The sequence below is a fragment of the Helicoverpa zea genome, chromosome 4 (assembly GCF_022581195.2).
Source record: "Helicoverpa zea isolate HzStark_Cry1AcR chromosome 4, ilHelZeax1.1, whole genome shotgun sequence".
NCBI lineage: Eukaryota > Metazoa > Arthropoda > Insecta > Lepidoptera > Noctuidae > Helicoverpa > Helicoverpa zea.
Window position 1 is genome coordinate 6,099,992 of NC_061455.1, and position 72,089 is coordinate 6,172,080.

Genomic DNA, 72,089 nt, shown 5'->3' on the forward strand with positions numbered 1-72,089 from the left:
GTTTTCTAAAATTAATTGCATCTGGTACCTACGACAACATTTGTTAATATTAGACCCACAGTTATGTAGGTGCAGTTTCAGTTATTTTTAAATTGATCTCATTCAACATTAAAATTTTACTTAGGTGGTCCTGTCTAACTCCGTATCACCCTGTATTAACAGGGTAACTACGATGCACTTACGCTAGGGCACAAGAAGTTGATAGAATATAACGAGACAAATCTGTAAGACCCCTTAACCGAACGACAACATAAAAAGCAGTCTCTATCCATCTTATGTGCCTACATAACTACATACTAAAACGCGTAGACAATTGATACTTATCTACGATAAATACCTAGCTGATGGAATATTGCTGAATTGGTTAATTAACTATAACTTGACTCGTGACTGCTATCGGTACATAATATTGTGAATATGTAATTAAGTATCCATATTTGGGCAGATTCTTCATAATTAAACAAAGGAACTAACTTAGACCTAGACCAAGGTTCATGTCTTGCCTTTGCGCCTTGTGCGGCGCAAGTTTATGATTTTAAATAATCAATGTATGACATTATGTAACCCATCTCTGTTAGATTAAAGAAAAGAGACGCAGAATATTGGATATCTATTATATCAGTTCCACACGAACAAGTTCATATAACAAATCTTTCTAGTGCAAACTTGATTTTGAGTGGGGTAATATGTGTCGCGACTTCGCGAGTGTGACATGACATGTTGGTGATAAGTTTACGTTTTATTTCACCTAACGAAGTTTGTTATCACAAGAACACAATATTATACTTCTGACTTAAATTTATCAAAATTAATAAGTATATAACTACAATTTATTAAATATGTGTTAATAAGTTAGTCGATCTTCTGTATATAAGCACAGAAATGCTTATTTTATAACTTTTCCTGTTTCTAATGATGAAGATAACGTCGAATAAAACGCATAACGGATTTTTGACAAATCGTCTGACCTTGGGCGCCCTGCGCAACATTCGTGAATCCAACCGAGCAAGATTATTGTTCTGTCGAGCTCAGTCGAGCTAGTCTCGACATACCTATCTACATTCTACAGTGTGTATGTAGATATTTATTAACTAGTAGTGTAGTTCAAAATTTGCGAGTGTGGGGCGCGAAGATGCCTCTATTTGGCAAAAAAGATTTCGGGAGAAAATCCAAAAAAGATGGAAGGGACAGTGAAAAACAACCATCAATCGAAGACAAGTACGTCGTCAAAGATCTATTGGGGACAGGAGCATTTTCCGAGGTACGTTTGATAGAGAGCAAAGAAAACGGGCAGATGTTCGCTTGTAAAATTATTGACAAAAAAGCCCTAAAAGGTAAAGAAGATTCATTAGAAAATGAAATTCGTGTCTTGAAAAGATTCAGCGAGCAAGCCAAAGGCGAGGGTGCTGAGAAGAAAATGTTTTCCCATCCGAACATTGTCCAGCTGCTCGAGACATATGAAGACAAAAATAAAGTGTATCTCGTGATGGAACTCGTCACAGGCGGGGAATTGTTCGACAGAATCGTGGAAAAAGGCTCCTACACCGAAAAAGATGCGTCCAATCTAATTAGGCAAGTGTTGGAAGCTGTAGATTACATGCATTCCCAAGGAGTAGTGCACAGAGATCTGAAGCCAGAGAATTTGCTCTACTATAGTGCTGATGAGGACAGTAAGATAATGATCAGTGACTTTGGATTGTCCAAGATTGAGGACTCTGGAATAATGGCCACAGCGTGTGGCACTCCAGGATATGTTGCACCTGAGGTGTTGGCACAGAAACCATATGGGAAAGCTGTGGATGTCTGGAGCATAGGAGTCATATCATACATTCTTCTCTGTGGCTATCCTCCATTTTATGATGAGAATGATGCAAACCTTTTTGCTCAGATCTTAAAGGGTGACTTCGAATTTGACTCGCCATACTGGGATGATATTAGTGATTCTGCAAAAGATTTTATCCGGCATTTAATGTGTGTGGATGTGGACAAGAGATACACTTGCAAGTAAGTATAAAAGTATTGTTGAATCTTATTTCTTAGTTGTTTCTAATTATGCTCATATTTCACATTTCATTGATCAATTTGTCTATGCCTAAATAGCAAGCAATGTTCGGCTCATTTCATACATGGCTTCAAATCCTGGTACAAAAATATTGTACAAAACATTCTTGTATTTGAACATAGTTTTAACAAGCTTATTTATTCAATTGGAATCATATTAGATCTTTGTCAAATTATTCAAATGAATACCTACAATTAATATTATTGATTTTACATCATATTTCTCACTATATATAAAAATTTTGTTTTCCTGACCTGTGAACTTCATAGTTTTTTTGCTGATTAGGTATATTGATGGTTCTAGCATCTGTTAAGTGGTATATGAATAAATTTATTTTAAATACATAAACTCTTCTGCATATTTGTGTAGAAGCTTAATTTAATTTGCAGAACATAACTCAGTTTCCCTTTATATGCTTTACTACAAATATGTATTGATAATACTGGAAAGCTTATAGCCATTAGATTCAGCTTTTTTTCACTGTTGAAAATTAACACCTGACCAGGTAATCTGGCTAGCAATTGTCATCATACGAAAAGTGTTTGGTTGCCTGGTCAGTAGCGTAGAGTTTACATTATGTAAGAATGAATTCCAAAATATAATTATTGATTAAAGGAAAATTCTTGTAAACATTCCTGAGTTCCTTGAATGCATATTGATGCATTTCTGAAGCGATACAATTTGGTGCAATATCTCTTAAAATATTGAGAGATTGTACTAAAATCAGTATAATAAGATCTTTATTTATACAAAAACCTTTTACATTGCTTAGAACTAGGATACAGAACATGGTTAACTAAAGGTAACACGGAATTGGTAAACCCAGACTCCTAAACTAGGTGATCCTGTGACTTAGGAGTCTGTGTAAAAGTATGTATTGAATACTTATATAAAATCAGTATACAGTCAGGATTTAAGCCTATCTAACATTTACATTCCAAGCACAGCCCCCCAACCTTTAGCTGATTACCAACTAGCTGATTTCCCATGGATTCACTTGCTCCTGTGGGAACTACATCCGGTACCTTTATTATATAGTCTACGTTATTCTGGGGTTATGTAGCACCAAAACTACTAAATTATAATATTAATATAAAAATGGATAACTTGGTGCTTAACATGACAGATTATGCAAAAATTTATGTAAAAAGATTATACCGCTAGGTACACAGGCAGTGGATTTATACAGTTTTCACTTCTCAGTACACACTTTTTTTCTATTTATAGGTACATACATAACATACCAATAAACCCATATGACGTGTTTAATGCTGAATAGCAATGTCTTTTCACACTTAAAAAATTGACAAGAATCACCATATTACCCTGTACCAAGTAACATTGGTGTCCAAGAGAAACATATGTACTTTTTTAAGTTTATTTATATCTTACTTTGAAAAGCCTTTCCGGTGTTTGCAATACCAGTCATGAAACATACACAATCATACTGTGTACATAGTCGGAAATGCAAACACTTCAAGTTTTCAAGACTTTTCAATCTCCCAATACACAACTATGTGAAAAGTCAATTAGGATGAGGTACAAACATTTACAGCACTGTGTACTAATGCATAGGAACAGCTACAGTACAATAACGCCCTGTAATAATGAACATCAATAGCTTCGCAATGGGTCATCTTTTTTTAATACGAACATCCAAATAGTTTCGTCAATAAGGCGGAATCAGCGTCGGCTGCCGGCTGTCGGGTAGGACTTCATGAATTCCACTATAAGCGGCATTGTCGATGTCTAGCCTCGAATTACGTCAAGAATTGAATTCACGTCACGTCGCAACGTTGACCCGTCTCGTGATATCATTTATTTCAGATCGATGAAGGGAGTCAACCCTTATATACATATTTGGCACAAATCTATCATCATCATCAATTTAAGAGCCCAGCTCTTGTCGGTGCAGCTCCTTCCATTTACGCCTAAAAAAACTATACTAATAATTAAATAAATGTATTTGCACTAATTTTATTAAGCTGTGGAGTTTGTTTGCCATAACGCGATTAGGTATCTCTGGAGCGACTCTGGAAAAAATATTTTCGTGTAAGTTAGCCCATGTATCGAAGAAGAAGCCCGTGTAATTTTCATCCGGGGGCGCGGGTGAAACCACTTTCAGAACCTACCTAGTTAGTTCACATTAAGGCGACGAATTGGTAAACAATAATTCCATAACCGGCACGCGCTGCGCGCATCTAAGGGGCCAAGAGGGGACGGAGCGTCTGAGCGGGGCGAGGATTACAATACGCGCGCTAGCTTATAGCTAAAAGTCGTAAGCGACAAAATGGTTTTGTAATTTTATTATTTAGAAATGATAATTTGATAAAAATTCCTTCCACAATTTTAAAGAGTATGTATATACTCAACTACTAAAAAAGTTAAGAGGCTTAAATCGGTCCCGTTTGCCCATAATATGTGAATCTCTTTTTAAAAAGAGGGATGTTTGATATATTTTTCTCTGTTATAAAAGTTACCTAATCATGTTTTGAAGTCTAACAAAATAAGATTTATATCATGAACTTTCAGGTAACAAAGTTGTATTTTGATCCGTTTTGTATTTACTGAGAAAAATTGAGATCCTTGGCGCCAAAATTTCCAATTCGTCCTCTTAAAATTAAAAGATATAAGAGGTCCTTAAAAGTTTCTTAGCTCTTCAGTATCAGTCAATAGATATAGGGGTTAAGAATAAGAATCTTTATTTGCAGAGAAACGCCAAAACACTTCACTAGGTGACTTACTGAGTAACTGGTAACTTGATGAGCAAATCCCCCAAACTTCGGCGCAGAGGACCGCCTATTTAGCTCCTCCTAAAGCCGGTCCGATGAATCATTTAATATTATAAACGTTTTTTTTTCAGGCAAGCTCTGGACCACCCATGGATTTCAGGAAACGCTGCCAGCAACAAGAACATCCATGGTACTGTATCTGAGCAGCTCAAGAAGAACTTTGCCAAGTCACGCTGGAAACAGGCGTACCACGCCACTACGGTCATCAGACAAATGAAGAAAATGGCGCTGAACAGCAGCAGCAGCTCAAGTCGCAATGCTAACGCCTCAGGCAAACAATAGCTGTATTGTTTGTCTGCCCACCTTCCGATTGCCATTGTTACACCTGCCTAGAAAGGTACCTCATGTAGTGGGTCTTAATGGTCTCGAGATGACTAAGTTCGACGCGATCCTGTTATTGCAGCACCATTCGGTGTGATGCTTGTTAAATTGGTAGATATCACAGTTAATTGGAATTCATTGTCAAAACAGTTGGTAAGAAATGCGTTTGAGATTCGTGTCATTGCTATTATAATTGTGACGCCTTATGCCATAATATTATAAGGATAATAATACGATATTATCCTTTAAATGAGCGCTTGCGCAAATCTATATACTTGGAGCAGTGCTTATAACTATATTGTAGGCATGTTACATAATGATGAAAAATCAACGAACTGTTTATAAGACATTTTGTCTAGTCATTTATCATTTCTGCTTGCATAAAAGTATATACAGTTTTAATTGGATAAATAAATAATAATTATGAATATAACTGTAGTCAAAGGTATCGAAATATTATGGAGTAACAATATGCTTACCTTTAAACTCACCATTGATATTCCTATTTCTACATTTCATACATGTTTCTCTTATTTATTTTGACTATATTAACACTTTTAACAGTGTTAATTGTACCCATGTAAATCTATTTTAACTCTTGACCATTAATCTTTTTATGAATTTTAATTTGATTTTTAAATGCATTTCGGAGTGAATCAAACTAATTAGGTAGGATAATAAAATGTTCTCTTTAAAAGATACTGACTAAATAGTTATTACTTAGTAAGGTGATACTGACAAATCACATAAAAATAAGGTCTGTTGCAAAATTCATTAGAATTACAAATTAATAAAGTGACGAATATTTACACTTAAATGATAATGGTTGGATATGATAAAGTATATTAGTCATTGAGAATGTTGATCCGCTTCTTACATCCCATATAAGTCCATTTGGAGTACCCGCCTAGGTACTGGTTTACGAAATTGCTGTAGTGACGACATGTAATGTGATTATTCAATTTGACCCTTCAAAGTAGTTGTTTTAAAGTTTGTTAAAAATGATCACCTATGCTATGCCTAGCGTAAGTTTTGTGATTCTAAAGCTAAGTCCTATATATCCACTGTCATATTCAAATACCTGTTAAGTAGTGTATTATGATATCTTACCTATATGCACTGTTGAATTCAATGTTGTTATATAATACTCCGCGTTTAAAATGATTGTATAATAGCGCTGTTTATGCAAATATCATCTCAATCAATCATCATCAATTTCCTAGCTACATGATTTGATCCAACAATATTTTGCGCAACTCGACTTATTGTTTTATCGGTAAGAGTGAAAGATCTGTACGCAAGACTGAAATAATATAAAGTGATAGCTAGTTTTTTTCAGTAAAACCCTGATAGGTGATTTCCGCAGCATTTTTCAATATTCCAATGTTTTGAATAAAGTAAGGTAAACTTAACGACGATTTATGCATTTGAAAAGAATGTTTCTCCGTAGCAGTAGTATAGTGAAATTTGCATTATCGCTAATACAGGATACATGTTAGCATTGTAACGCAATCTTGACATGATTGATTGGAATTTTGTGAACATGCACTTTAGGTGAAAATCTTATTGTGGCTAGCTACCTGCTACGTTGTTGACAGCCCATTTTATTATAAGAGCGTATCATGTACAGATTCGATGAATCTCATTATTTTTCTTTTATTACTTATGTGACAAAAACGAAGGATCTAATAAAACTATTTATATTGTAATCACTATGCAGCTTATGCTATGTGCGTTAAGTCAGTATGACTATCAAGCTTCTTAAAAATATTTTTTTTTATCTATTAACTTTCCCTGCTTAGACGAAAAAGGTAACATTCCATTGTAAATGGTTTTATTTGGCAACGCAAGAAATCTCTTTGAAAACTTTTTACATTCCATTTCTTCAGTATATTTTTTATACAGGAATTTGTAATTTACTTTTGTATCTCGATTTTATTTGGATTGGATGGTATTCGCTTTAAGGAAGAAACAGCAGATTAAAGGTGCGTCACCACTGACGATTTCTCATGAGCCCTTTGTGTAGTCAAAAGGCAACGCTTGGGAAGAAAATGACTGCTGTGATGGCGCACCTTTAACGTAAATTTTCTTTTGCCAGACTTGATGTACTTATCTATTTCTACATCAATGGTAAGTACTTAGTAGATAATCATAATAGGTATATTATGTATTTGCAAAGCTTATACACAAAATTATTGAACATTCCAATTAGGATTTTATTTAGTTACTGTTGAAATACGAAGCTACTTGTGTTCATGTGATCGTTTTTATGTCTATTTATATTTTATATGGAGAATAGAGGCAATGCAAGTGCTTTTTAGAAACTGTCCGACGTTACTTTTGTAATATGCCATTTATTATGTATCTTCCGTCCATACCTTTCACTGGGAAATTTATTTAAAGAAACTTAATGATTTAGTCGGCTAATCCATGCCACGGTGTTGTCAATATTTTGGTAGGATTTTAAGAATATTTATTTACCAATTTTCCATTAAATATTTATGAAAATTGGCCTAATGAATCTTTATAAGTCTGATATCATAAAATGTGCTGTCTTGACTAGTGTTTCCGTTCCATAACATTTTAATGAAACTGCTCTTTAAGGGGTTCTGGGCGTATAAAAGAGAGCCGCCGTTTTTAAAAACACACAGTTGAAATTAATATACAGTTGCCAGTATGAAAGGAAGATCCAAATTGAAAAATGTCCACTACTTCACAAAGAACATAAAAAGGAGTTGGCACACATTTTAAAAAGGGTGGCCGGAAAGTCTAGAATAAAATAGAAAATATAATTCCTGGAATATGTAATCGTCACTCAACGCCGTGGCGCGGATAAGTGCGATACTGAGATGTATCAATGATCGACTATCTCGGAAAGAGCCAGGACAGGAAGGTATCAATTATTTAGAAACATTTCTATATGAAATCAATTTCATTTTACATGTGAAATTACATATCTTAACAAAAATACTTGATGATGTGACTTCTTGGTAATAATTAAGAGACGCGCTTCTGAATGAGGCAAGAGCCAATCAACGTGTGTTATTCGTTAATGTTCTCTAACTACTGTCATGATAAATCATCGCTTGATTGTTAAGCATGCACTGCTTTAAAGTTTTTAATAATTGTAAGTGTAGTAATGTTCAATAAATAATTGTCTAAATGCGCCTTAATATCTGTGTAATTTTAGTAGTTCTGTCAGTGCTCCTTGTATTTACTATAGTTTAAATAATAAGAGTACTATTATAGGTTCCGTCATACATTAGAAGCAGATCGAATTTCATTTGATTGTCGATGGAATTATTATTCTCACGTGAAACAATTTATGTAACTCCTTCGTGTATGTTTCATCAAATGTTGGTATACTATGTAAAGGATCTTTATGAGGATTTTTATAGTCATAGTATTTTATGAATTGACATACGGGCATGAATCCCATTATAATCTCTTAATATAATATTATAGTAATCTTCGTTTTAACTTATACCCATTTTGTGTCAATGGCTAACTATACAAAGTGCCATGTGTCTACCAATAGGTGTGTTCTATTAATTATTTATAAATTATGTGATCAATTTTATATTTCAATTTCCATGATCTTTTTTTAATTGCGCACAATGTTTGAAGTAAGTGTTAATTTTAAAGCTATCTATTATTTACGAAAACTGTACCAAAACTGGTGTTTGAGCACATAATTTGCTTTGTAAATGTGACAAGTTTTTGTTCCTTATCTGCACAAACGCTTGTATCCACTGGACCGCAGTAAATCATGTGTAACCGAATAATAGTAGATACGCTAATGTGATCTTGCCATTGTTACGCACTTAGCAGTACACACTACTACAAGTTTGCTCTCTAGATATTTTCCATTTTGTTATTAGTTGAGTTTTCACTGTGCCAAAACCATATCATAATCAGTGATAAATATTATACTTGTAACATATTATAAGATTTCTTGTTTATTAGACACTTTTAAACGTTTTATCGCAATAGATAGCAGACAGCAGTGCTAAGCGACATTTCAAGTTCCTTGTCATTTGAATACTAATTATTATTTTTCTTTATTCATTAATGTATGTTTAGTGTAAGAGTAATCTATAACATATTTACTATTTTTCGAAGGTTATTAACTATGTATATGTTTTAAATAAACATACACGTTTTAGTTTCTATATTTATCTTAATTAAGCACAATAGTCTAAGGGCTGGAATGAAATTCAACAAGTTTGTTTATTCAGAATCTGCAATTTCTGTTCTATCTCTATTATTTCGGTTGTGAAATTATTTTTCTTTCAAAAGTACCTATTTACTTGACGGAAATTTTATCGGGAAAGTTGTAATAACTTGTAACTTAGATCTGATTTAATGTTGAAAAAAAAAATCTTGTGATTTAGATTTTATACTTCTTGTTTAAAACAATCAAAATTTATTAGTAGATTCTTAGATGTTAGCTATATTTTCAATGTCATTGTAAATAAAATGCCAACTTGTTGAGACACTCGTTTCATTGCCAACAACAATCCACCGATCTTTATTATAATTTAAATTATTTATAACGTTTATATTACAATATACATTATGGATATAATATCAGAGTAAGAGGAATGTCTACTGAATCTCCTCGCCGAGAAGCGACAGTTGTTTGAGGAACTGTGAAGCGTTCGGGAGGGTGGTAGCGCCGTAGATGATTTTCCTAGAAGCGCCGCTCGTTGCTTGTTGCTGAAAAATGAAAAGGATTTACAAACTATTGTTAAACACATGTATCTGTCGCAATAATATAATAGATTCCCTCTCTTCATAAAAAATGCTAGTTTTCATGAAATGTGTCCAGTTTCGCCGCCATCACTTTGGGAGTTTCGGCTGCTGAACATTGAAGTTCTTTACATATTCTAAACACTACTTCTATAATCCAGCCAAATGTAGATAAAATCTGATCAGTTGTCCCCTTCATGATATGTAACCTTTTTGAAAAAGAAAACCACCTTTTCGAAGGGACTGTTTCTCTATATTTTGTGATGGTATATCTATTTTAAAATAAAATGTTAAGTATTTAAAAATATTACCTTAGCAAAATCAATGAGATTGTGGTACTCGATGTAATTGCCTCCTCCCACTACAAAGACGACAGCGTCGGTGGGCGGCGGATGCTTGGCGGCGCGGGCGCGGGCGGCGGCGTCGGTGCGCGCGGCGCGGGGGTCCAGCCACGCCAGCTCCGTGCCCGCCTCGCCGCCGCTCAGCGCCGCTTCTACTGCGCGGCTTACTGGCAACTTCTGTGTGATAGAAAAAAAAAGATTGAGTTTATGGCTTGAGGTGGGTAAGGATTGTGATTCATGCTTCAAAATACAGGTTCTTATTTCAAAAAGCGTGTGTTTATAAGACCGTGGATTTTTGGTTTGTGCCTTAGGAGGAGTATGTAATGGATTATGTAAAATACGTTTTGTTGTATTGAATGGGAAGTTTTTAAACTGTTTTATAGTTGTGTTGAATTTAAGTAGGTTTAGAGGCGTGACTGCTAGTAGACTTGAGTGAAATAAACTTCATGTAAAATTCATATTATAGTAACAAATCTCGATCGGCTCGAATTTATTATTGGGTACATTTTGCAACATATACCATTATATGATATAACTTTGTATAGTGTTACTGTTACAGCCTTTGTATCGTCCCACTGCTGGGCATAGGCCTCCTTTCACGTGGAGAAGGATTGAGCATTAATCACCACGCTTGCTCAATGCGGGTTGGTGATTTCAGACTATATAGTCCAGGTTTCCTCAAGATGTTTTCCTTCACCTTTTAATCAGCCATTGGTGTCCAAGATATACTTAGAAAGTACATACAAACTTAGAAAAGTTGCATTGGTACTTGCCTGACCTGGAATCGAACCCACACCCTCATACTTGAGAGGTTGGCTCTTTACCCACTAGGCCACCACGACTTTTTTACTAATACAGGGCATCTGAGGGCCCCGCAGGGCATCTGAGGGCCCCGCAGGGCATCTGAGGCGGATGACGGGGAGTAGCGACCCCGCGGGGCTATATATCCGAGTGCTCCAGGGAGAGTATACTGTCCCCCATCTCCGGCCTGCCGGAGTGAAGCATGACGGGGGATAGGTCTCCCGCCTCTTGGCTTGCCTTCATTGGCCGGTCAGAGTGGAGTCGCTAGAGCAGGGTTAGCAGCCCGCTCGGAGGGTAGGTGCCTCGTGGTAAGTGGCGAGTGGGCCGGTGATGCTGGACCCACAGGGAGCGCGTAATCTGCGTTTAAAGTCCGCCGAGGTATCCTCACCCTTCAGCCGCTCATGTACCTGTTGCCCCCTTGTTGCGATTTAGCGACTGATTCCCGGGGGCCCAGTAAGTGAGTTGGCGAGTCTCCACCTGCCATTTTTACGTGTATTTATTACATTGTTATCGGCAGGTGCCATAGTTCCCGTAGTTTCCCCATTCCTAGTCCACTAGCATCCCACCACAATAGCCCAAGTAGTTTTCATCCATAGTTAGCAATAGTTTAGCACAGAACCGGGGATTGTCCTTGGGTACATTTCTATAGTGTATACAGGGATAATCGTCGGTTTTGTGTCACCATTTCATTAAAGTTGTCTCAAAAAGGTTTCAGCGTGTTGGCTTCGGCCCCACGTTCGCCTTCCAAAAATCCGGGACTCTGTAGTCCCGTGGTCGGTTAGAGACATACAAATATAATACTAACACTAGTATAAGTTTACACAAAAAAAATATCAGAGTTATACTTACATGTTTCTTCACAACTAAGTTCTTAACTCCCTCCATAACGAACGATGAACCTTGGGACACTAGCTTGGAGAACATGGAAACAGTTTTGGTGCCACCTCCTTCGTACTGACTGGACATTTTTGTGAAACCTCTGAAAAAAGCGATATCACATTCAAATATGACTCTTATGACCTCATGTTACAGCAAACCTATTTTTTATTTACTGCTCGAAAGCGAAGAGTCAAAAACATTTAAAACTGTGGTTTTTGTGGAAGATCTTCTGGGTCACAGTACCAAATTCATAGTCATTATTAGAATATTCGGCTATTGGCCCATATAAAGAAAAATATTTATATAAGCACCACTTACTTCCACCGCCTCATATAAGCCATAGGTTTGATATCGCAGTTGGCACTCTGTAGCGCTTGTTCGAACCTCTTGTACTCGTCATCAGGTATCTGCGACGTGCACAGATAATATATGATGAACAACCGCATTTTGTCTTCAGCTGTCCCCGCACTGGGGTCCGAAATGAGGTCCATTACAGCTTTGCTTTCAATGCCGCTGCTTTTGCTCATTATTTTCTCTTCTAATTCGAAAAATGAATCTAATCGCCTTGATTTTATTGAGTTTAGGATGGCTGAAAATTAAATAAGTTTTATTATTGTATTGAAAAGAGAGAGAGAAAAAATTACTGGTACTCAGTTGAATCCGGTTAGACTGGAAGCCGGCCCCAATATAGTAGGGAAAAGGCTTGGAGGATGAGGATGATATTGTATTGAATAGCGGTGGTACATTTACTAATTAGAAATCATCAAAGTCGGTAGATTGTACGAGCATACAAAAAATTTGTTGGCATTTACCATTCATACCAGGGGCCCGATTCTCCTAAGTTAATAATGTCAAAATCGAATAGTAATCGAATCGCAATACGATCGTAATAGCAGTTTTAACCATATCGGGCATTCTGCTACTAATAAAAGACCAATCGTATTCGATTGACATTTGATTGGTGTGCGATTGGTATGCTATTTTGGTAATTTTGGTCTATACGGTAGTTTGCCGTGCAATCATTTTGCAATCGTAAAACATTTGCAGACAAAATGATTCATTATTGAATGACAGAAAAGAATAAAAACGTTTATTTCAAAGAAAAAATAGCGGAATGCCACATACGCTTCAATAGTAATCGAGTCGGGATTGGGTCTCAGTCGAATCGAGTCGAACGTCAATCGAAGGTCGCTTAAGTAAAATTAGGAGAATCGGGCCCCTGTACCATGTACGTAAGTGCGAAATCTGCTTTGTCTCTCGAATAGCTTAAAATTCGGTAGGTTGAAAGCGTTTACGCAAGACTAGCACAGGATCTTCATAATTGTCTTTTTTTATTGTTTTTATTAGTAAATGAAAAAATCTATTTTTAATTAACAAATAAAAGCTAAACTTAACCAAATTCTCCACTCACCAGTAGCAATAGTAGTATGCATATCAATAAGCCGCTTCTTCTCCATAAGCTGCGGCAGCGAGTTGACGGCGCTGGTCAGCCGCTGCGTGTTGTCGCTCACCATGCTCAGAGCGAGGTCACTCTCGCCGTCCAGACCCATGGAACTCTTCAACTTCTTCACTTCAGCTTCTGAACTCCTGGGAAATTTAATAGGCCATGGAGTTTATCATAATATTACACATTTTCACTGGTATGCAGTGCCACTTAACAGGTAAAATTACAGTTGTAATTAAAATTATGAATTGGTGCAGTCGTCAAAATCTGGCAAGCCTTCGGTTGAATCAATACAATACAGTAAATGTAGCAATTGACTATCTGATCTCTTCAATTTCGTTACCTGGGCAACTTGACTACCCATGAGAACTATCAAAGATGCAGAGAAGGAACTCGCTATGACAACGATCCTTGGACCGACCACGCCAATTTAATAGGGACAATTTTTAATTACTTGAATCTTGATGGATTTTGATTCAAAACTTATTGAAAGAATAATGCAGTATTAAACATATTACCTATATTTATCGAGATCTTCTTGAATAGCCTCTGCAACAGTAGGGAATGGGCTGCCTTTGTGCTCTGACCACAGAGGATCTCTGGAGTCCAGGTCACATAGTCGCGTCTTTGCTTTTTGGTCTTGCACTGTTGGGCTCGTGTTTTCAGGTACCACTGCTCTATGGGAATAAAATAAACCAATAATGATTAAAATTTGTAGCTTTACTAATTTTATAGAGAGATATGATTGTATTGAATATAGGGGAATCACCTTCTCAGACAATGTTAAAAACTTGAAAATAAATAGAATATTCCTGATGCTGCCAACTGTTGCAATTAAATCCAAACATTTACTATTTAGGGACATTAATGAACTCTGAACCCTGTGTAATCAAACCATCCTAGTAGAATCACTATATGACATGTCATCAACACGAAAGAAGAACCCTAGTAGAGATGTGTACTATTTATTTATGGAATCGCAATTGATACTGGTCAACAGTTATCAAATACCCTGATTTGTTCATGTTGAAAAGCGATATTGCATAATAACATACCTGTTTAGAGATAAATCTAAAACATCATGTGCCAAAGCCTGGTAAGTCCAGGTGTGATGTAGTGGTGTTGCCATATCAATATTCCTGTCCAACAGTATCAACATAGGCCGAGTGAAACTGAAGGAACCAACTTGACCAGTGTTGCCATGAAATAAATTGTTACGGGCATCCCACAAGTTTTCTCTTAGTTTTTTGTCAAGCTTTTTTGCAACCATTTCTGCTGCATTGCCTTTGCTACTTCTTATTATAGGAACATTACCTGAAATCATACATAAAAGTATTTAGTAAGTAATGAAGGCTTGATATATTGTCAATAATGTGATTTAAAACAACTAAAATTTTTTTGTAAAGTGAGCAAATGTATACTGCTTTCAAGATAGGAACACACTTTCTATTTATGTTTATTAAATATCAAAGGCATGATAATATTAATCATGACATTTCATATTGTATTGTAATTTTAATGAGATCAAAGATGCGTCCATGAGTCAGCTGATAACTTACCTAATGTCACAAATACTGAGAATAAACTTTCAACTATATTGTCCATGATTACTTCCATTTCAGTGTCCTTTGTATCACCTCTGTTGATGGCTGGAAAAAGGAAATAATCATTTAAAGCTATTTAAAAATTTAATAATGTATTCATACATTTCTATGTTAATCAATGAGGTCAAAGGTTACAACTACTAAACAAGACGTTTGAATAATATAGGTCAAACATCAGATGAAATGCTTCCATATTGTACCATATACCATTTGTAGAATTACTTAAGATACATTTATGTTTTTGAATGCAAATTATAAAATCATCATCTAGCCTGGCGTTATGAGGAGTGGCAATGTTATTCAGGCAACCCAATACTCCCGCTTAAGACTTGTAGTGCAACTTGCTTTTGAATTCTGACAATGACAGCGGGGACCAACAGTTCACAGTATGGCTTTACATAAACATACTCATGTGAAGAAAACAAAATGATTACTGAATTTGGTAGCAAGAGACATTATAACTCAAACCAAACACAAATGAATACTCCATTGTTGTAATTATAAAGATAAACATAGTTACCATAATAAGACAGTGAATCTGACTGCTGATGCTTCATTATGAAAAGGTCATCTTCCAAACAAATGAAGTTCAAATACTGGTCATACACTTTGTGAATGTTTACAGCAGAATTGGACTGAATAGCCGACGCTGCAAGGTCTTCAAGTTTCTGTCTTGTTATTGGTGATATGAAGTTCAGGTGGTACTGGTCATATGTGCCGTTGTCCAAGTCTTGACAGATGCGGCCGAGGTTCTCCTCGGTTGGGGCACAGAAGTAGACGGCTGGTACTTCTGGTATTGGGTCTCGGTCAGAATGAAGTTGACTGAAATGTTTGGGTGCACATTAGTTCAAGTAAATGTTTTAAAACATTTGTTTTCTATTGAACTCTGATGTAAATTTCACACACTTTTTACTATTTTACATGTTTTGTTACTTTTCTGTTTTATTTAAATTGATTTTGTGATGATGTTTAACATAATATTGCTAATAATACAGCGATACTAAACAATATTTTCTTCAATTGTATCCATAATATGTAGAAATACAGGAAGATTTATACTTATAAAATTAAACACGTAGATAACGAAGGTACAGTGAGCAAGTAAACTATTCAATTGATATCCCTACTCATTGTTATAAAGCTGTTAGTACAACAAGTTTATAGAGCACTTATGATACATATTACGACTTGTCTACGCAGTGATTAGGGATTTTAGACATTATTGAATGGTTACTCACACATGCAGAGTCACACCGAGTTCCCGAAGCTCCTTGACAGATATAAGAGGAGATATCACATCTTGACCTACTCTGTCGTAGATCAACACTTTCCATGTAGGTTCACAAGCTACGCTCTTAGTCAGAGGCTGGTTCAAATTCAGCATTTGCTTTAAAGCATCTGTGAAATTACAACACAAATAAATAATCCATCATGTTCTACGTGTAATCGTTAATTATCATTATATCACAATACGCACTGAGCTGTCGTTCCCGCAAAGTACTCATTTTGTTGCAATAATTAAATTATCCTTTCATTCAATTGTAAATATAAATTATTTAACATTAAACTTTTCAATCGTTTAATTCCATTTAGCTTATTTCTTTCGGGGAGTTGTATTTCTCCGAATGTCAAATTTGACGTTTGTAACATCGTACACGTCGACCGCGATGACTTCGTTCGAAAATACAATACGAATGTAATAAAAAAGCTTATTACAACCATGCTATGTATTTAAAAAAACATAACAGGCTGAATAAAGAAATTTTAATTCCGGATAGGATTAAAAAGAAATTACATTTACTTTTTAGTGGCATCCTTATCATTTTTAAAGGTAAACAGCCAGTGTCGAAGTTTAAAATACTGGCTTATTTTACCGCTTCTTAGTAAAGCAAGTGATAGATACTTTTTAGACTGCTTTTTTTTTGTGTATACATAATCAGATTTTGATTTATTTTCTCATGAATGGCAATTCATAAGACATTAATTCATTGCCAGACTGCCTGCCTAGAAGAATTATGTTTTCGTCAAGTATCCTTATGTCCTCCTGAAATATGTAATATATCTCCGGGTTAAAATTAAAATCATTATAAAAAAGACAGTTGTGTTGTGAACCCAGCAGGAAGGTACTTACATTAATGTAGATTTAAATCAAATGTAGATTTAATTATGCATTTATTTTAAAAATCTATGCGCTCACCATTGCCCAGTTATGATGTTTCTTAATTAACTAAATAATCCTGCTACTCGCAGACGCTAGTTAAGGTCGATATCTTCAATAGTGTTGTTAGATACCTACTATACTTTCCTAACTATGTTTGTTTTAGTTTAGTAGATAATCAATGTTATAATGAGTAAATCTATACATATTATGAATTCGTGGCTAAACAGTTTGTAACTTGGAATGTTTTGCGCGTAAACGCTTGTTTTGCTACCTGCGACCAGAAATCTTCCTACTTAGTGTGAAAGATCTTTAAAGCGTGAATTCACCAGTCTGCGGCACCGTCACGCACACAAATGTTTCTTCTATTCTATTAAATTATAGTAATAAATTGCTCACAGCATTCAAAAATTTCCGCGAAATTGCAACATTTTTGCGGGCACATATTTGTAATTCTTGACTCGCGTCGACGCGACGGCAGACTTACCAACACTTTTTTTGTGAAATCATGAATTAGAATGATAAGGATACTTCAGTAACGACATTGCAGTCATTTGGTAGATAAACGAAATTAATACTTAAATATAAATACTATGTACCTATTTACCTAAATACTCGACTAATATTGAAAATGTTGACTAATAAGAAAAATAAGTCACCTAGTAGGTATGTAGGTGACTTATTTTTCATAAACCTCTTAGCTTCTTAATAAGACGCGTATCCACAATTCCACTAATGAGAAAATGTTGTCAAGCTTGGTAGATACCTAATTTAGATATTAGAATTTTATGGGAGTGGGGTTTCCAATTAAACGCACCGGTTATGATTACGTTTGTATAATGAAGAAAGAACATAACCACACTACACCATTATCAGAAAAGTACAAAAAAAGTTATAAGAATTATTACAAAAAAAAGAGTTAATCACTAACGAACACAGTTATCGGGAGGATTCGTGGTATACATAGACTTCGTGTATAAAACTAACTAGCCTCGGCTGTTGGCGGGGCTGCGCGGAACGAGCATACATATATATGTGTGTATCACACGCCGGTTGGTGGCGGACTGCGCGGGGTGCGGGCCGGCCAACAGTCGTAGGCGCTTCGACGCCTAAGCGGCGCGAGCCGAAAGAAGCCGAAGCTATCCGAGCGCATCTATGTCCGCGCCGTCAAGGTAGCGCGGGGGGATGCGACCACGGGACGCTCGTACTGGACGAGTATGTTCGGAATGTAAATGGTTTGCTACAATTTCTAGATTCTTCGAAGTTCATTATTATGAAGAAGCATTATGTTACGCTACGCTAAGAAGAATATAAAAGCCAGTAGGTAGCTTTTCCTATAGATCCTAAGTTCTAGGTAGTTGTCGTAAGCCGTACCTATCTAGTTGCGATACCAGGGCTCAATGTAGGCCTTTCCTTAGAATTTCAGGTTAACACATAGAGCAACACAGGCCACCGGCGGACCGGGGTTAACAGGAAAATCTCATTTTCTTATCATGAATAAAATACAGGTACCTAGTTATCTACATGTAATAACAACCATAGTATATAGGTACTCTTATTGGAAAAGTAAATATTAAAGAAAATGATTTAATTTATATAGGAAATCACCAATGAAAACGTGTCCCGGTCTTTTTGCAAGATGGCTATGGCGTCAGACTGTCACCGATTAAAGCTTACCCGTATTCATTCAGCCCTTTACGTCCCACAACCCACAACCATGGAAACTCTTTTGAAAATCCCTCAGTAACCAGAATCGTACAAGTATTCACTAAGTAATAAAGATCTATATTTTCGTTTTGCTCACTAAGCTGTTTAGAAATTTATTCTCCAGGATCGCGTTCCCTTCATGCTACCCACTTCGCGGGTGGATATAATAAAATTGGACAGAATATAGTTTAAAAACCTTTTGGAAATAGTTGAATATTTTCTTTACGTTTCTGCCAAAATTATAAGTTTTTCTCGAAAATTTGAATACGTTACGTAATCGTTTGAAAAAGGATCTAGGAGTATTTGTAGAAAAAAATACGTAGTTCCAATTCTTGCTTAAGGTCTTTAAAATCGCCATGAAGGTATTTTGCTAATTGCTGCGAATACGCGGTTGGTAGGTACTATGGTACTATTTACTTACGATTTGCATCGGGTAAAACTATTTGAATTAGTCTTTAAGTGCATAGACCGATACGACTTATTGGATAGTTGGAGTTCAGGTTAAGGCTATTTTAATAAATGCCATATTGCATCAATACCTTTTGTGTGCGGGAACAATAGCAGCGAAAGTCACAAAAAAATGTGTAGGTCATTGATCATTGTCTTAGTTTGAGAGACTATCTGGTTAGATTCTATCTAATATTCGAATGGCGCTCTGATGGCGCTATGCAATAAATACGAATGCTGTGTAACGTAGCAAAGTTACATGTTTTTATGTAAGTAAGGGTCATCTTCACCTATTGCATCAGTGCCTTTCCATTTAAAAGCGATATATTATTGTCAATATCATTGGCTGCACACGGAACCTAATTTGACACCAATGCGGCACGTAAGCAGCACCTACCTTTATTTGACGAATGTCAGGGGGTTTGAGGAGAAAGCCGCCTGCGGAGGTCGGCTGGTGATGGCAGCGGCGACGCGCTCACCCGGCGCAGTGCGCGCGCGACGGTGAAAGGCGCCATGTCGATACTACACGCAGTGACCAGTGCGCGGACCGCGAACACCATGGCCGGGTTACCATATATGCGAATATTACTCATTTGTGCTATTTTAATCAATGGTTAGTCCATATAAATATACCTATTTAATTATATACGTTCTGTGACCATCTAATTCAGTGATAAATCACCACATTAGAACGGCTTTTACATATAAGGAATTAAAAATCAAGCAATGCGTAATTCGTAATCTTATGCAAGCGGTCCGCCGATCAATTTGTTAGTCGTTAACGTAACTGTTACAACGAAATCATACACAGTGAAAGCATCGTGTTTAGTTTTAACTGCTTATACATAAAATAATGTAAAATGTGAAAGCGTGTGATAGGGTCTTGCTTTGAATCGTCTCTTTTTAATGTGCAATTTACCTTTTGACTAATAAGTTAAAGCATCAGAGATAGCTGAATCATGTGGCATTTCTATCGCAGATCGAGTCAGTTTTCTTCGTACGAGTTTTTTTTTGTTCGTGACATTCGTGTTTGTGATCGTAAAAGACTGAGTTCAAAGACATACCGTACTTAACTATACGATGCATTTCTAAGTATTTTTTGCCTTCCCACATACATATGTTATGTATGTCGATAACTGTCTCTAGTCTGCATCGGACCTTATTGTAATTCGTCTGGGACGTCATTTCTTTCACTTGACATTGAGGCCTGTGACCGGTTACGATTGAGGATATTGACACTTACGTCGGTACATAATGTAGTTACCTGATTTTCTGTCTACTTATCTCACAAGGCTCCACTGCGGAAATTATAGCCGACAGCTTCGCAGTTTTTTTTCGTTGAAGCTTTTAGCGTTCAATTCTCATTTGCTCTTTAATTACGCGACTCGAGGGACCTTCAGAAAAGCTAGACATAAACCAAGTTGGAGAGACGTTAAAGCAATTAAATCTCAACAAATAACGCAAGACTGATAAATAGACTAAACTTTTTAAATTAACTTGAATCTAATATAACTTATACCAAAAGTCTGCATCTGTAATTTAGGAGTACCTAATACTCCAAGTGTTAAGGTTTACCAAAACGAATTTCGTAAATTCAAAGCTCTCAGGAGCAAAGCGCGGCTAACTCCCCAGAAACCTAGTACAGTCTACAACAAAAGTAATTAACAACCGTCAAACAAACCAAAAGAACAAACCTTTGCCGATGTTTAGTTTGACCATAAATGTGTTTAGTAACATGTTTATTTTAATTCATGACTTGAAATAAGTGCCAAACGTAAACACACGTAAGTAATATGAAGAAACTGATTGGTAGCTAAGCCATTAGTAATTTAGATTTCAAAACAAATGTGCGTAGTTTCAGTATTAAACAATTTATTGGCACGTTTAACAGACATACACACAATCAATTCACAAGCCTCCGAAGGCCCACTAAATTTTGTAATCAGGTAGCTTATAAATAATGAATGAGGTATGCGATGTGGTTTGTCTGTCTGCGTACAAAATGTGAGATAAGCACTCAAAGATTAATCTACAATTGAATGAACAGGAAACATTGAGCTACCAAAAACTCTCAGACCTATTGTGCCCACGGCTGATTGTTTTGTTAGAAAAATGCTGGTATGAATAAATTGAGGGCCGGTGTCTAATTACTTTTTTGCTTTTGATGTTTGTCGTTGACGTTTTTTTAAATATAAAAATTAATTATTGTTCTTGTCTTCGGGGTAAACTTGAATGTTTTCGACATACTGTCTGAAGAAATGGCCAAAAGTCACTTTCAAAGATTTTGATTGAGAAAATACGAAAAGGTGGATAAAATATCTTGTTTTTTAAGGTGGATGATGGATGTTAGAAAAAAGAAAATGTAACTATTTTCTAGTATTTCTAGTCCCTATGGTATTTTAAAGTGAGACGTGAGATACCAAGGCCCCAACCGTTAGATGTCTTTCTAACTGGCCGTAATTTGGCAAGATGTCTAGACAGCTTAGCGTCAGTCTTTTCTAATAGCTCTTATATTCTACAAATGTCTACCAGCAGTATTACATTTATATTTGGTTAAAGTAAAATACATTTTCTTCAAAAATGCATCGAGGTGCTGCTAGATTTTATGAAACATGAGAATATTGAGATTCATTATATTTTGTTGTTAAATAAATGTTGTCATTCTTTTCTTGGGATATCTAACATTTCATGAAGTTGTATAAGCTGTGACAAGTTATTTGTACATGAAAAGTGATATAATTGTTTTATACAGAGATATAAATTAAATAACAATTTCAATAATTAGATTACGCCTAAAACAACTGATACCCATTACTTAATATCGTAGAATCCGCAAATGAGCTGCCTACTTTGAATAAAACTTGAATATCATATACATAATCGCGTCATTAAATAATAGGATGTAACAATGTCTCGTGTTCTAAATAGGTATGTTTTTTAAATTTATGGTCAAGGTATGCGATAATAATTAGGCTAATAAGGAAACTTTAAATCATAAATGTTAAACTATGCAATACTGCACGAACAATTCGGGACTAAGAAATGATTTGCGTAACCGACTTTCACTTCTCAATTTAATAGTACTAATTTGGAGTTGAAAGTTTTTTCTAGCTCCTATTATTAGCTCTACAATAATAATTCAGCTACATTGTTTAAGCGGAGGTGTTAAAATAATTATACCTACGTTAATTAGAGAAAATAACCAAAACCGTGGCAAATTGGATAATTCACTATCCTCTACAATAATAAAACACTAAATTGTACGAATGTAGGTAAAGTCTTTAAGTGTCAGACGCAACATTATGTCTATCCGACTGTTAAGAATCGCGTCTTTGTGTATCTTAGAGAAATTCCACTGAGAAAATCAAATAGACACTGTTGTCAGGTTTTCCCTTAATAAAGCAAAGACTGTCTCGTGCCTATGTCTAAGCCCGTCGTATTTAAGTTTTAAATACTTAGGTACTACAAAGGTGACACTAGTACAGTTGTTTAACGAAACTGTGAACTATTTACTTATTGATTTTCAGGAACCTATCAGCAAAAGGACAAGCCCGAGGACTTTGTGTGTCCAGAGGGCACACAGGGTAATGGAAACTTTGCTGATCCAGCCACATGCAGACGTTTCTATCAGGTAAGAAACTACATACTTAACTGTTTGTTTTTACGTACTTATATTAATTTTAAATAAAATAGACATTCGAAAATGTGTTTGCAAAAAAATTGACTATACTAATAGCTAGCCCATTTTTTTGTGTATGCCCATTTTATTGAAAATATTTTAAAATAAGTTAACCACCGGCTATCGATTTCACCTGGGCCCGTTTATAACGATAGGGAACATAGACTTTTTCGAAACATGGACTATCTTACACTGAGATACCTACATTTTACAAATCGACCCAGTGGTTTCTGAGATTAGTGCGTTCAAGTAAAGAAACAAATTATTTTTTAGTACCTAAAGATATTTTTAGGTAAGTAGTTAAATTAATATGACTTGTTAAATTTTACTTGTGTCACAATGGTAGGTAATTGTCTTATGAAATCATTTAACTGTAGTCGACTGTACTTCGTGCAAATCTATACATATAATAAATCTGTAAAAAAACTGTGTCTGTACATTGAATATATTAAAAAAATAATAATTGGGTGGGGTTTAGAAACAGTAATGGAGCACAAATCCAAAAAAAAATCTGTCTGTTTGTCTGTATGTCTGTATGTCTGTTTGTTTGTACACGCTAATCTTCCGAACTACTGAACGGATTTCAATGATTTTTTCTTTGTTGTATCAGTATTAAGCCTGGTCAACATATAGGCTATAATTTATCTTCGAAACTTGAAGACCTGATGCAGAACTCCAACAGACCAACAAAACTATAAGAGATACAAAAATGGTGCCATGGCAAAAATTGTTTCATGTGATGAGCATTTTCAGCTGAGATAATAAATTTTAAGATCTGGAACACCTGATGTGGAACCCCAAGAGCCCAGCTTCTCTGTACCATATACAGGTATGACGTTTTAGCAAAAGTTGTTCAATTTGATAAGCACTTTCTATTGACTTATACAAATTGAAGATCTAAAACACCTGATATGGAACTCCAGGGGCCCAGCCAGACTACAGCATATAGAGGTATGACGTTTTAGCAAAAGTTGTTCAATCTGATAAGCACTCTCTGTTGACTTATATACATTGAAGATGTAAGAAACCTGATGTGGAACTCCAGGAGCCCAGCTAGACAGCATATGAAGATATGACGTTTAGCAAAAGTGGTTCAATCTGATAAGCACTCTCTATTGACGTATAAACATCGAAGATCTGGAACACCTGATGTGGAACTTCAAGAGCAATACTACACTTGAAATGTATAGAAATAAATGTTATGAAATAGGTATGGTGAATCAAAAAAAATAATTAGTCCGTCTTTTAGATAACCTTAAAATAATGGACACGTATTTTTTCTTTTCTCCTTCTCACAAACAAATAATAACGTAGGTATAACACGCTTGAATTTTGTGTTAAGTCACTGCTTAGTACAAATTTTACATACCTAGACGTGGCGTCACGAGCCCCCACTCTCCGACTTTGTTGCGTTATATCTCATTATTATTTTGTATGTCTCTTCCAGACCTCGGGACTACAGAGTTCCGAATTTTTGGGAGGCAAACGTGGGGCCGAAGCCAACAAGCTGAAGCCCTTTTGAGACAACTTTACTGAAATGGTGACACAAAACCGACAATTATCCCTTTATACACTATAGAAATGAACTCAAGGACAATCCCCGGTGGACGTCGTTAAAAAAAGACAATCCCCGGTTCTGTGCTAAACTATTGCTAACTATGGAGGAAAACTAATTGGGCTATTGTGATGGGATGTTAGTGGATGACAATGTATTAGCTACATGTAAAAATGGCAGGTGGAGACTCGCCACCTCACTTACTGGGCCCCCGGGAACCAGTCACTGAATAGCAACAAGAGGGCAACAGGGATATGAGCGGCTGAAGGGTGAGGATACCTCGGCGGACTTTAAACGCAGATTACGCGCTCCCTGTGCTTCCCATGAGGCACCTACCCTCCGAGCAGGGCTACTAATCCTGCTCTAGCGACTCCACTCTGGACGGCCAAGCCAAGCCAGAGGCGTGAGACCTACCCACGTCATGGTTCACTCCGACCGGCCGGAGATGGGGGTACAGTATACTCTCCCTGGAGAACTCAGTATATATAGCCCCGCGGGGTCGCTACTCCCCGTCATCAGCCTCAGATGTCCTGCGGTACCTATATCTCATTATTATTGTCGTTATTATCTCAAGAACCTTTGTCCCAATTATGTTAGGGTCGACTTCCAGTCACGATGCAACTGAGTATCAGTGTTTTACAAGGAGCGACTGCCTATCTGACCTCCATAACCCGGTTACCCGCTCCACCCAACACCCCTTGGTAAGACTCACTACCCATAACGACTGCCAAGAATGTTTAATGATAGCCGGAACCTACAGTTTAACATCCCCTCCAAATAACGGTCATTGGTATCCAAAATATACGTAGAAAGTACATACGAACTTAGAAAAGTTGCATTGGCAGGCACTTGCCAGACCTGGAATCAAAGACGCACGCTCATACTTGAGAGATTGGTTCTCTACCCACTAAACCACCACGACTTCCACTAAGTCACCACGACTTTGTCATCTATTTAATGTTTTTTTAGGTAATAATACGTGTAATATTTTTGCCCCACACAACTTAAATGCGGACTAATTAGAATCACTACTTTTATCCCTATGGTCACGTCTATTGCGGTTCAGTTCTCAGCGTTTTGTTTAGTCTGCTGTGCTTTTGCCGTTAAAGTACAAAAATTTAATATATTTAACGTTTCTAATGACTATGCGTATTCCGTTGTTTTCAAGTCTTAAAATTCAATATCAGACTATTCAGATCTTTGATTTTGCTGACCCCGTAGTCGCTGGCATAAGGGACAGGATCCGCGTACGAAGTCGCGGGCAGAAGCTAGTCATAAATAAAAATTATATAATTGACCTAGCTGAACTTCCGCGTACCTTGGTAATGTTTAAATATACCCTTCATATCTTTCTATTAAATACCTACACTGTTTCCTATATAAATATTATGTAATGGAGATTCAGCTGTTTACTTTTGCCTACTAAACCCACAGATTTGCCTTCGAAAGGGAGAATACGTTCGCAATTTCGTTGGATATGCTGATTTAGAAATTTACCTTACGTTAACAGTTACATTAAAGATGCATGCAATGTATTTTACGAACACGAATGCTGTTTTAATAATTGATGGCGACAAGCGAACATTTTATACGTCGATTACCTACTATGATATGCTAATATTGATATTTAGTAGACATAATCAGTAAGATATAGGCAGTTTTCATATGAATATTAATGGAATTGATATGTGTCTTTTAGATACATTTCAATTATATTATTCACTGTGTTAAGATAAGGAAGTAGATATACTTGCCTACCTTTATTACCTGGAATACGACTGTTAAAATCATCTTTTAAATGAAAACGTGCTTTAATAATCCTGAACCATGTAGGATGAATCGATTCAGTTAATTACGATCAATTATTTGATCGAGTGTATTAATATTTCGCATTCGTAACGGCACAATTATCCATTTGATATAATTTTCAGAGTTGATGATTTCAAGGAAAACACGTTGGCAATTTAATCCTCTTAACGAAACTCTTTAAAAGTATATTAAACTTATGTGCGAGTGTGATACTCGATTAATAATCAGGTCTGTTGTTATATGATCGTAGTATAGATATATAAGTAATAGTAAATTGGCAATAAAAATATTCAAATTCTATCAATAAACAGGTACCTACTTCTCAAAATTGAATTGGAATGGAAATTATAATTTCGATTGCCTTAAATCTGAGTTACTCAGTATTTAATTGCGGAAACCGTATTGATTTTGGCACTTATTGACATTTTCATATCTCGATTGACCGGTTTTGAAACAACCAGTGTAGCAAGAATTCTGGTTCAATTCAAACAATGGTTAAGTCTAATAATTGGAACGCGAAAACTTTTGGTCCGAGTTTTTCGTAGGTACGCATTTATTGTATTTATCGGGCAATATCGGTATGTGAGGTATTTTTGTATTGGCGATGGTGGCCGGACCTCTGCGCTTTTTTGGTGATTCGTGTGACTTTATTACTTATCTGCGTTGAATGTTAAGTCGATCACGACGCGATGGATTGCTATGCCATGTCATTGCATGACCAATGCATACATACATGTAGTTATTTGGCAATAGCACTTATGTACATACCAACTATTCTATTTATAAATTCTTGGATTATAAAAATGAAGGCCCGAGACTTCCAGTTAGACTCGTTCCATTAAAATGCATAGCCCTTCCTTAGAAGTCAATGCTCCTACGCGTGTACAAGAACAAGGAGGCTCCACAACGTCAATGCACTTTTTTGAATGAATACGATTCAATAATCGAGTGATTTTATGAGGATCGCGTATAAAGCTACCAAAACCTGAAATAATTGTAATACAACGATTATATTGGGCCTTGATCTTGATCGTCTTCGAGTTCAGTGTATTCGATACAGTACGGGTCAACGAGTTACAAAATCGGCAGTATTCTTCCAAAAACATCTAGATACCTAACAGGTTTATCGATTTTGTATCGATATGGTGTAAGAAGGACAAATGACAGTCATTCGGCGCAATGCTTATATTTAGAATATTCTGGTTAGACTGGAAACCGAGCAAGGGGAAAAAGGTACACCGATCTAAATCATCGACATTTATTCATCTGCATCTTATTACGATTCGCGTTTTGTGGAATGCAGTCTATGGGAAATATTCGTATACCATCGCGTATAAAGATATAAGGGGTAGGTACAACCGCTTCGTTCATATTTTTATGGACAAACACCGAACATTTTTCGCATAAAACGGTGGATTCCTTTTTTCGTATGCCGTTGTATGTAATAACGTAACCCCGCGTGACTAACCCCCCTGGGATTACATTTGAGTTTATGTTATGTCCGCGAAATTGGACGGATTCAAAAATAAAATGGCTGCCCATAGTCGTAACTACATATGGCCTTACTACAAAAACTTTAACGCCTGTTTTACACCTGTCTAAAAAAATTGTGGCTCCAAAATGAACCATATGTCAACGTCATAATTTGACATTTTTTTAGACAAGGCTTAAACTGACGTTAAAAAGTTTTTGTGGTAAGACGGATTATGTCTAGTTTGTTTTTTTGAAGCTACAGTTTTTATTTCATAATCACATTAGTTCTTAGATTTGATGTGGTTTAGAAAGTGTTCAAAAATCTTACTTACGCACAAAGTCATCAACCTTATGTTAGTGTTCATTATTGAAATTCTTTGGCTGTCGCTATTTACCACCAGCCATTCGTGTGGTAAAGCTTGAATTAGCTGCGGTTGTAGCAATTACTTAGGTTAGAGATTTTTCATCATCGCCTTTTGGACGGTAGTTCGGAATAGTTCCTTATCAACAAAAGGGTCCAAACTTCTCCATAAAATGAATGGATTTATTTGCTACCTTCTAGGAATATTCCTTAACCAAATACTTCTTGTGTACCTACATTGATTGATTTATTTGATAATTGCTTTATATTTTCAGTGCGTCGATGGATATCCTTACCTGAACAGATGTCCCTCAGGATTATACTTTGACGATATTAGCAAGTACTGTACCTTCAAAGCTGAAGCCAGATGCGGTCCCATCGCCACAAGTAGGTACCTACATTACAATATTTGGTAACACACCTATAATGTAATGTTTAGTAACCTCTTGGTATAAAAATTGTTTGATATTTGTTAAAAAATAAAATGTTGTAGATAACGAAATTGATTTCGCGGTGTATAAAAATCATTGTGACTTTACACGCAAACAAGCTATAAATATGTGTGCTGTTGGTTTTACACGTATGCTTGCAATTATAAGCTTGCATCTACTACAAAAAATGTTTACCTACACTATCTCCGAAAATGAAAAGGTCTAGGCCAGCAAACAAAAGTCAGATGTTAAAGGAAAACAATTGAAAGTTCCATGTAAATCAATTACCGGCTCACAGATTGAGTGTGAAATTGCACATCTTCAAGCCTTGAATTAAGCATTGCCTTGTAACATTTAGCTTTTTGTTGTAATTAAAGTTATTGTAAACTTTGGCTTATGATCTTTATGAACTTCCATTTAATAATGCGTTAGAGTTAGTTCGCTAGAATAGTCTAACATTTATAATCCAGTCTATCTGGTTAGTTTTCAACTGGAGTTATATCACAAACTATTCTATCACTGAACCGCATAGTCGCTGGCCGCAGAACGGATCTCGATTTCGATATTATCCAAGTCTCACAGTGTTCGTCTGATTTTCAATAACTATGACATATGTACTTTCTCCATGAATAAGCTGTTAAATGAACTTAAGCATGATGTTAGAAACTTTTAAAAAGTCATTATTTTGTTTTCAATTGATTTTTATTGGATATTTCATGCACGCAGATAAAAATTAAACTACGCCATTACCGAAGTTTCAATTTGTCTACATATCAAATATAATCGACATCAATTTAATATTTAATTAAGCGTTACAAACAGTTTCAGTCACAATGAGATATTTCTACTTTCACTTAGTATATTATTCGTAAGGATTAATAAAAACCAATGATAGACAATGGTAGAAACTGACTCATGATTTTTGTATTGTTATAGCTCCGGCGCCAATCACAGAAGCACCGCTAGACTTGGCAGAGAAGTGTGACCCAGCTGAATGCCAGCTGCCTTACTGCTTCTGCTCCAAAGATGGCACCCTCATCCCTGGTGGCCTCGACCCTGAAGACGTAAGTGGAAATGTTGATAAATTATGAAAGACTAGCTTTTCCTCACTGTTCCACCCGCGTTCTCCTTCTCACACACTCGGTAAAAAATAGCCCTCAGTTTTCCTCGATAAATGGGCTATCTAAAGATGTGTGAAATCATTTTTCATATTGGACTAGTACTTTCTAAAATTAGCGCGTCCAAGCTGTTACACAGAATTGTCGATTTTCATAACTGATTGAGATACGCGTAAATATGTAAGTATATGTATATCATTCAATGTAATATTCCTTAAAGCGTCTCTTTAAATTAAATGTAATGATTTCCTTTCAAAATATACCTATGATGAATTTATATGAAATCGAAATGAATGTTAATTATAGACATAATTTAATATTATGTATGTAACTGGTATAACTGGAACCAAATTATCATGAGCGGTCGTTGTTTACTCAGAATTAGTATGCCATTCACGAGATCAGCCTTGAAATATTAAAATATTCAACACTATTTACCTTTAACATACTAAAATAGCAATTTCGAGAAGTAATTTCGAATCTATGGAGATTTTACCCACAGTGCTAGTTTTAATGGTTTCGCATTGTATAATATGTGTTGACAAATTTAACAAACACGATTCTATCAACCTTTTTGTCTGAGTTTGGATTAACCAAAACCAAATGCAAAAGGAAAAACTCGTGACGTGCATGATAAATAGATAAAGGCGTATCGTGTGCATGTATTACGCATCCAATACTTCAACGGTTTAACGTTTCGTAAAAAACCGTAAATTTAAAGAGTAACTCTTATGTTCTAAGAAAAAAACACGGGTAGCGATAGAAAAAATGTGCGTGAAACATAGTAAAAACGTCCCACCCGCCTGCCCTACCCTACCTCAGGGAAACTTAAGTTAAGGTGGGCCCAATTTAATAAATATGTTTTTCTACTATATTTTTAGCCCCTATAAATATCTGTGAAGGCGAAATAAAATTAAATGAGCTTTTTACGCAAAATAGCATAATGACTCAAAATAGCTGGTAATGAGAACATACCTCGTTATTAAACGCTTATCATGTTATTAAGCAATTAGTTAATTATTTAACGTACAGGTGTATTTTCCTCGTCTTTTAAGCTCCATCGATATTTTTAATACAACATAACGGAACCTTGTCAATAGTTTTTAAACTAAGTACTGTTATTAAGTCTGATATCGAACAAAAACTGACCTAAAAGCTAACAATAGGTATAAATGAAGCTGAAGTACAAAAAAGTGGTTGTAAAAACTTAGAACAACATATATTTTTATTCGCAGACGCCCCAAATGATAATGCTGACATTCGACGGTGCTGTTAACTTGAACAACTTCGAACTGTACAAGAAAGTCTTCAATGGGAAAATCAAGAACCCTAATGGTTGCGCCATTAGAGGCACTTTCTTCCTGTCACACGAGTACAGGTAATTATAAAATGTGTTTAAAACTTTTATAAGGTAAAAGAAAGAAAGAAAGAAAGAAAATACATTTAATTACGTAATTGAGGACGCATACATAGGGGAATGGAAGGTATAACGGACCCTGTAGGTAAAACGGACCGGACTAATAACTTTCAAACGTGTATCGCCATCTATTATCGACTTGCGTCAACTTGACAGTCGCCTCTCACTCGGCATCGGTCAGTGTTTTTGGAGCGGTCGTGCAGCGGCACACGTTTTTATCAAGGTAAGTTAATTTTTGCTTATTTCGATGTAAAAACAGCAAATTTTGATCTGCCTTCAGTTTTAATATGGTAAAGATAACAGGGTTTTGTTGCTATTGTTAAAGATATTGTTTATTTAATTTATATTTAACGATAAATATGCAAGTTTGTCCTCAATCTTAACCTAAAAATAATTTATTGTTTACATGCCTACACAAAAGGCAAAACGGAACGGGCACAGCGGACCACGTGGTCCGTTTTGCCTTCAGTACATTTCATTTATGATTATATTTATATAATTTAATATTTAAATAGGTATTTTTATTTCAGATGGTTAACAACTATAAAAGGAAGTCGGACCGGCAATCCTGGCGTGAGGAGGACATGAAAAATGCCATTGAAAAAGTAGCTACGCGCAAAATGGGGCTTAACAAAGCGGCCGCCACAGTTAATGTTCCAAAGACTACATTAATGAAGTCTTTGGAACATTAAATGTGGCTTACCAAATATGAGAGCACTAAAGACTTAACTGTAGCTACGGAAAAGAAAATGGGCAGGTATGGAAAGGTTTTTAACGTCGATCAAGAGAGAGAACTAGCATCCTATGTCAAAAATATGGAAAATCGCTTTTTTGGTTTAACCACGTGTCGAAGATGATGATGAAGATGTTAGATTTGTTTGCGAAAGGTGTGTCGTTGACTAGTTAACTACTACAAGTTTTTTTTTATTCTTATATTGCCATAGGTCCATTTTGCCTTCATGCCTGGTCCGTTTTACCTTAACGTGTAGGCAGAATGGACCAAACCGAAGGTTTTGGAAATCATCCAATATCTTCTTTAACTGTGATTTGATTCAAGTGTTCCTCAATAATAAGTAAGATTAATAAATGCTCAAACTTATAATAACAAAGAAAGAAGAATAAAGATATTATTTTTTGTGTTATATTGATTTTTCCTTAAGTGGTCCGTATTACCTTCACTTCCCCTAAGTACCTACATAAACAATCAATATAATAAATAAAACAAAAAAGGGCTAAAATAGAAAGAAAACAAACATGAGGGGGTAGTATGCGTCACAACCACGCAATACGGCCCTCGCTCAGCATGATGCTGCGACCCCGTGCGAGACAAAGTCCCAGCGCTGATTTTCAGCGACAGCCGAAACTAACGTTATGGCGTCCAACGGGTGATTATGCGAATATGTGTTAAATAAATTGTGTTTAAATATATATTAAATAAATAGTGTTTCTTTGAAGAATATAATAGAATATAATTAGTTTACTCCATATGATCAAAATACATGTGGTCGCGCCATTAATTATCTATGCCTGTAAACCATAGAGGTCAGTGCTGTAACTTAAACATCTGTCAAAAACTATTTCAGCTACTGAAAATAAAAATGTATTTTTAATGGCGACCGACGCTTTCGTACTTTATTATAAGAGGGTAATATGCTTTACAAAATATTGTATAGTGTGTATGTATCATACGAGATAAGTATCTTGAGCAACGAGTGACTAAGTTTTATCTTATCCCAGTTTGGGAACGTGCGAGGTGTTATAAAATATGCTTTGTCATGACGGTGGGTGAGTAGAAGTTACACGTGGATTGCGAATAGTACGTAGTAAGCAGCATTCAACTTTAATTAAAAAACAACATTTTAGTTAAATTAGGGAATATAAAAAGTAAGGAATAGATGGCGCTGTTAACTCGATGTCGATCGTTGACAGATAACGAGAATATCAGCCCTCTGTCTATGCCGTCGGTCTGTCAAATCGAGAGAGACGAGAATATCCGACACTTATTAAAAATAGAGGGTAGAACTCAATTACGCAAAGTCACTGTAAGTATTGTTTTGTATAGTTTAGAACCTTAAGCACTGTTTTTATTAACCACTTTAATATATGTCACTGTATGTTTCACTGTGTTCACTATAAATAAAGTCACTGAGCCGAAACAAGTGTTTATTATTTTTTAAGAATTAAAAGTATGGACACAGATCTACACCGATAGACGTCACAACTGTCAGTCACCTAAGTCTGTGTTATGAGGTACTGTGATCTGTATTGTGCTTTATGATCTGTACATCTTTCTCATAGCTAATAGTAGGCTTCTTTTTTCTATGAAGATGGTCTATATTAGACCTTATTACTAATACTTGTCAATGAAGGGAGACCGCAGCGTTTTAACAAAAGAAATCCTATATGTACTTTTTTGTGCATATGAACCTAAGTCACATAGTCTACATAAAATCCAATAAAACTTTCACGAATGCAAGGAGAGTGGACAATCCTGTCCAGTTAGTAATAAAGCTTGCGGAATAAATTCTTCCGAGGAACTACTCCCATATATCAGGGTTGTCCTTTCCAAAAGGTAATAAGAACCAGTGTACTAACAAATACATACGACATTTCGGTTGTGTGTATGTTTTGGTGTGCAGTATACACCATGTGTCTAGTTTGCATATGTCAGTGACCAGTGGTGACCAATTACGTAGTACCAGCCGGCTGCTTGTTTGTCACTTAGTGACATGAGAAAGGAGTGGTCAATTTCGTCAATATCACACATGACCGTGCTAGGCAGTGTAGCTGTCAAATTGGTTGAAGCTCGCTTGTTCACTTGATAGAGAGTATCGTGTGATTAGGACTTTAGATAGTGTGAAGTATTTTTGCGATAGGCATAGTTAGGCAATGTTCAATATTGATATTTGAACATTTAATAACATACATGTACATAAGTTACTTTTATTTTTAGTAAAAATCTTTTAAAAATGTCCTGTCTTTAATTAATAGCACATACTAATTAATTAGTGTCAAACATTTGCTAAGTTGCCGTGATTAATTTGGACGTTAGTTTGGTAATTACTTATACAAGTTTCACGTTAATTATAATTAATGTATACCTTTGATAGTCGCCAACATATAATGTGTATAAGCCTTGATCGCAGAACTTTCTCGATGTTACGACATTAAAGTTTATTGCATTAAACTAAGTTTAAAACATCATGAAATAAACTAATTAAAAGTAACGTCTTTGAAGTTTTAATCGTTATATTTCATTTAAAGTTTGGATGTTGCTATTTCACGTTAGAAGCTGATTTAGAACTTTTCTTTTAACTGCACTATTTTATTTTATTAGCTTGGCGTATTTGGTGCAAAAGTCTGCGAAACTAAATTCTTTATACACATTTTTCTCTAAATACAGTACCTACTTAGCTACTATATATAAATGAGTAGTTTCTGTTGTTAATTATGGTTTTTAATAAGGATATTATTTTCCATTTCCAGTAATTACGCACAAGTGCAAGCGTTAGCGCACGATGGACATGAGGTGAGCTTTTCTTCATTCTTTCCTAAAAACTTATCTATCCTCAGACTTCTGTTGAATATTTAAATTATAACTATTTCAATTTTCACAGATAGCGACAGGCACGGTATCACAACAGCAAGGCCTACAAGACAAGGGTTACGAAGAATGGGCGGGCGAGATGATCGGTATGCGCGAGATTCTAGGCAAATTCGCCAACGTGTCGCGTTCAGAAATCGTCGGCGCGAGAGCACCTTTCTTGAAGCCTGGGAGAAATACACAGTTTAAGGTAGGCAAGATTACATAAATAAATTGCGATAAAAGCTAAATATTACATACGAGTAGATAAAATAAAAATAATTATATATAGACAGTGTAATGGACATTGCAATTGTCTATAAAACAGCTTTCACCTTCAAGAACATCTAATTTAAAAGTTGTATCTTTATTTTGCATTAACAAAATGAAATGCATATTTTATCCTGCATTACTCGAAGCTCACGTTAGTTCTTTAATCCCACCTCAATGGGTCTACAGTTGACAATCAAAACTTCCTGCAAAGGGAGTTCACAACACGGAAAAGCGTAGGATGGTTTTTTTATCTCGACTGGGTAGGCGTTCCTTGGGGTACAGAATAAAATATGAGACAGAATAAATTCTCTTTGTGACATGACTCGCAAAGATCAATAAGTAATATCACCAAGTCGGAGTAAACATTTAAAACTATTGTGGTATATATTTCGAGTAAATAGAACATTGCTGAAAATCCCTACCAAATTACATATAGGTACGCAACATTCTTATTTCGTTAAATTGACGTTGATAAGCTCGAATATGTTAATAACATAAATAAATGTTTCTGTATTTCAAATGCCATATTTCTGTCGTCTTATATCTGGCGCATTACGCGTACATTCTTTTGTCTCCAAATTGGTCGACATCAAATAGCAAGTAGCTTATTAGGGTAATATTTTGACAGTCATTCGATATGTGCTGCGTACGTCTGTACACTTAGTGTCAATATTTCAGTGGTGCGTCTATTCGTTACCTGACAATTACGGCCGTCACGTTCGTAATACAAAGTGAGAAATGCGTAGAGAATTTTTTTGCAGCGAGTCGTCATCAGGGAGGCGCGTCAGTTGTCAAACACGACGAGCGCTAGAGTATCGACGTTTTGATAGGCACCGATCGACGAACGTATCTAAATAAAACTGATTGAAGTACACTTTGTATGGGATTTGTTGTGCGAGATGCCGGCTTCCAATGTACGATTAAATTACATGTACATACAGAAAAATAAATATTTTGAACGAATGTAAATATGGTCAGACGCAGCATAGATTGATAGGATATAGGTTTTTAGATTGGTATACCGAATTGCAAAAAGATTATTCTACTCCAATATACGTTCGTTTCCAATTTGTACCTAGAAGTATACAGCAGTTAATCGAACCAAAAGTTGGTGTTTGGTGCTGCCCAATTTACTGTAACTGAACCAAATAACGATTTTTATACGAATCTAAAGTTGATGATCAAATTCAAACTCTAAGCTAAGCTACTAATCGGCCGTTAATGACCTAATAAATCCCAACCAAAATGGTCATTAAAAAGCCACGTAACAAAATGTCCGTACAAGCAACCTCTTTGTTCACAGGTGTTAGAAGACTTCGGGTACATCTACGACAGTTCGGTGGGCGTGCCGCCTCTGCCGATCCCCGTGTGGCCCTACACGCTCGACTATAAGATCGCGCACGAGTGCAAGTCGGGCACTTGTCCCACCAAGTCGTTCCCAGGTGAGCACATAACTCACGCACTCGATAGTTATATAAACTACCAAAGAACTAGAAAAGATTTGTGTGGAAAAGAAGCAAATGTAGTTTGCTACGTAATTTCGTAGACAATTATTGGCAAAGGATGCACTTTTTATACAGTTAGCAACAAAATTATACAAACATAATCAAAACACTAGTCTTTAATACAAAAGCTGTGTTCACCGACTTTTGTAACTTCAAATGATAATTATATATACGAGTATGTGTAGGAGATTTTATGTTCGCGGAGTTTTGTAGCTAACTGTACTGGGCCTTAGAAAACTAACGCATGCAGTACTTAGAATAACGACTTGTGACGACAATTTCTGCTCTCCTGGCTTAAAAGTGTGTAAAACTTTCACATACGTACTTCGGTTCTACAACTTTAAATACTTCGACTTCGGTTTTGCTTCGGTTTTCGTGTAAACCTGAAGAGAACACTGCGCTCCAAGTTTTAGTATCGCGTGTGGTGAGGCGTTAGATAGAACAGTGTGCTTGCACATTTCCCACATTGCATTGTACTAAGTTAACTACATGCAGTATCGAAATGAAAATCACAGTATTCAATTACAGGAATGCCACACACGCACCTTTATTTTAATACTGTTTCATTACATGTCAATGACTTCAATAAAATTGGCGCTTCGTCGAAAAAAATGTTTCGTGATGTATGCATACATACATACAAAAGTACACATCGGATGTTTACCCGTGGTTATGTCAACATTTTTTGAACGCTGTATTTAATGATCCAGCAGAGAATACACAGGCGAATTTAACTCATTTCTATAAATAAAAGGTAATTTATTTTCAGGTTTGTGGGAGGTGCCGTTCAATGCCCACTACGTTGAAACCTACGAGGGCGGACACTGCCCCTATCTTGATCAGTGTGTGCTACATAATCACGACTCCGATGAGGTGGGTACATGCTATTTTGTGAATCAGGTTTATTTCTTGCTAGTGTGTGTAGTATTTAGTAGCTAGTTTTAAGTGAGTATTTGTTGATTAAGGAACGATTTATCTAATCAGGTCAAATTGATGATATGATCGTTCAGTTGATTTAGCTCATCTACTTGGTCTTTTTCCGAAGCAATGTCTAGCTGAACCTGAATATAGTATCCAAGTTTAGAAAAGTCTATTAAAGTTTAAAATAAATACCCAATTAGTAGTAGACTGATTTGGACTTGACGGCTTTATTTGTTTACTCACGTAATAGCGGTATTCGATTCGTTTTACGTAATAGTAACATTTTATAGTTGCCATGATGATATGGCCATAACATTTGCATAATTATGTTAAACTTTTGGTATTTACAATTATTAGTTGGCGTGCATTTCCATTTTTATAGCTAATTTGATTTGCATTTCATAAGCACGAACGCATGTTTCTATTGATCCACATAGATTCATGTTACAGTTATTTGGTTTGAAGCTAATTGAGGTCTAATTAAGTTACGAGTACTCTTATTAACTGCGCCAGATAATTTGATTTGTGATAGAAGTGTTACGTAATTAATTATTATACGTTTAAATGCGGTCAGCAGCAATCCATGTGCTGGTTTGACCCCGGATACTTAATGGAAATCCATCAGGTATTTATAACTCGCATCCATTTTACATAGGAATATAATCATAACTGCTAAAACTTAGAAGCACACAAAGAAAAACCTTCCTTTTTATATATAGAACATTCTAGTATTTTCTAAGCTATTCCAATCTCCGTATAGTAAAATGTAAGTACAGTGTGTACAGGTACAGGGTACAGGTAAGCAAATGTTTGTAGTTTGCGCATAGTTGAATCGAGAAGTGGAGCGGAAGGCGGGCCGACAATAATTTCATATACGCAGTACGCGGTCGACCGGCTCACTATTTTATATCTCGCTTCAATTTTATAACAAACCTCGACTAAAACATGAATAAAAAACTTTATAATACAACATTTGTACGCTAGCCGTTGTATCAGTTAGGGCTAGTTATTATCTAGCTACCGTAGTCAGGTCAGACCGGTTGGATGATATGTTTTATGCGTGACCGTATTAAGGCTTTAATATCTTTTTTAGCTCCACTGATAAAATGAAACCACTGAGTTTAAAATAAATGACGGCACACATACATAATTAATTATATAACGTTGTTCTAGTTTCAAAACCCGACGTGATTCTGTTTGATAAAAATGGCTCATCCCATGTTGCGGAGACGTGGAACCAACTTGACGTTTTCGAGTTTGGAATATGAAAATAAAAACATTTTTTTATTGAACCACAGCAACTTGTTGATTAAACAGGCTTGTTTGGTTTCGTTTTGTTTGTTTATAGTCGTTATATCACGTTTGTAAAAACTGCGGTGTTTTTTGAAGCATTTGCAGTTTCATTCGCCAATTTTTTTATTTGTGTTAATTTTTTTACTGTGGTTGTTTTCAGTTCTCACTTTTTACCGAAAGTTATAAAAAATACACGACATTGGTATACGAATATTTAATTTCATTCAGTAGTCTGAATTAATGCCCAATTTACTAAGTTATTTGAAAAACAGTCGATGAATCTGACTTTAATTTGTTGGTTCATGTTCACGTTTTTTGAAAGAAGTATGCGGAACACAACTTCTATGCTTCTATGCTTTTATATTTGTTCATCATTATTTATTATGTTTGTATACCATTGCAGGTCCTTGAATGGCTGCAAGAAGACTTCAGCAGATACTACGAGCAGAACCGAGCGCCATACATGATGCCCTTCCACACCAACTGGTTCCAGATCAAGGAGTTGGAGAGAGGTCTCCACAAATTCTTGCAATGGGCCTCCAAACTGTGAGTATTATTCCACGAATCCGTAGATATTTAACAACAGGCATTTTCCAAGGAGAGGTAGGCAACGGGTATTTATTACACATCCGTATTTTGCAGAATATGGATCTTACATAAATTAAGATGGATGTTAGATCATCAAAGGACACAATATAATGTTCTTCTGGAAAACTTCTCGCGCTATAGCAGTTAACCCATTTTTTTCACGGATCTGATAATCAAGCCTTGTTCTAACAATCTTGTAAACCATAATAAAACTTAAGAAATAGCTATACGTCTACAGGAATATTAACACAGAACAAGAGGTCACGGAAACCTTAAAATATTAATAAAAACATCCATACAAAATTGTTCAGGAATGGTAACGTCAGTCCTTTGTTTTATTCCCGAGTCGGGAGGACTGTGACGTGTAGTCCTTCCCTTATATAAATACACCTTCAGACAGAACAATGACGGTCATATTGTGTCCAACAAGATTCTAGGGAACAGTCCTTTTTTAAATCCAATTTGCATAACGTATTACAAGTAAAGGCACACATTTGTACTGCTTACATATTTACTTCAGTTTTATGTTATTGAGTTAAACTTAGAAGTTTAATATTGGGATTGCTTTGGACTTGAATAATTGGCTCGAACCGGCGAAACTAAGATAGAGCGAGTTGCAAGCAAGAGATATGTTCGTGATGGAATTTTAAGTGAGAACGGGACTCGAAGTCGTATGTTATAATATTGGGAGTGAAGAATTTTAAAGCTGTCTTCGTGTTGTATATTAAATTTTTGAGCCTGGGAGGCTTTACTTTATTTGATAACGTAACGGAGCAGGTTTAGCCGTGACGTATATAGTAACAGAAATAAATATGTCTATAGTGTTGCATGTTTTACCTGTGTAGCATAGCCATGATTAAAATCATCCTAAGACAAGCTAGTTTCATAGCTTAGTATGAAGCGTAAACTGGGCTAAATATGTATTACGGGATTTTAACAACATTTAGATTTTGACTGTTACTTTCTTAAAGTAATTTCGTAATTTATGCCGTAACTGTCCATGACATATTGCCTGCATGCATTATTCATATTTATAATCATATTATTTAACACTGTCGTAAAAAATAATTTAAGTGCGCAACATTTTGGATAATCAGACCGCAACAATACATATAATAAAAATACCCACAATGGCAAATCCGCATTAACCTTTACTTACCAATTAAATAAATACCCACATTTAAATCTTAACTGTTTGCTTTACGTCAGTAAACACATCGAATTTTGTATAAATAAATAATGAAGGTAAATAAACAATGAAATGCGTACAATAAACTGCTCGTCAACAAAAAACGGAATTTCGTTGAACCAGCTACATTTATTTGTCCGTTATATCATGCCCGCATTTTATGAAATCGATGCCTTTAATTAAAATTTAATGAATGTTCAGGATTTCGTGTATTTTTGAAACAGGAGAAATGCTGAGATTTTTATTGTGAGCTCGTTATGCTTTGTATTATGTTATCCCATTATTTATATTAACTACATTAAGGTATTTAAATCGTATTATTAAATGGTTCTATCTTAAACTTTAATCGGGAGTTAATCCTCTTTCGTATCGACTTTGGCTAATTAACCTGCGATGACAAGGTTGGTCTGTAAATTTATTTTCTGTACCCTGTTTTAGATACTGTAATTTGTGAACTTCCTGTATAGTTACTAAGTAGTAATTAAAAAAGAGAATAAAAAAACAATTAATAAAATGCATATTTTGCTTCCACGGTGAATTATAGTATGGAAATAACAATGTGTAATCAAATCAAAATTAACTGGTTTACAGACACAACAAAACAAGTAAAGTTTAGAATGTTATTAGCTTAAAACGTAATTATAATTACATAATGCGAGTTGCTAGAGAGATTTATACGTCACCCTGTATTAGCAAAAACACTATGAGAACACTTTTAGATTTTCGTTTTATAGTTTTCTCGTTCAACAAGTGGAATTTTGAAAGAACACTGAATAAGAAACATTGATAATTTAATTAAAGTACAGTAAAATCAAAATTAATAAGACCTTCCTCTTTTGCAAACCCAGTTAAAAACGGTGTAATAAGCCTCTCAGTTCAAAACTGAGAGGCTTTTACCTCTCACCATTTTTAACTTGTCAATTTCCATAGGAATACCTATGCCTATTTGTAATAATAATTACAATTTCTAGCGTATGGCAAAGAAATACAATAATCTATTAACACTTTATTTTCCTCATCACAGGAAGGACGTATGGTTCGTCACAGTGACCCAGGGTCTGACCTGGATAACGGACCCCAAGTCAGTAAAGGCCCTGAACAACTACGATGCATGGCGATGCGACCGCAAAGACTTCCCGGCGGCGCCTTGCAACCTGCCCAACAAATGCGCCCTGTCCTTCAAACCTGCTGATACCAACTTCACTGATACTCGGTATATGGAGACCTGCAGTGATTGCCCTAACCAGTAAGTATTTTTTAAGAAAATATTATTTTGTATGTTTCTACCAGACCACGGGATTATAAAGTCTCGGATTTTTGTAAGACGGATGTGGGGCCGAAGCCAATACACTGAAGCCAATGAAATGGTGACACATTATTTTAAATGGAATGGCACCATGATTTTGGCCAAAATAAGAACAGTCTCTTTTGTATCTTAAAAGTGGAAGTAAATTCATTTTGCAAAAATCTGATTGAACAATCTAATATCATAACCAAAAGTTAACAGGTTTGGACTTAAAATCCTGTACAAAAAATAATGCGCCTTAGAAATCTTTTAGACAAAAATCCTTTGACACATTACCGCTCAAGTTATGTTATTACTACGTTAATTTTACAGCGCACCACGTAAAGATGATCTTGCTTACTTTGTTACGGGAGTTTTAAAATTTAAAAGTTTTTTTAACACGCTTCCAGCAGAGTTCCATCTATCGTAGGTTGACTCAGCTTTCACGAGGAAAATGTGGGATGTGATTTTGTTACAGCGATGTGTTGAATAAATTTGTAATTTTTTTTTTGTAATTTCGTTTCACGTGAGTGCACTTTGAAAATGCGGTTTCGGGAGGGTTCATACGAGATTTCGTTTGAAGTTTTATATTATTAGTTAAGTTATGAGATATTGCAAATGCGGGAATAATACCAGCTTTAGGTGGTGAATGTAAAATTCCGAGCGTATTGGAAAATAAGCAGCTTATTTTATGAAAATAACGAAACTGATACATTATTATGCACTGTATTATCATTTACAAAACAAGTATATAAAAATAATATTCTATTCCCTTAGGTTTCATTTATTTATTTGAAAAATCAAAAATATACCTAATTAATTTCTTTTTCTATCAGGTACCCATGGCTCGGCGACTCAGGCGGGACGGGCATCCCCGGCAAAGACAACTACATACCTGACAATCTCAAGAGGAAGTAGTTATATACGAAGTAGTCCTATATGTAGTCCTCTATTCTGTATGTGATCTATTCGGAACTGTCGACGCTTGTCATTGTAGTTAACATGTTGTATAGCCCGCAGCCACTCTTCAGACGGACGGGTTAATAACATGTCTGACAGATCTAGGATACAAGAGATTTCATTCTCATTATACTGATGAACGCAAGTTAATTTGCCATATTATAGCTGTTTGAACATAAAGCCCCCTTGTGTAAAATGCATGTCACGTTATCTGATTGAATGCTGCAATTAAAGACGTAATAAAATTTCGATTGCGTTTCGGCACTTTTGGTACAGTTCCGAATTATTCCTGCAAATGAAGTAGAGTAAGAATGCTTTATTTATAGTTTTTATTTCAAAAATATCTTCCAGTATAATAGCTTGTTCTAGAATGATTGTGAAATACGTAAATGTGGTTGGAAGTAGTTCGCGAAATCTGGGATATTACCCAGTAACAAGAAGTAAACTCAATGTCGCTTTAGAATTCCAGCAACAGTTCAGCATCCTGTTCTGAATAGATTATATACCAACATTTTGTATATATCTCGTTTTGTAAGTAATTAAGGCATAGTGACTAGTCGTCGCAATTTATTATTTTTAATAATTATGATTTGAGACGTTTTTCTAGTTCTTTGTGACGAGACAACGCGAACGAATTATTTAATGACTATATGATATGAAAAATTGTGTAATTAATATTAAACAGTTGCCATGTTTTAACCAAAATACTCCTTTTATGACGACAATATCGAGGGCTTTAAACTGAGTAATAAATTCCTAAGAAAATATAACAAAATCCACTGGATTTTAATCAAATTGGATGTTTAGGAAAGTTCTTAAGACCTGTTTCTGAACTTAGTTCTCGATGTTGTTAAACAAATACCTCGACATACTCCTAGCTCGGTAATACATATGAAATATATATTTTTATATCTGTCAACAATTTTGGTGCTTTGTATTAAATGATAAGTGGAATAACTGTTTTCATTGTTAACGAATAAATATATTTTTACAAATGCCAGTTTATTTATTACCTCGCATAGATCACCGTTTTTTTTATTGTCGTTTGTGTTTCAGGCATTTCATCAGTTTAATTAAAAATTTTGCAAGTAAAAATGTTTAGCGAAAACAAAACATCAGCAAAAATACCCACGACCTTTTGCCTTGTTAATATAGGATATTGACTCGGAAATATATAAATATCGGAGGGAAGGGTTTTGTCATTTTGAGAAATATCAGTCGTTCAGCAACTGTCAACCGAACACCTTGATGCATAAAAATCAAGCATCAAATAATCAAAATCAAACATCTTCAGTTGACTCTAATAGGATAGACATCATTTTCTTAACAGCGCCAATTCATTTGTAAATATAATAGGGTGTTAAAAATAGTTTGGCAAAATAACTGCATTATTATCATCATCACTACTACCTGCTACTAAAAATGTACAATACAAAGCGAACAAACATCTTAGAATATTTTTTCAACCATTGCGCTTTTACATACAGAGTACATAATAAAAGTTCACCTGCCACAAAGGGTGAGAGCTTGAAAACAATCCGTGTTTAGCTTTATAAAAAGCTTCGTGGTCTATGCATTACCTAATAAAAGTCCCGAAAAAAGACTATTGTATACATATTTTATAACGACGGCTGGCATTTGCGTCTCCTACCCGACGGCAGATTTAATTTGAGATTGCGTTGCGAATGGTGGCTCGGAAACTTTCTCCATATTCACATGCATTAGCTCCTATTACAGCGAGTTTTTGTTATACATATTCTGAATTGATCCCACCCAATTCACGACGTCTTACTCCCAGAATCAATATTCTTAGTTACCAGTTTAAGGCATAGATAAGAGCGGCGCAACTTCGTAAACGGAGGCTGTAAAATGTAATTTGTAAAGTTTGGATTTAGACGCTTCTTGTGTCATTTTCACGTGATTTGAGGCCGTGTTTTAAATTTTATAAGGAAGTAAATGTTTGGTGTTCCAAGATGGATATAAAGGGAATTAAATCTGATTCAGGAAAGCTGACATAAAAATATTAACAATGGAGTTCTTTTAAAGAATTGTTTACGTTTGCTCGTTTACAATGTAAACAGGCCACATTTTTACGATGGTACCTATCTCTGTTTTGTACTGGCTAACCAAGAAGACCACCTCTACGATCAAAATGTGGATCATCCTTAAATCTACATAAATATAATATACCCACCCGTATTGCCCTACGCTTGTATACCGTAAAGCCTTAAACTAAAGCAACAGGCTTATAACAAAACAAAAGAGTGTCATCTGAAATCTAATCATCTCGCTCCATCTCATGGTGGATACGACAAGAAAATGTTAAAGTAAAATTTTTCACAGTTTCGTAACGATATATGTAAGTATATACACAGAGACATCTCTTTACTTAAACCACTGTTAGTAAATAGCTCGTAGGTATTAATGTTGGAAAATAACAACATCTTAGCACGTACAGAAAATAAACACTTTTCCTCAATACGTGGATACAAATCACGGCACATATGAACATAAATAGTAACAGCAGAGGGTAATGTAGAAAGGTGGTAATAAGATCCAGCGACATTGTCGCCGAGTGGCGAACATTACAAATCCCCTCAGGCATGCAAGGGAGCTTCATAAAATATAATAAGACCACGCGAGCCCCGCTGGAAACAGGTCAGACGGCTCAACGATACGAAATAGGCTGTTTCACCCATTCCAACAAGGTATGTTTTTATTCGACCCCGCAAATAAATTAGACCAAATAAGTATACACGGATAGTAGTAGATTCTTCGCAATTTTGAACATTCCCAATAATGGTTTATACTTTATATGTTAATAAAGTAATGACGCGAGAACTTTATGAACAGCAAAACCTTCTTGATTTATCGTGAATACTTGCCGTACCTAATATAATTTTACGACAGTGTCTGGTTATGTTTGTACGAGGATAGATATGCCAGAAATCCATTTCATGTGAAAATTATCCAAGGATTCATCTGCCGACTATGAAGTCGACAGTGTAACTTTCCTAAATATGTAAATGAAAACATTGGAAACAGAGAAGACGGAATTTACGATATTGGACAACCCAAACCGAGTCATCCAATTCCGAAAAAATACTTTTCTGACTACAATCTTACCAAATTATCACATTAGACTTTATTAACTCGACCACAACAACAAGTTAATCGGAATTGATCTGTATAAGTCTTCTCATTATTTTCCCCTTATCAATGTACGTACGCAGATAAAAGCTCCAAGTTATTCTCTTGGACGACATTTTTATGTCGTAAGAATAGGGAAATAACGAACTCATAAATGGGAGTCGGACGATAAACAAGCCATAGCCTTTGAGATAAGAGTCTGTTCTCTCTGGGAAGTAATGTGACTGCGAAAACGCGGATAATAGGTAACTATACTACCTGCTTTACATACGAAAAGCATACGAGTGTCGAGGGTCCTCCCGACGTTCGATACATGATGTCATAAATTACTTAGATTAGCTTCTTACTTGGTCGCCAGTTGATTTTATTATGCCGGTGTTTATACAACTGAGCGATGTGGGTGTTCTCTTTTGCAAATAGTTCTAGCGTTTAATTCTGTCTATTGAAATGGTAGATTGCGAAGATATTTCTTTCCTCAAAGAAGAATCGTAACAGCGGAAATAGGTTCCTGTATATACGTAATAGATGAACGAGTAACCTGTGAGTTGAACGAATGTTGTTTATAGCCTCAAGCGATTTTGTAGCACATGTATTTCTACTCACCCCGTGTGAGATAAAACTGCTGCATACACGTACGCGTTAATATCTCTATGTAAAATCTACAATCATTCGGAGTCCTACTCGTAAACTGAACTAACATCGATTTTACACTGTTGACAGTAGTGAAGTAACTACTGTGAAGAAGTAACCCCAACATCTGGACACGAATAGCACAAGTTTCAAGTGAACACGGATCCAAAGATGTCAAGAGTTGAATTTCAAAGGAGCTCGCATTTCCTTCGCGAAACTAACAAAAACATAATTTCTGTGAAGAAATGTAAAGGAATTCTAACATTCCAACGTTGAATTCTTAAACAATAATGTTTAAGTAAAACATGGTCGACGTGAGGTTAGATATAGGTCCTGTCAGTGGCGTCTGACCCGTAGGTCACATTCAGGTAGTCAGGTTTATTTCGGGGGAACATATAACGCATCTATTCTGACAACGTCCCACATTTATTCACCCGCAACACGTCGTAATTTCAGTATTATTTTCGGAGGTTTCCAAATAAATTATATTACGTATAGGTTGGCAAACGAGTCTGAAAAATATAAATTCACTTTAATATCAGATTTCCTCTAAAACAAGCATGAAAAAAGAAGCCCCAATTGTGTGCTCCCAGGCCCCACACAAACTTACAAGAAGAATATTTTCTAAATTAAACCCTCATTTTTATGGCTGCCTGCTAAAATTACTGTTTGTATAATATATTTTATAGCTGCCTTATATTGTATACAGTGTTCGCGTTAAGTAGCGTACAGCGTGCATTTTTATTGGATCGGAGACATTTTGTATTCCTAAACAGTTCGCCAGCTTTAGCCTGTCCGGACGAAGGCATTTGGCTGACTTTTGTATTTTCCTCAAGACAAATAACATGTTTCATCTGATAAGGGGCTGTCGTCGGCTCGTCTGTCTACGGAACCAATCGCTTTGTGGACGTTCCTTGTTATTCCATCTTGTTTTTATTACGCAAGCTTGAGCGTTTGTTTTTTGAAAGCCTATTAACGTTTCTCCTTTTATTGTAGGAAAGGATTCAAGAATAATTATTGGATTTTATAGAGAAGTTAGCAAATATCACTTTTCAATTAAAAAGAAAAAAAGGGTTAAGTTATATGAAATTAATATAGCGATGATTTTGAACATACAACATGTAGATAGTGGTCTCACTGAAAACAGATGTTTATTAATCATTACCAACTGGAGGCACACAAAGAGGCTTTACATTTTTAGGCTTCATATTGGTTCAATCATGAAGATTACATTCAAATAGAGGTTTATTCCTGTAAGTACAGAATGAATGAACGCAGCACGTAATCGCCGCCCGGTTGCGGCTGCATTATGAATTTGTACTCTTTTGTCCGCAGTTTTTAATTCTACCGGTAAAATGTATTGTTCATGGAACAAAAGTCTCTAGTGTCATTGTTGTTGGCCAAAGTTCATTTAAATTCCGTGCCCGTGAGAGGGAACAGTAGCAAATATGAATTCCTTTGCTCCTATTGTCAAACTGCTTTTGCTCGCTTTGGTATAATGCTTTTGAAAGCCACATTGTGTTTTATATACATGTAGGACACAACTCTATTTGGATCTTTTTTCATAAACAAAGAAGCAGAATGTGATGTACCCAACTATATGGAATTAGCGTGTTTGTGTGAAATAAAGTTTGAACACGAAGGCAGGGTGTACACTGGTGTTGTTGACTTCCGACTCTTTTACCGGCTTACTTTTATAAACGTGGCGTGAATTTATTCTAATTAAATTTTGAAAATGAAGTAAGAAGGCTTTGTTATACCCAGCTAACAAGAAACAACATTAAGATTTTTTTATAACAATGTTATATGTGTAGCGCAGTAGTAATCCAAGCATTGCAAAGTTTCGATGGCTGGTAAAGAAAAAGGAATGACCGCTGCGCACTGGCTCGGGTCCAGATCCGTCGCTTTTCATCACGTTTTACAGGCGTCGCAACAAGTTATGGGCCTCTTTTTGGAAACTCTTCCCATCATACTTGACGAATGGCGTGCAATACGGGATATTATCAATTCGACATTACTTTTCCGTATTTCATTCTAGTTCAAACGCTCGTGTTTATGTGACCCCTACGATATATTTTCTCTCTTCAACGTCTACGTGGGTGTTATACGGATAGACTTACGGGTTTTTGCGAAAAAAGGAAAGCGAGATACTTAATTAAGTAGGTATAATATAAAAGACTGTGGAAAAAAAGTAATAATAGAACCTTTGGCAGACGTGCAAACAACAGCGTTAATTACAATTGAAGAACATTTTTTTACTCTTTAATGACACAATTAGTTCTACAGTTTCAAAAAATCTACATAATTACTTTTAGTGCCCATGTACCTGTGCTCTGGCTCGGGGAATAATTTGATTCATGTAATTATTAAAGTCAATTTTCATCATTTCTCGGTTAAAATGGCGGATTGCGGGGCAGAGTAATTTTGTCCGGGCCAACAGAAGTTGAAAAAGGAAAATTACACAATTTGCTAATGGCCACGGTACGGATAATAATTTGTTGCGCGGTTTTTATTACTAAAAAGATATTAATGTGAATTGAAATTCATATTTATGACTCATGATTGAGTTACGGGGCGGTGAACGAGGGATGTATTGGCTCTTTTTATGTTTTATGGCCATCAAGTACGTTTGATGGGGGATGCGTATCATTTAGGGAACGGTTTGTAATAGGTTCTTTATAAAGTTACCTATTTATAACAGCTTGTGGATCGTTTAGGACATAAAAATATATTTACGTGTAAATAAAATAGTAACTATATTAAAACTTATTGCATGCTTACCTATATAAAAATAGAAGCAGGCTAGTTGGCCGTGGTAAAAGATCTTGCACCAAGAAACGAAGATTCCATCGACACTAACACAGTTGCACAAAAAACTTTGCTATTCAATGTTGGTTGAAATAAAAACTAAGGAAAGTCCGTTGAAAATTTTCCATTGTCAACAGTTCTCGGTCTAAACAGAGGGAACTTCGGAAAAAATGTAATTAAACTGGGCGTTAGAAATACAAAATACAAGCTCTTTTGAAGGAAGTCTGCCAATTGTGGCTTAACTAAACTTGTGGGCGCCTGTTGAAGGCGATATTCGATTAGAAAGATTTCACATTTGTTGTTTCTAAGTTATAGAGTGCAAAGATTTTACTAAAACTTACGAAAATGTTAAAGTCGATATAATGTGTGATAACAAATATTTGGTAAAAATTTAAAATAATTCATGTCAAGTTAAGAATTAAATCGCAATTGAATATAATAGTTACAATTGCTCTTACATCAGAAAAACAATTCCCAACAGCTATACAGAGCTGCTAGTATGTTATTAAAACTATTGGCGAAACCATTGAAGGGAGTTCAATTTTTGCCAGGTCCGTAACGATAGCGGTTAAGGCGTTTGAGGTCAGTCGACTTGTATAAATGACCAATTCGGTGGCAAATTTACAACTTTTTCTCACTTCCCTGTCTCAAGTCGGGCAGTAAACTGGGAAGCAATCTCGCCGACTACTGAGTTATTTTGCAGAATATTGCGGAGCGAGACTAATAAAATGACAAATGGCTGGTGTTTGTGCACTACAGAGCTGACATGAAGCAAGATGCATGCGGCGACATACTTTCCAAATGTATTTGTCAATAATTTGCATATAATGTGGTCTCTCGCTATTGAAATTGTGTTGGTAAGATGTTAGTAATATTCTGTCGGAGTTACAGACGGGTTAGCATAATACTAGTGTGTAGTGTGTAACCGATATCATGGGAGGCGAGCTCGCCCTACTCAAATTCTTGAGTAGAAGTGCTCTTACCCACAATACCGGCCGGCCTCCACATCCCAAACGTCTCGATTTCACCTGGGCTGAGGACGTCGATACGTTCTACCTGTGGAACCCTAATCCAATCTGTCCGTGTCCGTATACTCGTTAACGTACGTAGTAACTGTATCTAGCGAAAATGTGGACAACCTCTGGTTTCTGTTTTCTTTTGATGGAAATTCTATCTTCAATTAAAATTGCTTAATTAAGTATCACTCTAGTATCTTAACTAATAAATACATTTGGTAATTTACGTAACTGTTATAATCATACAAGAACAGAAATTATAAAAAAAAGGATACATAGATTTGTTTTATAGATTTGCCGAAGCATCCAAAATATTTATCTCTAGTTGTGAGGATAATAAAGCTGAATTCAATCAGTGTTCAGTCGAGCTTCGATTCCGTAAATAATTATGTCCTACATACATACGTCGTCAAAGAAAACGTGCCTAACCAATAAAACGAAACAACGAAGCTATCAGAAACAGACGCAAGCGTCACTGGCGCTCTGACATTGACAAATAAGCCATTCTGAAAAAGATCCCATTTTCCCCAAGACCCCTACTACGTACGACTATTAATAACAATTAAACCAAACGAAAGTAGCGCCGAAATGCAAATTAATGATAGGAATATTTCAAGAATATTCGTTATTAAATTTGTGTCTTTATTAAACTGTTGTCGGCTACAACGTGCCTCAGGTTTTTTCTAAGTAACCCGTATTTGCACAAAGAAACGACCTCTGTGCCATTGCCGTTCGTGATTCAAGTTAATTTAGGTAAATTTGAATTTCTATTACTTCTAGAACATCAACAGACGACTATCTTGTTCTCGTTAACATATTCATTAAACTTTTATGAAAATAATGATCTCATTGGTTTGGAGTTTCATAGAATCGGATCAAATGGTTTCCCTTCCGATACCAACGGTTTTAAAATGTATTATCTGAACATGTTGAAATGTAATTTCACTCGTATTGATACAATGTGTGAAGTTTATATTTTTATGGAGTGAACGTGAGGCTATGAAAACGGCATTCGAGGAACGAATGTTCGTTAAAATGGCTTCGCAATAAAGATTTTGTGGCCGCTAATGTGTTTAATCTTGTATAGATCTAAAGTTAACGATTTGTTCAGGTAGTTTGGAGACATTGAAATGCTGTTTCGATCTACAAAGTAATAAAGTTTAGATCTAAATCCATTGGTACAGTTGGTAACATTGGAACGGTTTTTTCCTGTAGTAAGCCGATGTACTCTGGATTAGAAGAACGTTACGGCTGTATGCGTCGCAAGCCGAGGCCGCCGAGGAATCAGCCCAGCTGTAATATCGAGTTGCATGTGATTCGCGGCGAGAACTCGATATCAGTTAACGTTTGCGCAAATTCCTGTAGTAGGCGCACTGAATACGGGACTGAGCCAAACGGAAGCCGTATTACGAATTTAATCTCGCAGAAATGTGGTATCGTGGAAATTGCTGCAACAAAGCCTCTGTTTACGACAAACGTCTAGAAGCAATATTACCTAGGGGAAAAATATAGAACAGCAAGATTATAATATTTTCTACATGAGTTTTAAATGAAATCTTAGAGTTCCGCTGGTAAGGCCGGTAAACTTATACGTTTCGATGGTTCGGCCGTTGCTCGAATGGTTTCTGTTCTCTAGTACTCGTAATTCTAGACTTTGTACGTTTATTTCTTTTTAAAATGTAATGCTAGTGACATTTTCGCAAATAAATATTTTAATATTTTTTTAAGTTCATCTTCAAAGTTTTACACTGAAATTCGCACAATATGTCACTCATATTTTATGATTTTTTCCACCTCGTCGATTTCACTAAATATTAATAAACTCTTGTCAAAATAAATAAACGTAGGAATTACTTTAGCTACATTTTATAGGTTTACATATTTTCTTTGTGAAATGTTATAACAGTAAGCAAACAAAATCCGTCTTACCACAAAAACTTTTAAACGTCAGTTTATGCCTTGTCTAAAAATATGTCAAATTATGACGTTGACATATGGTTCATTTTGCAGCCAAAATTTTATTAGACAAGTGTAAAACAGGGTTTAAAGTTTTTGTAGTAAGGCCCAATATGTTTCGTCACAAAATAAATAAATAATGTACCGTAACATCCTTATTTTATGTTTGTTCTGCGCGAGGTATAATAAATAGGTATTGCTAGTTAGGGTAATATGGGAGGGGCAGTAGAACAGGCACAGAGCAATAGCACGTTGCAGCATGAGAAGTTTTCCAATCTAACTTCATGGTACATCAGGAATTGCTCGCTTCTTACGTGCCGTTCTCAATGTAATTTTGTGTTTATAGCCACAGTTGAACCATCGGCGTACCCTCCTGCATCGCACCGCCGAATAATTTCCGTAATGAATATGGTACTGTGTGAAGCGGGCTTTTAACATAAACTCTTTTAGGGACCTCTTAAAAGCTGGCTTTTAGCATGTTTTTTCAGTTTATTTCTGTTGCCGAATAGAAGCTGGGATTCTCGTTAGAAGGTGGCTGGAAACTACTCTGACGTAGCCAGATTAAAGGATGGCGTTATTCAGTATGTCAAGTCGGCAAGCGAAATGTTCTGTATAAATAATCCTGAATAAAGCCTTCATACAAAACAGGCGACACAAGTGGGGGGAAGAGAGATTTATCCCCTTGAATCTAATCTTGCGGATGGCGAAAAGAGCAGTTTCTACAAAAAAAATTGTCTCAGTTGTCGCGTCTCGACCCGTCTCGCGACTGTATACATTGAGAGCATTCCCGCCGTCTGCTCAACTCATCTGGCGTCCCGGCAATGATGCCATCTCAACGCTCCTTAAAAACTCGTACGAACGTAAACTTATTTGTTTGTAGCATCTATGCAGCCTCTCTAAAGTTAAGATAAGAAAATTGCAATGTTTACTTCTTTGAAATCATCCAACTCCAATCTAACGCGGCTAACTCGGTCTCTTCTATTTAAAAAATATTCATGAATTTGGGAGGTACAGAAAACCACTTCAAAGTCAATGAAGAAGTCAAAAATGAAATTGACGTAAAAATTCTATTTTGATATTGAAATGTCCCACTTTCGTATTTTCAATAAATTAGTGGTTCTTAGAATTTACCTATACATAAATATTATTGACCCAATAAAATTGAATTTTCATTTCAATTATTTTGTTAAAGAAGGTTGAGTTCAAAATAAGATTATTAATTAATTTAAAAAATAATTCAATTTCATTCAGGTGACTGTGACTTTAAAGAGTTCAAATGAACGTTGAATAAATTCCTTTCAACATTTATTTACCAATACAACATGCTGGCTTTTTACTTGAGAGAACACGTTGAAAAATAAAGTCTTATTAAAGTTCAGCACACATTAACAATTAAACGTAAGTTTTCTTAGTTGGTTGTCGAATGTACGGCTAGTGGATGTGGCCACTCCGGCGGAATTGTTTCAGAGTTAATTTAAGATTAAAAGGAAATAAAGGTGCACGGTGAGTTAACTCGTCGAGGTCGAGGTCGAGTTGAACCAACTTTGTGATTAAGTGGGGTTGGTCCACTCCAACACTAATTTCGTATGGATGGACTGAACTCCGGATTAGTTTTACATTTTAACAGAAATATTTAATTTAAAAGTTACTTGAACCTGTTGCCGTCAATTTTCTATCTCGTGTTACGTGAATGTTTTTGATTAATTGAAATTAAAGTTGTTAGTTACCAATATTTGATACACAAATTAATGCAAATTGAAAATGTAATTACATGTTCAACGGCAATTGTCTAAAAATCTAATAAAATCGTTTATTACTTTGTAGTTTCCATATTAATGTAAATGATTCAATTTAATTTAATCGATAGATAATTACACAAGTGCGAGTTGTATTTAATTATGGAAGAAAATAGAGTAAAAATATAGTTTTATTGAATAACATTAGCATTGAATTGCAAAGCAACAGCGATGTGTTTAAATACAAATAAATAAGAGAAAATCAAAGGCTTCCTTACTTATATAGAAAATCATAGCAAAATATCTGATATTTTGTAACTGAAAACCCCGGAGGCATTGAGCGGTGATGTACCAAGAATTTCGTTGGCTCATGCAGTTATTCATATTATTTGTATTATAAAATACACAGCATATTATTACTAGGGATGATACCTAGTCAGTAGCAATGGAGAGTTTGCTTTTAGAATGAAACCAGTTTATTTTAGACAAACTGGATTATGAGATGAAGACTAGTTGAGTAGCAGCTTTTATATTTATTCTTCTTTATTATGCACTATTTCCACGGTTGTTATTTTTTGTTACTGGTCTAGGTTTCTTCGTGATTAATTTTTGTTAATCATTAGACATTAGCTAAAAATAGTTGTTGCATTATAACCTAAACTCAAACAAAATTAAACTACAAATGGCACTGGCTGGCTTGTACTATATAATATACTATTTAACAAATATATACTGTTACTGTTACAGCCTTTTTTTATCGTCCCACTGCTGGGCACAGGCCTCCTCTCACACGGAGAAGGATGAGCGTTGATCACCACGCTTGCTCAATGCGGGTTGGTGATTTCAGACTTTATAGTCCAGGTTTCCTCAAGATGTTTTCCTTCACCTTATTATCAGCCATTGGTGTCTAAGATTACTTAGAAAGTACATACAAACTAAGAAAAGTTGCATTGGTACTTGCCTGACCTGGAATCGAACCCACACCCTCATACTCGAGAGGTTGGTTCTTTACCCACTAGGCCACCACGACTACAAATATATATTCATTGGAATTCAGTATTCATAAACAAGATTTGAGAACACTCGACATTGTCTATGTAGCCACGTTTATATCTTTTCGAACGAGTGGCTTCAGCCGACAACGGTTCATACTGGATTAAAATTGATGAGAGAGAATTTATTCAAGCATCTTGATTCCAGTCAAAACCATAAATCATGCCGCTTGTAAATGTTTTGTGTTCTTACAAATTCCGTAATGGCCGACGAGAAGTTATTTTTTCAAGGAGTAATGTTAAAGCTTTTAAATAAAATAAATGATGCGTGCAATGGGAAATTTTTCAATTTAAGATTGTTTGTTCTGGGCTATTATTGAAGTAAACGAAGAATAGTTTGAGCATTTTTATTAACTATATTTTTATCCGATTTTTAATGATTGAAATAAAATACTTTTTGTTCACATTAATGAGGTATTCTTATTATTTAATTAATTACTAGCAGTAATTAGTCTTTACCATAATTTTCTGAGATCCTTTGCAACATACAGTTGAACCGAACAATTGTTCTATCACTCGAACAAGTAGCAACACAAGTGACTTTGTTTTCCTGTCATTCCCAAATCGGCAAGAAATCATACAACAAATATACGTACACATCAATGTGTCTATTTGTCACATCCATTTTGGTTGAAAGTAGAACCCCTGGGGAATAAAAATAACTTTTTTGTTTTACGAATTCCATGTGAGTGACGCCCGGGGCGGAAGCTTATTATGCGTACCTACCTATAGCTCAGAAATATATACTCTTAGCTTTGTTTTTCCTCAGGAATATTCCATGGGCTTTAGCAATCACAATACCTCAGGCACCTTAAGTAAGGCGTTAAGCAATTTAATAGTTTCTCCAAACTTGAGCAAGTTAAGCGAACTTTCTCTTTGTGTTTTACCAAGTTAATCTGTTTTAACATTTAATTCTAGATAAGCATCTCGTGTGTTAACAGTTTGAGGCAGTTCGGGACAGGGCCTCCGATACGTAGTTGGGTAAGTTTGGCCAGTTCTTAGGGCGGGCCGTCGAGAGTCAGATTTATTTGGTCACGTAACCCCAGTCCGAGCTCGCTTCTTTCTCGTACTTTCTAATCTGCTATCAAACTAACTTTTTTATTACTTGGTAACTAGTAAACAACGCAGTGGGAACAGTTGTTTTACATCAGTTGTAGGTACATAATAATGTATGTTTTTTAAATGAAAATTATAAACTTTTGTTAGTACCTACTCCACAACCCTGTTTTGATTATAATATTTAAAAAGCTTATTAGAGCTAATGTAAAAGTTTTATTTTTATTAGTTCTTTATATGGTTAATGACCGTCTTTGTAAAGTAACTGAAAAAACTTCACAACTTAATTAAATATCAAAGAACATTATTCAAACAATCTTTTCATATTTATTATGCGATGAAAAATTTATAGGTATCATCTATTCAATAAGTAAAAAGCCTCTTCGATAGACTGTAAATAGCCTCTAATCACCATTGAAAATCGCGGCCGAAGAAAAAATACATGATTGAAAGTAATAACGTTTTCCATTTTAATCATGATTTTCCTGAGGGGAGCGGTGAAAAATTGTGAAATCGAATCACGATTGCGGACGTGAGAAAGTAATCAAAATTTATTATTCTCCTCTTCAATGTGGGTGACGTTACTTACAAATCGAATATAAGATTCATCTGTTATTTTACTTTGACTATTTTTGCGTACGCATTTGTGTGCCTCCGTGCGAAACCACTGAATGGAAATACCGCAGAATTGCTTCACACTGCTAATTTTGGTCGCGGAGTGGTATTCCATGTTTTCCTTGGATAAGCCAGTACAATGAGTTTTTAATAGACTAAGAAGAAACAATTTCCTTGTTAAGTATGAAATTGCCAATAAGAAGAGAAACTCCTTACCAGATAAGCTTACTTCTTTATTTGTTCACGAAAAATATTAAGGCAGAACTAGTGCTAAAGTTAGAACTAACTTCAAACTGAACGGTGGACTCGTAGAACTAAAGTGAAATTTAAAAAGACTCACGTAAAAGTAGACCGAGAACCTCCATACGTACTCAATACAATTTGAAACTAAAGAAATATCACCGCAGCCATCTTGTATAGATTATAAGCATGAACAATAAGCAGATTATAGACTGGCAATAGAACAATAGTGTTACAATCGAGAAAGTTGCGATCAGCGTATTGTATACAAACTATTACGAAAGGTTTAATACGCAATCGGAGTGTGCTCATGAATAAAATTATGTAACTCGTGGAAATATTCAGCATTATCCGTCGCCGGTGTAGGGTTTGGTATTGCTCTACAGGGTGTAGTTACTTTCATTTTAACTTCCACAACGATGTGAAAATATTTCTCGAGGCGTTTATTGCTAGCCGGAGAGTTGCGGTGCGAACTGGAAGCCGGGATATAGTTATTCCGTTGAGTTATTATAACTACTGTATGTAACCTTCGCGGGTTATATTAATGCTGGCTGTTTTTACCTGGTTCTCTTTGTGAGTAGAAAAATGTTGGGCTCTTTATTGTAAATATTTTGTGGATAATGTTCTTTGAGGTGGTTGTAAAAAGGATGCAGATGGCACCTTAGGGAACGCAGTTATTCCTAACACCTGAAAGTTACAAACATTACAAAACAAATTATCATCTTTATCAAACTGACACCCAGTAAAAACACTTCCAAGGAAAACATGATTTAACAATACTTATTTCTTTTGCTAAGTATTTTTTCGTAGTTTTTAAGTAGAATATAGACATAAACTGAAAATGATACAGACTTCTTTTTTACTTTTTTTTTGAAACTGAATAATCCAATAAGACAAACAAAATAGACAAATATAATAATAGGACGTTTCATTATTTGGTAATGTGACAATACAGCCTTGATTATGAAAAGTATTTGCTTAATTCTACGTACTTAGAGCGCGCAATTTCCAGACTTACAAAGTTTTAAGCACGTCTTCGTAATAAGAATAGCAGCGAATCTTATAAAGTTGAAAATGTTTGTAACACTAATAGCTATATCCATTTATACACTCATGTATCTCAATGTACCCATTCAAGTAATATAACTTCGTTAGATTTAGATGCCATAATTTTGGAAAAACGAGGGATGAAAACTTTTGTAGCTTCGAAAGCTTTTAACGCGGGATGGTGTATCGGGAATGCTATAATTTTAAAGTATGTTCTCTGTTGCCGCCCGACGAAACTTTTAGTGTGTTTTCTTTTGTTCCAACAGTCATTGTTGTTCATAAGAAACAATTTCTACTGACAACAAGTCAGTTTAATATTGAAACGGTAAATAAAATACGACGTAAATGTACCACCGCACAATAATAGCTTTGACTGAAAGAAATTCTATCGGTTGTAGAATGAAAATCGACTAGTTGTATACTCGGTATATTATCGATAGGTACTTCGTTATTATGTCGCTTCACTGGGCACCAAGTACTGAGCACAGCTCCGCTTGTAAGTACTGGATTCTCGCTAAAAAATAGAAAAAATATTTCTGTTTCATTCAAAGCGTACCAACGTTGATTGTCGGAAAGATTCTTGTAAAGAAAAATCACAGGCAGAAGCTGCAGTCACAATTCCAGTCCAACACAGTTACCTATGGCGGCAAGAATTTCTCTAAACTGGGTTAGGTAAAAATCATGTTAGAAATATATCGAGTTTCAAGTCTCTTATTGTTAGTACTTTGTTTTGATCATTAAAACTTTAAATCAGTGTTATCCCTAATTGTTGAGACTTTTAACAAGATGGCCTAAAAACGTATTTTCAAACTTCTCAGACTTCTTTAAGAAAAATTCTGCTTGTCATGTTTGATAAATACTTGGAACTTGTTAAACAATCTGTTATAAACTTTAAGGTGTGCTGAATGAGGTCAGTAGTACGTTTTGACTATTTCAGTTCACAGTTTATAACACTCCATAGCCATAATTCTTATCTTTTATATGATGATAGCAATGAAAATCACGTAGACGATTGTAAAAATACACGAGGCGCCATTATCACGATTTAAACCACAATCAAGTTTATACACAAAGCGGCACCGCCAAGCTTTAGCAGAAATTAAAATTCCACACTTAAGCCAAGTACTAAAACAGATTCGCGGCAACTTCGCCTTAATTCTCTTCGCGTGCCGACTTACCTACGTCCTAATTTATTGGAACAGTGGAACAAGGAAGAGTTCGATCGGTACAATAAATTTCAAATTTCATTATTTGAAGAGGAAGTCGCGAGTTGCCAATTGCAATTTGGTTTTCCGATCACGTCTCCATACTATTGGTGAGGATATTCGAGCCACCTGTGCCCGTACTCTATGAGGCTTTAAACGCGCCCCTGCTCTTTCGATAAACCGACTGTGAAATATTCGCGGTGTACGCCAGACGCCGCATTTCCTTATGAATGATACATGCCACACCGGTCGCCGTTTTCTAGCTGCAAACGTTATCGAACCACTCGTATCTGGCAGTCAGTGCATAATTTCTAACTCCACTGTGAAATCACACTCCGCACCGAGTATTCATATAACTTCATAACTTTGTATAAAGCTCGCCAACTTATTTGTCACGTCTTGTTGTTGGCCGTTGGCGTCTAATAACTGCTAGAGTAGCTGTTGATGTATTAAGTTTATATGATTATCTTTTAATGAAGTGTTTTGTATATTTTAGAGTTTATAACATGCACAAATGTCCATATCAAACCTATTACCGAAAGTTTAATCATACTTAAGATACTTTTCGTGTACATCTCCCCAGTTACATCCCAATATATCACGAAACTGCTGTCCTCAAGACGCGGTGAGAGCAGTATTAAAGTAATACAATGGCAGCTAATTCTGTGTATAGTTACGTAAAAAGTTGGCGACGGCGGCGTGTGGTCGCGACCGTATCTCAAATTAAATCTCACCAACAAATCTTCGCGGGGGATGAACCGCTACGAGCGTTACCATCGACCTTCTTTTTATTCGATCCCGATTCCCTTTAAAACTTCGTAATGTAGAGTTATGGCACAAATATAAATAAGATGTTGTCATTTCGTAAACATTGAATGTTAAAGTTTATTTTTCTCATTATGTTTTGGGTACGTTTTCATTATAGAAAGAATACGTTGATATGTAAAATATAGACAACTTAATGGCTGACTGGCAGTTTTAACATCTCACTTCCAATTTAAAACTATGAATTGAAATAAAAATTCTAAGGTACGTTAATTTCCCTCCCAGTCTCAACCTTTTCTTAAACAACAAAATATCCGCGGCAGGAATTTAAATCGCACGATTACTCGGTAAATGTGTTCGTGACTGTTCAAAAGTGTTTGCGTTCCCATGGTAAGGGCGACCTCGCATCCTGGCTGCCTGCGAACGTTCGGAGTCGCAATTTGTTCCCGTACAGCCTTAAAAATCCACATTTTATTGTTCCGCCTCTCATTTCTACTTGAACTGTGCCTCGTAAGGGTCTCAATGAGTTCACTCATGCAAACTTTTCCTCTTTTTATAACTCAAATAATTCTGTCACACTATTTCGATTAAAATTTAATTTTACATCCATTACGAAAATTAAATGTTTGCGTTTCATTGGAAACGGTGAAATGTCGATTAGTCATATTAGATGAATTTGTGTTGATATTTATCAAATTATGCCCACGGGTGGGTGCCGAGCTTTGTACAGAACATTATTAGAATTTGAACGGTTCGCAAACAAAACTTCAATTATTCATCTATTAGGTCAAAGAATTTGGGACAGAAGTTAATTACATCAATTGAGAACCATTTCATTTCAACTTCAAACTTAATTTTGAGCCTCATAAAGGATGTTTAAAAAAAACTCAATATTATCGACGTTGATGAAATCGTTTATTTTATTTGTCCGAATTTCTTTCGTGGAAATTTTTTCTGCTCTCGGCTTGCTTAAATAATTAAATACATAACATTACTAAAGTAAGCAGCTTTAACATAAATGAAAGAGGCTGCAGAATAATTATTTTTTAACGCGGTAATAAAGAATTGATATCATTTTTATTTCCAAAAAAAATCATTAAAAATATATGTTTTATTTTGTTTATTCTCATCATAATAACTAGATATCTAATCGCTTAAAATACTCATTAAAAATATTCAAACAATCCTCATTCATTATAAACCGTCATCAATCTCCCTTTATTCCTAGAAAATAGTTTTGCTAGTCATTACCACGTGACGTGTAGGTACCGACATAATTTACGGAGATGCATCATGACGTCATACATCAGTTACGCATTTGCAATGTTGCACCTATATGCACCTAATTTCTGTACAATTTGAATCTCGAACTGTTAATACAATAATTACACTAGTCTACAAATTATTATATATATTTTTTGTAACAAATGTGAAATATATAATTTCTTGTAGAATATTTGATATGTAATCGAAGAACATAAAGTTGCGTTAAAATGGCAAACAATTTTGCTGTTATTAAAAAAATAAGTCAAATATCGTTAAAAATCGCTTTTGGCACTTTAAGAGGGGTACCTGTACCTCTAAAAACCCGACATAGGCTAGTGTTACAAAAATGCTATAGACTAGTGTTATTTGCACATAATAGTTTCGTGCACTGTGCTTCTTATTATTTGAACTGAAGTGAAGCAGCTGTTTCTATTTAAATCTTGACAAATCTTTGCGATGTTTTGAAGCATCTTCGGACACTGGTGGTAGATGGTTTCATTCAAATATTTGCCTTAAAATAATTAAAATTTTGGCTAGGCTTTTTATGTATTTTAGAATTTAGGCTTTGAGTGGAAGACTTGTATAATCTGCACAAATCTGCATCAAAATTCCCAGATGTCATGAAAAAGTAATCTGTTAATCCATGACATAATATCTGTGCCTAAGTTTTCATAAACTGATATTTGTGTAAAATTGTGTCAACATTTACTGCTAAACGCGAAAACAAATCTCAACTATCTAAATAAATACGAAATAGACCCAAATCGGTTCGGCATAACTACTGGTACTAAGCCCTTGATCCATCGAACCCGCAGTGTTTTGTTTCCATCAGGAGAATGACAAGCTGGTCTACTATACAACCCTTTATTCTAGGATCAGTATGATAAATACAGGAATAAGTTGCACGGTCCGGGCTGACATACAAAGTGAAATAAATTGTATGAGTTGGTCGCTGCGTGCGGACCCCGCCCGTACCTCACCCTCCGCTAGTCCAGCGTGCACCTGTCAATTTCTCTCCCAACTTTTATTTTTCTTGATTCCATTCAGCTGGCATTTGGAATCGAAAATTTATCTCTACGTAGTTAAGAATAGCGAGTTTTAACGCGACAACAAATCAATCCTTATCTATTCACTTGATTTATCTGTTTAACATTATTGAGAGTGATGATAGGATAAAGCTGTTTTCTACGTGATGGATTTCTAGTGAGAAAATTGTATTTATAATGCTAAGTGTAGGTAAGTCTGTTCACTTATTTATAATTTAAGGTACGTTACATAAAGAAAAACCTATGCAAGTATAAATGCTATTTTTATCTTTCGTTTCACTAAACTATGCATGTATGTATGTCAAACAATATAGAATGTAACATACGTATACCATTCCAACGTAATAAGATGTGAGAAGTCTAGAAGATGTCGAATTCGTACAGCTTGAATAGTAAAATGTTACATTGTTGCAGCCCAGTCGCAAGGATCAGCGACAATGTTTCTCACCTGTGAATGTAATAAGATAATAAACGAATATAAAAGTGATCATCAAGAAATACTATAGTAGTACATAGTATAATGGCTTTATGCTACTTTCTGTTTCACATAAAATAAAATTAAAATCACATTTTATATTCATCAGCAGGCACTACAACAAAGCGTTTGCTAGATTTTAAAAGCGTGACAATTCCTCTCAAAAGTCTTTATCAAACTTCTGTGATAAAAATAATGCATACAAATGACGTCACCGAGAGGAATAAAATATTAAAATTGTGAAAAGAGGCCGTATTACGCGGACGTTTCCCGCCGAGATTCGGATCGCGCTCGGAACAAATAACGTCAGTGGGGCCGTGCAAAATGGAGCGGATAAAACGCGCCTATCACAGCGTTCTTCAAGTACCTCTACATAAATTGCCTGAGCTTAATATACCTGCGGCTTTTCGGAATAATTGCAAAAAAATATTTTTATTTATACGCCGGATTGTATTGCGGTTTTTCTGAGAATTTTTAACGAGCTAATGTGTGAATACAACGTCTATACTCGTACTACCAGATCCAGAGGAGACGTGTATCTATTTCGTCAGGCCGGGCCAATTTCTTGATATTATTTTATACTTCAATCAAATTACTATTAGATATGCAAGTTAACGTTTTCACAGCAGATATAAATAAATTCGCGTAAATTCTTTTATTGCGACCAGGCAAAACACGGTTCCAAATTGAAAATACTCAACTGCCTAAAACAGAATATTAGATTTTCTGCAACTTTCAGCATCGAAAACACACGGCACTATGAAAATTTGATTAAAATTCGTTCTGTAGCATTTGCCAAAGAGAATACGATCAAACTTGAATACATTCCGAAGATTACATAACCGATCCTTATTCAATAGGTCCACAATTTTACAAAATTACCTATCGCGTAAAATGTGAACGAATGATATTGACTTCTTTATTATTTCAATTTCGGCGACTTAGGACTATTCCTAGGAAAAAGTTATAAGTGTAATTTTATTACACGAAGGTTATGAAACTTACGGAACGATCAGTCGCGAATATTCCTTTTGCAAAATCTAATCAGAACTAAGTATGAAACGAATAAGACACGATTAATAAAAGTTCCCCCCAACGCTCCGTTAGATAGTGTTGATATCATGAAAATTAATTACCCCAAATCATCAGCGTAAATTTTAACTGGCCAGAAGTGTTGCCAGCTGTGACAGATGTAATTACTTATTGGCGATGCGAACTCGCCATAAATGTAATTGGCTTCATCGTACTTTAATGGACTCGCATTAATACAAATGGATTAAGTGAGATTTTATGCATCCGCTGCCGATTTAAATATTAAATTTCGTGATGATCCGTAGCTTGTCGTATTCATAGAGCAACACAGGCCACCGGCGGAATTGATATGATAGTAAATCCAATAGAGCTATTACATGTCATACATCGTCTATATTAATGGGTGGAAATTGGATAATGAAGTGAGGCATTTTATATTAAGATACTTATATGAATATGCGAGTACCGCGCCGTCGTTGCAGAGCAAGCGTAAAACCCGCAACAGTTTGGCGTTTACCTGCCGTACCTCCATACATAACTTCAATCAAAACCTACTTTAAGCCGCTGAAGAAGATCAGTCAATTCTTACCACCTGTCGAGTGCCTTACCTTTACAAGATGCAGGTGTATACACACTTGATTGTGATTGTGGTCTCTCATACATAGGCCAAACTAAAAGAAGCATAGGGATCGGCGTAGAAGAACCGTCGTTTCAGAAAGTCAGCATTTTGTGAACACACACTTGACAAAGCCCAAAAGTACATACAGATTTGATAAATCGTAAGTGCTTGCTAAAGAAAATTCTTACCTAGGATGATTTGCGAGACTATTGAAAAATTATAAAAAAAACATACAAATTTCTATAGGGAAGATGGGTAGAGCGTACCACCTGCTTGGAACCCCATCATAGAAACTATTCAATCGAAATCCAAGCCGAAAACTGCTTGATCTTAGGATACAATGAGTTCGTTTTAGTCCGACCGCGACCTGCTGTAAAGTATCCAAAACGTCGGGGTTAAATAATATTAAGATAACCGCGATAAAAACCGTAAAAGTAGTTTTATTTAAATGTCTAATATTCGTGTAAGAGTCAGAAATCAACATAACTCTGATGATTGTGTATTCTTATAGTGGTTTTGGTTTAGACTGATGGTGGTTTAGTGGTTGAAGTGTCTTAAGTACGAGTATGCGGGTTCGATTTCAGGTAAGTACCAATATTACTTTTTCTGCATGAAAAGAGACATGTGCCCCAGAAGTAAGGCAATCAAACAGGCTGAGGATGACTAAGTATTCTAGCGGAATTCTTTGTCGGTTCAAACGAACAAAATATTTTTATCTTGAAACTGTTTCTAAATAAAGAAGAAAATTAGAAGAAAACAACAACGGCTGTAATAAAATTCTCTGGTTGCTGTACCCTTCTACTATGACATCTTATTACCCTGAACAAAATTATAGAGCTGGGCCATTTTAAAAAGGACGTGCAAGGCGGCAAAACGTTCCTCAGGTGTACACAACATAAAAGTCCTCTGCAATATTGTGTTACAACACCTAATTACTGTCAAGTAGCAAGGATAGAAGAAAATGTACACCATTGTAGTTACCTTTGTATTTAACTGAACCTTTTTTCGTACTAATCTAGGTAAGAACTTAATTCAACTAGGGACAGAAGGAGAAACAAGAACCTCTTTGCTTGGATTAGTGCCTTTCTAGATTATTATTACGTTAATCAATGTAAATCCCTTAGAGCGAAATGAATCACAGAAAAATAAGAACTTTTTTTGGTCTTGTGTGTATCTTATCATGATCGCGTTTTATATTTGCTTGTATGAATGAAAGAGTGGTTGTATCGTCATAAACTGGCAATTAATAGATGAAACGCCTTAGAGTTACGATGTTAGGTAGGTATCTGAGAACGTTTACCATCGCAAGTAAAGCAAGCTCAAATAGAAACCAATAAAGAGAACAAACAAGCTGCCTCTAGGTAGCCACACTTCCTAATCAGAGTTAACAGCAGTCCAGGTCGGGGCAGTTATTTACTTCCTGCGTACTGCGTTTCAAAGGAGACTGCGGAAATTAGGGGCGGCACACACGCTGCACAAAGTGTTCACACCTCACTAATGGCGCTACGGAAACGATACCCTACGGCGCGTCCGCTTTATTATTAACCAAAAGATAGCCAACATTATTTTCTTAAAGCACAGCAATCGTTTCGCCATCTACACAATCTACCTCCCCTATTTTCTCAGACAATTTCTGTTATCGATTATCAATAAGAAATAATTGGGTAACGAAAATATCTACAACAACATCGCGGGCTCACAAGTACATCCAATAACAATAGTCGTTCCAAAACACTTACAAAATTGTACGGCTGTCAAATCAGGAGTCTTTAAAATTATTATGCTAAAAGGAGGAGAGTAAAATTTTAAAATAAGAAAAAAATTGAAAATAAGATGTTGAAGCAGAACCATATTTTAAGGGACGAGCTGCGCAAAAAATTGTATTTAGGTTTTTTTAAAAAGACACTCGGTTGTTTATAAGGCGGCCATTGGCCGGATCCCATTCAGTTCGGTCTCGTCGACTACATTAAACTGATTGCTGCAATTAGCGAATGGTGTAATTCTCGTTTTTCAAGCGTCTCCCCGTGCTGGGGCCGCGCGCTCCTCACCCCCTTTAGGAAATTACTTGAGCCCCGCAGGTCGTGGCGACTTTCCTGGGATTAAATAAAATTGAAGAACTCGAATGAAATTGTTTTGGATTTCTCGTCTTGATCAGTTAGGTTTGTCGGCGTTCAACTCGGGATTGTGGCCTTAATTATAGTAAGTGGATTGCTAATCGCATTTATTTCGAGATTGTGCGGAATTTCTACGAATTGTGGCGAGCTCGATTTGGCGACAGAATTATAGTGGTATTACTTTCATCGCTGCGGCTTCCACAGACGTTATTATTTTCAAGCACTGTTTACTTTAAAAAAGTCGAGGATTAGACCAATTTTGTTTATTGTGATTGAAAACTTCTTGCTCTTTTAGGATTTAGTCGAAGAATATTTTCTCCGGTCTCTTTTCATCAATAGTTTTAAAATACAAATCAATACCAATAACAACATTTGCGCTAATATTGGTCAGTAGTTATACTTTTATATAACTGAATGTGTATTTCCCGATAGTCAGATTACAGTACCGAGACGATACAAAATGATCGTCGTAAAGATATGTAACGAGAGTGACATCACGCTCATAGGGGCCGAGCCAAGCAGTATTCTTTAACAAGATGCAGCGCAGCCAACTATTGGACTCCGAATGAGGCAATACGAGAATCCAAAGGCGACGGTAAAGTGGTAAAATGATATATTTCTGGCATGTATCGCGAGGACAATAGCGGATTGTGTATGGGACTGTTATACTAGTTTTGTATTATATGGAGGGGGTCGGCAATAAACAGGACGATTGCACGGCCGGCCCTCGTCCCAGCTATGTACGAGTTTACGTACGCGTACATACATGTTCACTCGTCGACATACGTTATACGATCTAATAAAAATGTGTGTTTTAGTAGATTTTTCTGATATAAAATATTGAGAGGAAACGCGATTGAGGGTGAAATATACGAAGATTGCAGACGTCTCTCTGTAATAAGGCAGTTTCATTTTGCGATGAAAGAGGCACAAATAAGGAGACAAATATGATCATTAGTTGAAAAACATTCTTGTATAAAATGGGAAAACACATATCACAAAGTTGTTCAGCAGATAAATGTGTGTCTACATACACGAGTAACCATAGTTTTCAAAGTTGAAGGGTGACTCAATAGTATTCTATAATGTGACGCTTGACTCCAGTATACCGGACATACAAACTTTATGGTCAAACGGTCACGCGTGAATTGTTCAAACTGCTATTAAATCTGCGACTACGTTACTGCGATGTAGTGTGGTGACGTAACGAAGTTTCAACCGCTCTCGCCCCTCGCAGTATATCGACGGTAAAATGTAACATAGTCGCTAAAGTCGGAGCTAAGAGTGATTCATGTGGTACATACATGCAAATAAAACACCTCATAGTTATACTAATGTGAATTTACAACTAGACGACGGCGGAAAAATTGTTGAGTAACCGTTTTAATAAATTCTCCGGTAACTACTGTTATGGATGACAGCTCGTTCGCACGCATCATGCAGAGCATAAATTAATGATGCTGTTGTATACAACAAGCTTAGCAATAAAATAAATGAGAATCATTTTTATTTTCGCTGTAGCGTAATCATATCTCTACAGCAATATTTAGAAGAAACCTATGTCTCGGATCAAGCACTAAGTAGTATTAGGTAACAGAATCCCTCCTAGGTGTACCGACCAACTATTCCAAGTTTCACGAAACTATTCGGCAAGTTATAGAGGAAAGACGTAGTTACGTCAGGGATTATTAGGCACATAGCTTAGCAGAACAATATCCTGAACATCAGGAGTAACATAGTTTGCTGTCGTTGTGTATGGTGTGGCAGCGGTCCGTGCCCGCCTATAAACACAGATATATGAAAGTTAATAACATTTACCTAACGCAATAAAATATATTAATGTCAGTCCCTTGTAGGGTGGCACAGCCACGCAATATGGCCTGTATTCGTACGATCAAACATGGCTCCCGAACCACACGTACGAATAATTCATGGCAACGTTTGTTAATCTCTCACGCATCACTCTCCACGCTAATTGTTTCTTGTCGTCTACAGATAGTCATATAATAATTAATCAGTTATTTATTGGTAATAAGTTGTTATCGGATATTTCGTTTACTTTATCTGATGGGAGAAATGATCTTTATTATTTCTGTGATCAGCGTTCTCCGCTTAATTTTTGATGTTATATCGTAATCTGGTTTCTGGGGAATATGTTGTGTTGTTAGAACATTAATGTTGTTCACCCAATATTATATCGAATTGAACATCAAACTGAAATGTTTTTTAAACTTGTGGTAAAAAGTGTTTAATTCCGTCACGTAAAATATTCACGCTTTTCTCACGTTCATCGAGTTTTCGCAGGTTACCACGGTAAAATAGAATAGCTGTGATAAAATAAACATTTTTATGACATTGCTCGGGCGAATTGCTACATAAAACGCAATTATCCCAGAAATAAGGCCAACCTAACGATATAGGTACGGAGATCATTGCTTACTTGCACAAGTATAATCTGCTTTGATTTCGGGAAAGTATTTTTAGGTATATCGTAGGAACTTACCTCAGTACCATCTTGAGAAATACTGCTAGAAAATTCAAACTCATGCAAGATAATTCCTTAATTTGTTATTTTAGTTATTTATTTATAGTCACAGCTTAACTTTAAATTAGAAACGTCTTACACAAAACTTAAAAAGTTAAAGTTAAGCCTATTAAGAAACAAGAGAGTTCATCACATTTTAAATCTCTCTGCAGTACTAGACAGGATAATGATACACAAAAAATGTAGACGAGAAAGCACTTTATCTACGGACAGACTAAAAAAACTTAAGTACTTAAGTTACTTAACTTGACTTTAACTCGAACTAGGTCCATCAAAATTGATTGTCAACAGTTTTATCAGCGGGTACTAAAATGTTATCTGGTTCAACAAATAGTCACGAACCATAAAAGCTAAAAATACTGCCTCGAAGTCGGCCTAGAATTTGTTATCTTTGATCTAACTTACAATATTTAGCCGGAAAAAAAACTGGACTAGATTGGATAGTATATGACGCCGCTGCCCTTTGAAAAATTGGAGACGCAAAAATAAAACCTATGTACTTATTATTTTAATAATATTTGGAGACAAATAAATAATTATCGTTCATATTATTTGTCTGTATATACCCCACACCTACCCTACCACTACTCTATACAAGCTGTTGATTTGCATCCGTGCCATATTCAAGGACGTAATTATGCTAACGATTCTCGACCCAAATCAACAAAAAAATTGGTACGTAATTTTGTTTTTTAATTTTTTTTTCGGAATTCTGTCATTGTCATCTAGCCGTATTTAAACTTGGTGCGTGTGTTACTGGCCTTAAAACCGTGCTGCGCTCTCACACAAACGCAAACACAAAGCATACGCAACGATTATTCATAAATTTCATTCATAAAATTGGATTACTTCTGAAATACTACGACATTACAATGACAAAAAAAGCAGTGTATATTAGCTATTTCCCGTCTTTTGTAATTCCAATCGATTATTTACGTATTTTATGTCCTCCTCCTGACGTATGGCACAAATGCAAATCAACAACTTGTATAGCGTATATTTAAATTTCCAGACACACAATAATCGATATTATTATTTCTCTCGAAATGTAAATATAGTCGTGATAATACAATAATTGTTTAGGAGACGAAATTATCAATAAATATGGTTAGTACCAGTCAGAATCGTTTTAAAACTTTAGACAAGATCAACGAAATCCCAGCTGTTGGGTTATTGGTTATTGTTTCTTATTAAAATCAGTCTGACTTAAATTATTTATTTATGAGTATGCATAAAGATTGCTTAATAATAATTTCAGTATACGATCTTTAAAGCTAAACTCCCGTAAGAATTGATTTTTATAATGTGTTTGTAGGTACAAAACCTAAAAGTGATTAATGGTAGATAATAAAAGAAGATTGAACATCCTTCAGGCAGTCGTTACGGGTAGTCAGAAGCCAGTAAGTCTGACACCAGTCTAACCAAGGAGTATCGGGTTGCCCGGGTAACTGGGTTGAGGAGGTCAGATAGGCAGTCGCTTCTTGTAATGCACTGGTACTCAGCTGAATCCGGTTAGACTGCAAGCCGACCCCAACATGATTGGGAAAAAGGCTCGGAGGATGATAATAAAAGAAGGGCTAATGTCTGAATATTTGAAGAAAAACTCTTAAATATATTATATTATACCTAGGTAGTATGTTTTGACATTATTTAAAGCCAGTTTCTAGTATAATTTTATTTGAAAATCGACAAAAATATTGGTATTCAGTTACTCACAATTTTAGTCTCACAGTGCAGCTCGAATTCAATAAAACTGCTAGGTAAAAAGGCAAATAATGTCCTCATCGCCCGGGTCACCTAAATTGAGACCGAACTTTATTTACTGGTAAACCAAACAGTCCCACAAAAATCTATGCCACATTCACTAAAATAGTTGAAAATCCCGCCGGCTGCACTTAAAAATCGCATATCTCAATCCTTTTGTTAGCTTTAACAATAGGTAACTGAACCAGTTGGCTGTTGAAAAAGAAACAATGGGATACAAATTTATAATGCAGTCTGGAAATGAATCACGTCATGCCTGGGTCCTTCGGGAGCCGCCCTGAATGAAAATGAACAACAATACTGATTCAACGTGGACATGAATATAAAATATTTTCAAATAATCCATCATAGAGAGAATCTCTGTTGGCTTATTTTCACAGAAACTTGCAATCCGAGGTAAGTTTGTACTTTGTGGGGTGCTTCGTTTACTTGGCTTGTTCAGATTGTTTGTTTAGATTTATATCTAGTTTTATGAAGGTAGGGGGAGCGTGTAGAGCGCCGTTTGCCCCTCATCGATCTTTAAAGGTACTGCACTGACTGAGGATCATTGACTGATGGTTCAGTGATGACCTATCCATTCCTAAAACCGTGTGGAACAGTAGATTCAGTTGAGCGAGACAACTCGCTTTGTGTCACGGTTACCGCAATTGCGTGGAGTGATTGACTGTCGGCTTTCCACTAGCAAACATTAGGTTGAACAAATAATTCCCCAGCTCCCATTTACTACCGATTAATGAAAGTTCCATGCTGACTGATGCAGTTTCAATATAGTGCTGCTGATAGATAAAATCTGTTGTGTTTTTGTTCAATAACATAATTTATAAATAAGGGTCGACAATTGGGACTAGATTTACATTACATTAAGAATATGTTTATTAAGGCATCTTATGGAAAAAAAACAGTACAAAACGAGTAAGTATACATATAATCACCAGACTTTGGTATAGTAAAATATTCTCTGTGAACAAACTACTCTACTGTAACGTAGTAGTTTCCCCAATGTATAGAACTTTGGTAATAAACGCTCCGTGAAAAAAGGAATGTTGAAAAATTTCACACACTCAATCAAGTGTAAAATCGTTGGATAGGCCCAAAACATGAGTCATCCATTTTGTAGATGCCGGACACACTTGACTGGTCCTGGACTCCATTATTGCGTAAATTACTTAGATAGACTTTATACTGACCACGCGTGGTTGGAGGT

At 35.7% G+C, this 72,089-nt stretch overlaps 3 protein-coding genes and 1 long non-coding RNA gene across 4 annotated transcripts; 3 read left to right on the forward strand and 1 right to left on the reverse strand.

Annotated features, from left to right (window-relative positions):
• The first annotated feature begins 695 nt into the window (after positions 1-695).
• Positions 696-9,669, forward strand: LOC124630139 (calcium/calmodulin-dependent protein kinase type 1-like). Its single transcript, XM_047163874.1, has 2 exons — positions 696-2,004; positions 4,926-9,669. The coding sequence occupies exons 1-2, from the start codon at positions 1,133-1,135 to the stop codon at positions 5,134-5,136; spliced, it is 1,083 nt and encodes a 360-aa protein (XP_047019830.1). The 5' UTR covers positions 696-1,132; the 3' UTR covers positions 5,137-9,669.
• Positions 9,663-16,638, reverse strand: LOC124630137 (protein sly1 homolog). The gene is made up of 11 exons (XM_047163872.1): positions 16,474-16,638; positions 16,235-16,394; positions 15,517-15,818; positions 14,952-15,041; positions 14,448-14,706; positions 13,911-14,069; positions 13,360-13,535; positions 12,267-12,537; positions 11,919-12,048; positions 10,239-10,445; positions 9,663-9,894 (listed from the first exon to the last, which is right to left on the reverse strand). Exons 1-11 carry the CDS (start codon positions 16,499-16,501, stop codon positions 9,784-9,786), a joined length of 1,893 nt encoding a protein of 630 aa, XP_047019828.1. The 5' UTR covers positions 16,502-16,638; the 3' UTR covers positions 9,663-9,783.
• A 3,132-nt stretch (positions 16,639-19,770) lies between these two features.
• On the forward strand, positions 19,771-43,743 carry LOC124630138 (chitin deacetylase 1). Its single transcript, XM_047163873.1, has 12 exons — positions 19,771-19,921; positions 22,836-22,939; positions 28,461-28,572; positions 29,553-29,680; positions 30,970-31,112; positions 34,638-34,680; positions 34,769-34,945; positions 36,311-36,449; positions 37,282-37,385; positions 39,130-39,272; positions 41,528-41,749; positions 42,625-43,743. Exons 1-12 carry the CDS (start codon positions 19,822-19,824, stop codon positions 42,704-42,706), a joined length of 1,497 nt encoding a protein of 498 aa, XP_047019829.1. The 5' UTR covers positions 19,771-19,821; the 3' UTR covers positions 42,707-43,743.
• Positions 31,229-32,293, forward strand: LOC124630140. Its single transcript, XR_006984385.1, has 2 exons — positions 31,229-31,374; positions 31,682-32,293. It is a non-coding gene; the product is annotated as an uncharacterized LOC124630140 (long non-coding RNA).
• Positions 43,744-72,089: the final 28,346 nt, after the last annotated feature.

What these genes read in the sequence shown, in the direction of transcription:
- LOC124630139 (XM_047163874.1), top strand. Translation starts at nt 1,133, where the DNA reads ATGCCTCTATTTGGCAAAAAAGATTTCGGGAGAAAATCCAAAAAAGAT. An exon ending in GACAAGAGATACACTTGCAA is followed by an intron (nt 2,005 to 4,925) that starts GTAAGTATAAAA and finishes TTTTTTTTTCAG; the next exon opens with GCAAGCTCTGGACCACCCAT.
- LOC124630137 (XM_047163872.1), bottom strand. Translation starts at nt 16,501, where the DNA reads ATGAGTACTTTGCGGGAACGACAGCTCA. An exon ending in CTCGGTGTGACTCTGCATGT is followed by an intron (nt 15,819 to 16,234) that starts GTGAGTAACCAT and finishes CAAACATTTCAG; the next exon opens with TCAACTTCATTCTGACCGAG. An exon ending in GCTTATATGAGGCGGTGGAA is followed by an intron (nt 12,049 to 12,266) that starts GTAAGTGGTGCT and finishes CGCTTTTTTCAG; the next exon opens with AGGTTTCACAAAAATGTCCA.
- LOC124630138 (XM_047163873.1), top strand. Translation starts at nt 19,822, where the DNA reads ATGTCGATACTACACGCAGTGACCAGTGCGCGGACCGCGAACACCATG. An exon ending in GGAGAAATACACAGTTTAAG is followed by an intron (nt 34,946 to 36,310) that starts GTAGGCAAGATT and finishes CTTTGTTCACAG; the next exon opens with GTGTTAGAAGACTTCGGGTA. An exon ending in ATAATCACGACTCCGATGAG is followed by an intron (nt 37,386 to 39,129) that starts GTGGGTACATGC and finishes ATACCATTGCAG; the next exon opens with GTCCTTGAATGGCTGCAAGA.